The 72089-nt window shown below is 32.6% G+C and overlaps 3 protein-coding genes across 4 annotated transcripts; 2 read left to right on the top strand and 1 right to left on the bottom strand.

The window, feature by feature from the left end:
* The first annotated feature begins 18164 nt into the window (after positions 1 to 18164).
* LOC142619702 (uncharacterized) lies at positions 18165 to 22198 on the top strand. 2 transcript variants are annotated; one of them, XM_075792932.1, is made up of 6 exons: positions 18165 to 18616; positions 19253 to 20129; positions 20600 to 20714; positions 20794 to 20952; positions 21054 to 21110; positions 21636 to 22198. In XM_075792932.1, exons 1-6 carry the CDS (start codon positions 18352 to 18354, stop codon positions 21912 to 21914), a joined length of 1752 nt encoding a protein of 583 aa, XP_075649047.1. In that variant the 5' UTR covers positions 18165 to 18351; the 3' UTR covers positions 21915 to 22198. The 2 variants fall into 2 exon arrangements, with proteins under 2 accessions (XP_075649047.1, XP_075649046.1); XM_075792931.1 differs by having other exon boundaries at positions 21051 to 21110.
* A 3652-nt stretch (positions 22199 to 25850) lies between these two features.
* Positions 25851 to 27016, top strand: LOC142619098 (uncharacterized). The gene has a single exon (XM_075792162.1). It carries the CDS (start codon positions 25966 to 25968, stop codon positions 26833 to 26835), a length of 870 nt encoding a protein of 289 aa, XP_075648277.1. The 5' UTR covers positions 25851 to 25965; the 3' UTR covers positions 26836 to 27016.
* A 15992-nt stretch (positions 27017 to 43008) lies between these two features.
* On the bottom strand, positions 43009 to 67374 carry LOC142619855 ((+)-neomenthol dehydrogenase-like). The gene is made up of 5 exons (XM_075793192.1): positions 67245 to 67374; positions 66888 to 67131; positions 66458 to 66526; positions 43816 to 43998; positions 43009 to 43617 (listed from the first exon to the last, which is right to left on the bottom strand). The coding sequence occupies exons 1-5, from the start codon at positions 67277 to 67279 to the stop codon at positions 43240 to 43242; spliced, it is 909 nt and encodes a 302-aa protein (XP_075649307.1). The 5' UTR covers positions 67280 to 67374; the 3' UTR covers positions 43009 to 43239.
* Positions 67375 to 72089: the final 4715 nt, after the last annotated feature.

Genomic DNA, 72089 nt, shown 5'->3' with positions numbered 1-72089 from the left:
CATGCACAACATTGACCATACGGTTTCGTCGCACGTGAAGCTCAAACATTACGACAGGATTGAAAGTAACATCAACCATATATTCAAGCTCTAGAAGACGTGGTGTCTTCTCAATAATCCCAACGTGGATCTCCTTTTACATTTTAAGAATGAAAGCAACACACGTTGTTGACTTCCATTTGTTATTAGGCACTGTAAGATCACGTTCAAGGCTTACATGCATGTTTGGATCTTGGCCCCATCTAAAATGCCCATTTCCTCCTCTAACAGATGTAATAAAATTGATACCATAGTGGCGGGTAGATGATATCCATTCTTTGTTATCATTTAATGGCATGTCATGATGACAAGCAAGAGTTGTAGCTAGCATGCTCAAATTTGTAATTGACAACTCATGACACTCTTCAACGTGCTCCAGCCCAAGAAAGTCTTTGTGCTCAATCACAGAAACTTCAATACCTACTGTGTGTTCTTGTTCCATGCCAATAGCTACTGGCTCTTGTGGCTTTTTTTGTACTTTAGTTTCCATTGATTAAAGACTCGATAGCTCTTTTTTTTGGTTGAGGCTTTAGTATCCTCCTTCAATTTTGAGAGTTCTTTCACGGCCCTGTGAGATTTCGAAAACACCTTTCGTTCACCATTTGCCATAATTCTTTCAATATTTTTCACAGATAGTAGTCACCCATTTTAAGATAGACGTATCTAATACCATTTTTTTTTTATATACAAAATAGAATTTCTAGTCTAGCCTAATTTAAGTGTATATGTATCTAAATTCAAACTTGATAATATAACATACATATTCAAATTGCGTAAATTCAAAAGTGATAATATATTACAAATGACCCAAAAAATCAATTTATTTTTATCATATTCGTCATATTAGCTAATCAACCCTATCTAATCCAATGCTATCATCATGTTTATCATTTTTCAAATTTATTTCTTCATTAAAATTTTCTTCATCTTCGTTAACATTTACTATATCTTCTTGTTCATTTTATTTTAATAATTAAAAAAAATTCTTCTTGGCATTCTAGTTTCTTGGACTTATAACAATAATGAAAAAAAAAATGAAATAATTATATTTTCAATTAATATCTTATTCATAGTATAGAAAATAAATTTGTAAATATTAAAGTAAAGTGTAAGTGTGTACTGTGTAGTCTAAATTTTATAGAAGAAAGAGAGGGAAAAAAAACTTATAAATATGTTATTTTATTATATTAAATTAAGTAACTTAATAATTTTGTGTTTAAAACAAGTCTAACTACTTGTTAGATTCAAGTAAAAGTACAAATTTTAACAAAATAATATTATTTTAAAGTATTTGTCTATATATCATATAATATGTACTATTTTACGATACGATACGATACCATTTATACGATATACGCACTATATCGTATGATTCATGAGCATTTAGGATGCGCCAATATGATACATAATTTTTTACACATGCGATATGTATCATGTATCGTACGATATTGACACCTATGATTATGATGTAAACAATTTAGTTGTCTATATCAAAAAGGAATTTATTGAGAACTTTAGTTCAGCTTTGATGTATACTTGATTATTTTTGTTCTCACGGTAGACTACAATTTTAATCATTGAATATTTCAAAACTCGATTGTAGATTATTTTAGTTCTCTAAAAGAGTGTAGACTATGATTGTTATTGTAGTTGTCTTTTTTTTTTTTATCTTTGTAATTTTTTTATATGAACGTGCAGAATAGAAAACTTTCTAGTGTTTCTTATTGGGAATGGATAAGAATATATGAAAAGGCATGGGAATTGCATGAATTTTGACTAAATTTAAAGTAATCACCCTCCAAAGAGTTAATGAGAGAGGAAGACATCCCATGTTAGGCCATTGTAGGAATATGTAAGTTTCTTCCTAATTACTCGTTTTCTTTTCCCAAAATTCTTTTTAGTCTTTTTATCACTGTATTTTTAATTGACTTCCTTCTGTTTATGGAAAAAATATATAATTCTTAATTCTCGTTCATGTTTGATTTCACTCAAAATAATGTTATTAATTCAAAATATTATTAATCCTTATTATAATTTAGTTTTCACTGTTTAGGTATGTCCAAGTTTAGAACTATTGATATAATTTTTGAAAGAAGACATGTTAACAAGAAGTACCTTTGAATTCTACTATTGAACTTCAATTCCCAAAGAGTGTCCTATGAATATCCAAGGAGGAGTTTTTATAGACAATTTAGTTGTTTATATTAAAAATGAAATTTTTGAGAACTTTAGTTCTGATTTGATACTTGATTATTTTAGTTCTTTAAAAGAGCGTAGACTACAATTTTAATCAGTGGTTATTTTAAAACTCGATTGTAAATTATTTTAGTTCTCTAAAAGAGTGTAGACTACAATTTTTATTGTAGTTTTCTTGTTTATCTTCATATATTTTTTTCACATGGATGTTAAGAATATATTCCTTAATGGAGACCTTGTTGAAGAGGTTTATATTTGAGCTTCACTAGACTATACACACCCAAGCAATAAAGTTTAGTGCCCCCAAAGCACAATTTACTTCTTCTTTTTTTAGTTTTAGTTTTGCTATAATTTCCTACCAAAGTTTAAATAATGATTAATTAATTAAGAACTGACCCTAAATAAACAATAAATTAAAAAAGGGACAGTACTTAACCAAAGTGTGTTCTCTAATCTATATTAAAATGGATATATTACACTAATCAATTATCAAGCTTCATAATGAATCATTAAAACATAAATTAGCAAACGTAAGTATTGTTTATTACTATTCTTAAAGCTGTCTTGTATTTACATGAAAGCATAGTTTTCATATAGAGTTGGATATTCTTCTGTTGGACTGTGCCTTGTCTTGTACTTAGCACTACATTAGAAAGTAAACTAAGTTATGTCAATTTTTTGTAAAGGAACACAGCTAAGCTTTAACATGAACAGAATGGTCGTATTTAAGACAAAACACATACACAGAGAGAGAGAGAGAGAGAGAGAGAGAGAGAGAGAGAGATTATATATTCTAATTTAATTGGGATTTCAAAGTAATGGTTGAGTGCTTTCTTTAATTTGCACTTTTTAAGATTAGTTTATTAATTAACATCAATTTCTATAATATCTTATTTGCTTTGCTTTGTTTTTATGTGTTATTAAATGAGAGATTTTTATTGGAATATGGTCGGTGTGTTGTCCAAAACCATAGGTTTCTAAAACTATGGGCGCAAAGCAAACCCCCTAAACCACGGAGATTGAAGAAATTGCTTTCGTCTCTCCTCACTACATGTAGGAAGCCTGATAACTCCCAGGCTTAGCCTCCGTTTTATTCTAAGGTTTTATTTTTTCCTAAATTTTATTTTTTTTAAAATAGTTTTTTCATATATAATTTTTTTATGCTTAGGGCAATTCAAAGTTGCCAAACAATAAAATTCAGTTGGAAAGTTATGCCAAATACAATGGTTAAGAGAGTTTTATGTCATTTTCTCCCTCTTATGAGAATAAAATCTTATTCTCTGGTTATTGTAATTATCAAATTATGAAAAATACAACTATCAATTTAATTTATAAAAAATTAAGATTAAAAAAAAAACCTTGTATTCAGACTCAAAACTGGCTTATATTTAGTATTCTTGTGTACTGGGTCCACGTGTCAAAATAATTGCCATATATCTATATTTTAATGAATTCAATGCACAAAAGCACTAACCCAATCAATCATTGCCCTGTAAATTGTAAACCCATAATAACATAACAAATATTTTTGTAGCTAATACTTGTTACATATGAACTTGAAAGACATACCTTGTGCGCGCACACACAAACGAAGAAGAAGAAGAAGAAGACATGGCAATTTGGAAATTGGAATAGGATGTGAAATTTTTTTTTTTTTTTAAAAAAAACCAACTAAACTGGGCAATATAAGCAGAAATGCACAATCTTGGCGCAAAGGTTAACAACTCAGCCCTAGCTTGGTATAGCCCATTATTGACTTTGTTGGGCTCACTGAGGAAAAGGAGTACATTTTTGTTATGCATTGAGCGTATTACTCAAATGACCAATTAATCAACACAGGTCTTCCAGACTATCTTTGGCCCCAATTAATATGGGCATCCTTATTCCTTACCCTTATTAGTTACTCCTCAGCTTTTTTTTTTGGTTTCCTTTTTCAAATTCATCTTTTGCAGTGGCTTCATTCCAACATGGGTATCGTAAACCGTGCAATATCACCCTTGCCTTCACAACTTGGTTACTTGGGCTTTTCCCAAAACGCCCAAGTGTTTAACTAGGAAATTACAAGTCATACTCTCTATCTTCAAGTCAAGACACTAATTGATCTTTAGTGTAAGCTAAGTTTAAATCCTTAATCTCTTATTCAATTACAAAAAAAAAAAAAAAATACCAATTGATTTAATTGAAACCCACAAACATGGGCGGAGCCAAAGGGGGATGAGGGGGGCACCTACCCCCTCTACTCCTCCTAAAAAGTCAATTATACATGCTTATGTAAAGTTGATTTAGCTCCTGACATAGAATATAAAAACAAAGAAACAGTTTCCCTAAACATACTATACATGACATGAAATAAATAATCAAATAACAAATCTTCCAATTGAGAAAGTCTAGAGACACAACAAAATCTCACAATATTCTTGTTTTTAGTTAAAATGAATCTTAGAATAATTTATTTTATTTTATTCTGATCAACGATGTACTAACACCTCAATTTATTATAAAAATATTATGAGATTTTGTGGTATTTCTAAAATAATTCCTCTCACTTTAAACAATTTGACACAAAATAAATGCCACCAAACAAAACTTGTTAAAGCTGTATATACTTTTGACCAATAATAACTCTTTTTATCTTTTTCTTTTTTCACTTATCTAAATTTCCCTCTTTTCATTTGAAGTTCAGCCCATGGAGCTCTAATTATTATTAACTAGTCGCTAACCTGTGTGCTATACATGGGAACCTACCTATTTGTGAGGTAAACTATAATAATTTTATAAAAAATTTAAGAAACTACACCATTGCATGATTTGCTCTTGTATGACATCAATTTGTATTACAATTTGATGAAGAAGTCATTACTTGAACGTGCAATGGCTTACAAAAAATTTGTCAAACAATTTCAGATACTGCAAAAAAATAACTTAAAAATTCAAATATTAAAAATTTTGAAAGACCAAAAAATATTTAAAAAATCAGATGATTCACTACTTAGAAATTATTGAAACAAAACAAAATATATATGACTAAATAATAGAGAAATATAAGAGAAAGATGGATTACATTCGAAAGAATAATTTCAATTATTGCAAGCTTTTTTATCCAAACATTCAAAAAAATTACAATTTCCTTTTGTGAGCACTACTACTCTTCCTACAATTCGGCACTTTATGAATTTATTTTCTCAATTTTTCGTAACTATTATTGAATCCAAACAATTTTAGTGTTTCAACTTAGCCAACCAAGACCTCATGAATCTAGATTCCTAAGCAAATGAATTAAGATTCAAAAGCAAATCTAAATATTGCCCAAAAGAATGTATTAATTCCCAAAAAGATGCTAACACCAGTAAAAAAAGGACAGAAACTTCAATTCAAAAAGGAATTTTAATTGGAAGAAATTTGTAATTATATGGGAGGAAAATATGGAAAAATAAATAAAAGTCATATGCTAACCTTCATGACCATCATAGACAACAAAGAAAGGTGGAACTGTCCAAATTTGGATAAGCTGCATGCTACAAAAGAAAAGAAAACACGGTAAAATAGCATAACCTATAGAAAATCGTTAAGATTATGAGTCCACTCAATAGACCCATTGAAAACGTGATTCGAATTTTGATTGGAAGAAATTTGTAATGATATGGGAGGAAAATATGGAAAAATAAATAAAAGCCATATGCTAACCTCCATGACCATCATAGACACCAAAGAATGGTGGAATTGTCCAAATTTGAATAAGCTGGATGCTACAAAAGAAAATAAAACACAGTAAAATAGCATAATCTATAGAAAATCATTGATAATATGAGTCCACTCAATAGACTCATTGAAAAGGCGATCCAAAGAAGTCATTGAAAAATACAAAACAGATTTGGCAGGCAGTGTTTACGAAATAGAAGCAAAACAAACAAAATATAAAAAATTTCAAACCCAAAGTCCTTTTCACATAATCACAAAAATCACGGGCTATTTGGATTTTCAATTTCCATCCCCCATAACTCAAAATATGTGGGTCCCATGGCTGAATGGATTGTTTGACAATGTTTTTAGTCTTTGTTTCCAGCACTCAATTCTCTGATTTTTGAGTGATAAGTTATGGAAACTAAAAACACATTTTAAGTGTTTTTAAGTTATGGAAACAGAGTTATGATGGCATTTTTGTAAATACACACACAACTTTTGAAATTTCAACCGCAACTTTTGACTTTTGGTTTTTTTTTTTAAACAAAGCAACCAGCCACATATCTTGACTTTTTAGTTTTTTTTTTTTTTTTGAAACAAAGCCACTGTCAAAACTGAGTGATGAGTGCCAAACGGGTGGGGTTGGGAAAATTGGGCTATTTTAAGTGATGAGTGAGGAGTGATAAGTAATGAAAAAAAAAAAAAAAAAACCAAACAGCCCCTCAATATCTCTATGAAGAGAGGCCAACCCCATCACCATAAATCTAAAAAACAATGATTAAAAAAAAAATTACAGGGACATTGAAACTTGGTGATTGAAAAAAGAAAATTTCATGGAGAAAAGGCCACGTCAAATTGAAGGAGTTTTTCCCCTCACTTTGATGTTTGCTTTCTACGTTGCCTTAGTCCTTACGTTCAGGTTTAGGTTTAGGTTTAGGTTTTAAGAGATTTATATATTACTACTTAGTAATTGAATTTCCCTTGCATTAGTTTTTATGTTTTTTTTTTAATTTGTTTTTATATTATATTTAAATATTGTCCTGACATGAAAAATTTTGGAAATTTCAGAGGCTTTGGTTATATATATAATAATAATAATAATAATAATAATAATGTCTTGTATAGTACTGAAGCATTAAAATGTCCATTACTTTTTTTATCCTTCATCTCTTCAATTTTCATAATTTCAAAATTTGAGTCTTTACCACAGATCCAAAATTTTAAATTATTAAAAGAATAGAGAAAAGTTGAAATTTATTTTCTCTATTTATTTTGAGGAATCAAATTAGATCTCTAAACTTTATGTATCTATACTACTATTTAAGGGGCTTTCCCTATTTGGATTCTTCATTTTTTAGTTAAAAAATGCCTCTGCAGTCCTATGTTTAAGTAGAGACAAAATTAAAGGACAATCTGGTAAAGATGTAACACTAACTCTCACTAAAACATTACCTAAAACATAGGACCACTCTCCTATTAATTTTTAAATTGATTTATTCACTTATAAATTAGATTAAAATAAAAACTAGCATCTGAGCACGCGCTCACATGCGTGCTCAAAGGCTCTTCTATTTTTTGGGTAAGAGTTAATTTAGAGTATTTATTATAATTTGGGAGTACTATATTTTCCAATCACAAAAAAAAAAACCTAGGGATGTGATGAATATTATGCGTTAGCAGGTGAAATAATTTTTCATCACACCTCTAGGTTTTTTTTTGTTATTGAAAAATGTAGTAATCCCAAATTATAATAAATGCTCTAAATTAACCCTTACCCAGAAAATAAAAGAGCCCTTGAGCACACACATAAGTGCGTGCTCAGAGGCTAGTATAGATTAATCTCTTACTTTGATGATTGATCGTCAATTAATAACTATGAATTAGATGTTTTACAATTGTTTATTTATATTACAATTATTTTATTTTTATTTTATTTATACAAGATATAATTCTACTCTAGCCTAATCTAAGTGTATATGTGTGTGAAGCTCCCTCCTGTAGACCTGAACCCCGACCCTTGCCCCCTACACCCCACAAGCATTTATACTTGCAGAGTGACCACCGCACCAAGGGGAAGTGGTGGTATGTTACAATTATTTAATTTTAATAGGTTTTGTATGACAATTATTGTTTGTTTATAATTTTATTATTAATATCAATTAATAATATTAGGATATTTTTTTTATTATTGTCTTTTGATCTTACCCCCCTAAACTAAAATCCTGGCTCCACCATTGCCCACAAATTACTTGAATTTTTTAAAATGGAAAGAATTTTAAATTTCCTAAAACTTCGGTGATAGATAATTAATGATTGTAAACAATTGCTGCAAAAAGATGATAGAAGCCAACTTTATAATATATGATAGTATATCATATATTATATATTGTTTACAATCATTAATTATCTATCACCTAAAACTTAGGTAATAAATAATTAATGATTGTAAACAATTGTCGCAAAAAGATGATAGGAGCCAACTTTATAATATATGATAGTATATCATATATTACTATTATATATTATAAAGTTGGCTCAATCATCTTTTGCGACAATTGCTTACAATCATTAATTATATTTTTGCACCCTTTTTTTTTACCACCGTTTTCTTTTGCTGCGGTGGTCACTTTGCAAGTATAAATATTTGTGGAGTGTGAGGGACAAAGACCGGAGTTTAAGTTTTCAGGGGGAGTTTCACACACATATACTCTTAGATTAAGCTAAAATATAAATTCTATCTTCTATAAAAAAAGATAGTATATGCGAGATTGATTTTACTATTTCTTTGTTTAGAAGCATTTGGTGGGCCATACTAACTAATAATGGCCTGAGAGTTTCACTAACTTCATTTGGCCCAACAGACAAAGGAATGCCTTGTCATACATACCATTTAGCATACACGTTCAAAATTTACTTGCTTATACATTCAAAATTTACTTGCACATGAATGAGAGGTATATAGAAAGAGGAAGGAGGCTCTCATGCAACAGTTCTTTTCAATGTTTATGTTCAACATAGACAGGTATGTATGTCACAATATCATGGCCCATGGGTTCTTCGGATGCTCTAAAATATAAAAATTCAGTTTTGTAACTCATTCGTCATCAAAAGCTTTATAATTTAGTGATATTGCCTCTTCTCTTTTATGAGAAAAAAAAAAATCTCCTACTTCCATTTTTGTAACTATCAAATCATTTTATATATAAAAAAAAACACTTAGATCCAGAAACAACAAGTCTTAATAATAGTAGTAACATAGTAAAAATAATAAAGAAATAAGTTATTTTTTAAGCAAATACTTATTTTGTATGAACATAAAAGACATGGACTACCCAGCCCAAAAAGAAAGACATGGCCTAGATTCCAAGTTGGAAGAGGATGTGAGAAAAAAGATTGCAACGTTCATGCCAATTAGGTTGGGCCAAGCTGGGTCAACGCAATTACAATCTTGGTCCAAAGTTTAAGGACTCAGCCCTACCTTTGTATATAGCCCATTATTTTTGTGTTGAATAAATCCAATGTTTGGGCTCAGTCAGAAAATCAGTAAAAACATTTTAGTTTTGCATTGAACTTATTACTTGACCGCCAATGACCAATTAATCAACATGGGTCTTCAGGACTGTCATTGGGCCCAACTTATTTGGGCATCCTTATTCCTTACCCTTACGGCCTTACCACTCACCATTTTTTTCCTCCTTAAAAAAAAAATTAAAAAAAAAATTAAAATAATCTTTTGTGGTTGCTTCATTCCAATGCCATGGAACATAATCTTTGTCTTCACTTGTGTTGAGTTAGGAAATTAAGATTGTCTTGCAAACCGTCTTTTAAATTTAATGTTATGTACATCTTTAAATTTGTAAAATTTAATTTAAACAATAAAATAGATAGGAATTAAAATGGAAATGATTCTCTTCTTTCGTTATCACCTCCATTCAATACAGAACATTGTATTGCATAGCTTCCTCTTGAGTCTTGATTTAGCCTTTCTTAAACTAATTACCGTTGGTAGTGTACTAGGAAACCTAAGAATGGTAGATGGTTGAGGGACATTTCTCTCAACATTAAGAATCAGACTCTAGGTTTATTGTTTCTTTACAAAACTCCTCTTGTCACTCATTAGCTTGTTTTGCTTTGGCCATTGTGGGTGGTTTCATGTCATGCATGCATACCGTGAAACATACTCTTAGGTAGACATTTTGGCACAGAAGGGCAGAACCCAATATGAACAACTTGCAGAATATCAACAATATCCTTCCTTTTTTTCATTTTTTTTTTCATATCAACCTTTTGTTGGACTTGAGGGATTTGGGTACAAACTAATTTTATTCAGTATGGTCCTACTTCCTATGCTATAAATTTTGAGTGGCCAAATAAAAACAACAAAAAGGAAAGGCCAATTTAATGGCACATGCAATGAAGAATATAAAAACCAGATGTGCATTTAAATTAGTCAAAATAATTTATTATATCTGAATTTGCTAAAAGTAATATTTTCATATTTATAGTTATATTAATCTTAACAACTTACGCTTCCTAGCTCACTTTAATAGGATAAATGCATTTATTTTCAGTATTAATTATTTATATCAAATGTTTTTAAAAAAATATTTATATAATTAAAATTAAACTTAAGGTCATTTTTTCTAAAATTTATATAAGAAATAATTGATTTGAAATAGAAAAATGCTACATCTACAATTTTTTCACAACAAATTTTAAGTGGTAAGTTGTTATAAGTTGTTATTGATGGACAAAAAAATTACTTCAGTGATAAGTTCAAATAGGTATGATTCCATGTGAGACACCTAATATATGGCTCTTGCCTTAGGCAAATTAGGAGACTGCCTCCAAATTGTGGAATACCCCAAATTTTATCCAACTAGGTAAGTTCTTTGATTCCCAAAAAAAAGAAGAAGGTTATGTAAAATGAATAAATTCAACCCTAAATTATAGCCAATAAATAAGGAAAAATAAAATCTGGAAAGGGCTAATAAACTAAACCCGAAATATAGCCAAAAAATATGGAAAAAATGTCTAAGAGAAAAAAAAAATTATATCCAAAATATAGCCAAAAAATAAGGGGAAAAAAACGTCTAAGACAAAAAAGAAATCGGGAATGGAGTTTGTGACCTAGAAGCTAAAATCTCTTACTCTCTCAACAAAACAGAACAAATCAACAAAACATAAAAATCTCAACCAAAAAAATAATAATAAAAAAAGTGCTCAATTTTTTTTCTTTCAATCTTTGCCATAGGCCCACCCAAAATGCATAGAGCCACCCTGCTAATATGCATCTTATTCAAGCCATCAATAAACTGAAATGAAAAGGTAAACACATTGAATACCCTCATATATTTGTAATCTAGACATGATTTTTCTAGGAAGAAGAATGCTACGCACACCCCAAACATATTTGTAATCTAGACATAATTTTAGGATGAATACTACGCCATAATTCATATAAGCATGATTCATTTCTTCACAAGCACCTACACCCTAACGTTCTGGCACAAGTTAAAGGTTCAAAATCTTCTCAAAATCTTAGTACGGAATAAGGTCCCCATCACTTTCAACAATACCTTGTGGGTAACATAGATAAAAATCAAGGAGGGACCCAGGTGGGGCCTAAAGGCCCGGGCCCAAAAAAAAAATTTTAGTAGGTAAAATTTTCAAAAAATAAAAAATAAAAAACTAATCACGCAAGACTCTTGCATGATTAGTTTTTATGACAATAGCCCAAATCAGAGTTACATTGGAATTGTTGGAAACTACAAGCTTCCTTTTATTATAACACATCATGCAAAATAGTGCTTCCTATTCTTCTTTTCTTTTGATCATTTACTTTTTTAATTAAAATTTTTTTTTATACAAGTGATAGCGTGAAAATAGAATGGAGTTACTTAGGTTTAGCTCAGTTTTAAAACCTCGAGAGGCATTAAAATCTTTCAGAAGTAGTGATCTTTGTTTGTAAGTAAAGAATTTCTATCCACAAAATGTTGGAGAATGAGTTTTATCATTTTGAGCATAATGTAGTCCAGGATCTAAAGTTCAAAAAATTGAACGGTTTATTTGAGTTGTGTCAATGGTTAGTGAGAGCTAGAAACTCAAAACACTACAAACTTGTTTATAGAATGGTGAGACTTGTGCTTACTTGTCCAGTTTCTATTACTACTACAGAGTGAGCATTTTCAGCTATGAAAGTTGTTAAAACTAACCTTTGAAACAAAATGGAAAATGATTTTTTTGACGGACTCTTTGATGTTATACATTGAAAATGATATAGCTTCGACATTTAGTTTGAATTCAATCATAGATGATTTTGAAGATTTGAAAGAGCGTCGAATTTCCTTTTCATAGATGATTGTATTAAGAAACAATAGTGTTTCATGTCTTTTGTTTTTGTTGGTAGATGATTGTATTTTAATATATTAAGAAACAATGATTTTTTAGGTATTTGTCATGATTGATAGTTTATTAATACTATATAAATGCATATTTGAATTTTTTTTTTTTCACTTATCTCCGGCTCTCCCTAACTTGAAATCCTGGGTCTGCCCTTGGTACTAAAAATTATAGAATATGTACAACAATGGTTTATATTGTTGCTACTTCTAAGTCAAGTTTATATTAAACTATAGCACAATATTAATCCAAACAGAAATTTGTCAAGCTCACCTTAGAGAACCCCTTAAATACACCTAGGTCTTTGATCTCATCTTTCCATTTCACCTCCCTCAACGAACCTTACAAGCCAATGAGGTTTTCCTATTTTAAACACAATATATCACATAGCTAGAGCTGTAAACAAATCAAGTTGTTTACTCGTCCAATATTTAACTTAAAACACATATTCTCTATCATTTTTTACGTGGGACTCAAGGATTCTCTTCAATATCATGTTTAAGTGGATACATTAGGAGTCAATTTCTTATTTACTTCATAATATTTATCTAACAATGGTATCATTAAGCCAGCTACAACTGAGGTCAAGGCCAATCACATCCCCACTTGTGTTGTCACACATAACCCCATCCCATGAGCAACAATCAGTGTCCTGTTTCCAAGACTCCATTTTTGGATAAGAATGATGACCAGCTGTCTCACTAAAGGAACAAGCCTCTTTCGAAAAAGAAAATAATTGCTTAAATTGGAGCAATGCAGAACTCTGGTATTGGGAGTACAGTAGTGCTGAAGAAGTGTAATGGGAAAAACAAGGGCAGCAAGAGATACAAGAGTTTAGAGATCCTCATCATTACTAATGAGATCATAAGCACATATACTGACTATTAGAGCCATGGTTAGTACACGCTTCTATGATAGATTACTTTATAAGGACAAGATGGATGATATTTGGACTTCCAAAACGATTGTGTTGGGTGGGTTTGAAGACAAGATAACAAACTACATATATATGGTGCAGCTGTTTAGGACATGGTGGAAATTGTCATGTAAGTACCAGGACTTGACTGTATGACTTGCTTTAGGACAATTTGATGGTATTTTTTTTCTTTCAAACAATGACAGGGTGGTTTTAATCTAATTAAGAAAGGAAATCAGGGGTCCCAATACAGAATAATGGGGCAGTGACTTATTAAGTTAACTTGGGAAGAAAGTTGCACATAATTAAGTTGACTGTGTAACAGAGTAACATGGGAAGAAAGTTTCACATAATTAAGTTAACTTGTATAACTTTTTTTGAGAGCCGTTAACTTGTATAACTTCAAAAGCAATAAAACCTCCTTCTCATTGTATTGTCAAAATCAAGTGTGTAAGAAAGAAAGCATGTAAAGAAATATATATTTTTTTTTTTCAAAAGTGTTGGGACTCGTTGTTAATCAGGTTCTTCCTGTAAGAAGTATCTGAATTCGAATTCCCACCTCACTTGTATAATATATATATATATATATATATATATATAAAGAAAAAGAAAAAGAGAAGGTAATATAAGATAGAATGTGGATCACAAAATTTAAACTTTGAAAATATTGTTCTTTTTTTAATGAAAAGATAGTTGAATTAATCTTAAATAAAAACTTAATTAAATTTTGATTATGTAGTTTGTCCAAGTCATACAATGATCACAATTTAATCTTATAATGAAAAAAACATTAATAGTTATTTTTCTTTTGCTAAGTGAAGGTGCTGGGATTCTAGAGGTCTAGTAACCACCACAACCACAAGGGTGGAAGTCTTTTTTTTTTTTTTGTTGAGAAAGACAAGGGTGGAAGTCTTGATAGGCCAAAGGGCCACTGAAGTGAATGTAATTGCTTAAATTTATTTATTTAATTACTTTTTGTTGCTGTTGCTGTTGCTGTTGCTGTTGAATAGATATTATAAGCTTTGAAGTCTGAACCTATAGTATATGCTCTATAATAATTATACCTTTCGTAAGGTTAAGACATTAATTGGTGACTTCATTTGGTCACTTGTCTATTCTATCACATTAACTTTTTGAATTTTATTGTTATAATTCTTACTTCTTTTTTTTTTATGGGAATTATAATTCTTACTTAAGATGGAGTAAAATTTAACATAGTTATGTGACACTAAGTTATAATAAGGTACCACCGCACACTCTTGGTGCGATGGTCACTCCACATGTATAAATGCTTGTGAAGTGTGGGGAGTAAGAACCGGGGTTCAACTCTCCAGAAGAGAGCTTCATACATATTTACACTTAAACTAGACTAGAGTAGAAATTCTATCTTGTAAAAAAAAAAAAAAGTTATAATAAGGTGGCAATGATAAAAATTATATATTTTAAGTTTGGTCAGTAAAAAGATTCTCAAAAAAAAAAAAAAAAGGTTTGGTCAATAATTGAATGAATTGACGTTTTTGTTATTAAAGTTTTATCTTTATCATTTTAGTCCTTGAAATTCACATTTGTTATTACTAATAATCCTTTCATCCATATTGCTGATAACCATTAAAATATTATTATAATTTATTTTAAATAAAAATAAAATGTAAAATTATACATAAACTCAGTGAAGCTTCAACTAGAAAAGGAGGAAAAAAAAATCACCCTAATTATAGGATTAAACCCGCATAGCTTGGAAATGTAAATCAAGCCCTATAATACATCAACACAACCTTAGTCATCACACATTAGCATTAAGGGTCGGCTAACACATAGAAGTAAGTTATGCAATCGCCTAAAGTCCTCAAATAAAAGAAGGGCCCACTTGTATATAATATATAATATTTATCTATATATTTTAATTAAAAAAAATTAAGTTCTGTTATTGATCAGCATAAGAACATTACCATTAGGCTTGTTATAAAAAATGTCATTTTGACACACTAAAAGCCTACTTTATTATTTTACCACATCATTTTACAATATTTCATTTATCAGATGTTTTATTCTTCAATTCTATACATTAAAATAATATTTACAATACATTAAAATAATATATTAAATTTCTCCCCCGTCGTCGTCGTCGTCATCGTCATCAACAACAACAACAACTAGAAAAATTGTTGCGGCCACAATCACCAGAAAAAAAAAAAAAAAAAAAATTCCTCCCCCATCATCATCATCAACAACAACCAAAAAAATGGTGCGTCCACAATTACTAAAAAAAAAAAAACCACAACCGCCACCGAATCCACCATCAAATCACAACCACCAAAACAAAAAAACAAAACCAAGAACAAATCAAAACAGAGATCGACACCACCACCGATTCACCTACCATCGATTCGCCCATCACCAGCCGACCCACCCATCACTACTAATCCGTCCATCACCATCTCAACACACCCATTGCCGAACCGAATATCAAATCATTGCAAAAAAAAACAAAAAAAAAAACAAAACCATAGAAACAGAGATTGGCCTGGCTTGATGCTTCGGCTTGGGTTTCATCGGAGAGAGAGGCAGTGACGTGGAGTAGAGGGAGAGAGAGAGCAAAGAAATGGTGGAAGTGAGAGAGAGAGAGAGCAGACATTGGTCGGTGAAGAGGAGGAGATATTTTAATTGGGATGAGAGAGAAAAATGAATAAAATAATAATAAACAGATGTGCTAAAATTTTTTGTACTGTGCCAAAGTTATCACAGTACTGTAGCATGTGTCAAAATTTTGACACATTTGAAATACCTCATGAGGCTTGAGTAGTAGTGTTTGGTGTGTCAAATGCCAAATATTTGGCATTTGACACACATGATGGTAGTGCTCTAATGCATTAAAAATGTTACATTGTATCCTAAAATACAAAAAGATGGGAAAAAAACAAAAGGCGGGAAAAAAACAAAAGGCCCCGCAGTACACTGCACAACATCACACGTAAAGTTGATAACAGTAACACATTGCCTATAGCATACTAGCACACACACCCACATGACCCACTGCCCCACACACTAAAACTAACTTCCCTAAGACACTAACTCACCCACTGTAGCATGAATAGTCACTTTTACTTTATTATAAGTTATCATACCAATTAGTGGATTCTAATTAGCTCAACTGAAAAATCTTTGATGGTTGTATAAGAGATCTAGGATTCAATCCCCGCTTACACAAAAAACGGATTGGTGTCTTGGTCTGGTGATAAAGATCTATTATTAGGAGTGGACGTCACATGTTGAAATTCTCTAAAAAAAAAAAAAGTTATCATACCAATTAATAAAATCTTATTTAAGGTCTACTAAAATTAAGTGAATTAGTCATATTATCAATTGAAAAAAATGTTAGAGGAACTTAAAAACAAAAACTTAATTAGTAACTTTGCATCTTAAAAAGCAAGAAAAAAATATTTTAAATAAAAATTATTTAATTTAATATTTAAATATAAAAAAAAGTCCACTTCAAATTTTCACCTTAAGCCCCCAAAGTTGTTGAGCCGGCCTGCTAACATTCAAAATCCAAACAATGACCCATTTGAAACCCTCTTCAGATCATCATTTGAGAGAAAGAGACGAGTGCACAAGATCCATAGATTGAAGAAGCAAACCTTACTGCAATTTATATGCAAAGAAAGCTGACTACCATATCTAAAACCAAACCTTAGAAACCAAGCTAGCCAATCATGCCTTAAATTCCATCATTGTAATGGTTAGAGACCCTTGAGACAAATTTAACAACCCCCCCCCCCCCCAAATTGAGGAAGCACTTATTCAACTCACCTCACTACCACACCAAGCACACCCATCACAAACATACATTACCCGAATCTACCAAAATCAATTTGTTACACAATTGACCACAAGACCATATCCCATAAACCAATTGCAACTACCCCTCACTACCCAAGTCCCCAATAATGACCATTGACTATACATTTTTATCTATCCCAAACTACAACCAGAAGACCTGCAACATCAAACCTTCCTTGAACTATCAATCACCAAAACATCACTTTATAGAACCCCAAGTTGCCACAAAACCACAATCATCAATCAAAACCAATCACCCTAAGTCGATCCACCCACACATAAGTCACCACCCATTTAAATCAAGTCATGTTGAACCCTAAACACCTCGAGGCCCATCTAATATGTTGTGAGACCATTTGAGATACTTGGTGCGACCTAGCTATAAGGCGGAGAGAGAAAGAGAGAGAGAGAGAGAGAGAGAGAGAGAGAGAGAGTTTGATAATTAGAATGTTTATATATTAAACAATTAGTAATTTTTTAAGGATAAAATTGGAAAGAAAAGTTAAAACTATAAGGAGTTTTATAAGAAACTAAAACAACTTTGTTTTACTTAGAAGGCTGAAATAACAAAATTGAAAGTTAAAGATGACAAAAGTAAAAGATTTCATTTGTATTTTTTCCTAATTAGGTTATATAGACAATAACAAAGTGCCCATTTAGTAATGTTTTCCTAAATTGCATCTTTTCAAAATAAAATATTTTTTTAAAATTCACTTTTTTAAAAAAAGTATAAAATTTTCAAACAACCTTCCTTTCAAAAAGTTTTTTTTTTTTTTAAAAAAATGAATTAAATAGGCACAAGCTCTAATTCATATAACTTCTTAAAACATAAACAAAGAAGAATGAAAATTTCAAAACACTTTTTCATATTTTCATTTCTTATAAAAAGAACTAAAAAAAATATATATATATATATATATATATAAATAAATAGGTGTATAAATTTAAGAAACCACGGGCTCTACTTGTGTGTATTACGTTGTAGCCAAACAAAATTCCCCCCCACATTGCCTTGCTCACCAAGCAAAACACAATATTCCTTTCCAAGATTTCACATTTGCTATAAATACCCATGCTGAGCCTCTCACTCGCTCTCGCCCACTGAGTCTCTCTCTCTCTCTCTCTCTCTCTCTCTCTCTCTCTTTTCAAAACCATGAATAGCCTCCGTTAGGGTTAGGGTTTTTGATTCTCAATGATCTCTCTTTCTCGTGTCTGAAAGACCCCTATTCTCTCTCTCTCTCTCACTCTCTCTCTCTGTCTTTCTCTCTCGCTCTCTAATGGCTAGGCAAGAAAACTTAAACTTGTTTGCCCTTTTGGGTGATGAAGCAGAAGACAGCGACGACGTTTCGACGCTCATCGAAACCGTCGTGAAGGTCGACCCTAGAGTGGCGGCGGAGGAGAAGAGGAAGAAGAAGAAGAATATGGGGGCGGAGAAACCTATAGGTATCGATTTGGATGTGGATTCCAATAACTATAAGAACAACAGCAACAACAACAACGTGGTCGATATGAGAGCGAAGCGTATTGTGCTCCCTGAACATGGTGATTGTTTCTTTCTGATCATATTCTTTCTTTTTGTTTCTGGGTTTTTTTTCTTTTGGGTTTTCTTTTGGTTTCTTGTTCTTTGGTTTTTTGTGTGTTTGGTTACTGAGAAATCGGAAGGAAGTAATGGGCAATGGAAAGAAGTAAAAACTGGGGTGATTTGTGCTGAATATGAATATGTTGAATATTGTCTTTGGGTTTGTAAGTTTGTACTTTGTTATTGTTAATCTCATTTAGTCACTCTGTAGTGGATCTATTCACTAATAAAGTGACTAAATGTTAAGGTGGATTTTTTCCTGGCCAAGAACCACTAAATGCCTTTCATTTGTTATTTATTGAAATGATTTGTGAAAAAGAGTATTGTGTGCAGGAATTATATATTGATTTGTGAAATTAAAGTTGCATTATGTTTTGGGATTTGTTTTTCTGAGTCGATGACTCAATGATGTGTAAGGGAATCACAACATTTCTGATATTGGGTTATTCTGGAAACGGTATATTGTGATTGGGAATTGCAGGATTTAACTTTCTGTTTATTATGTTTTTCTCCACATGATGCCCGTTCTTTAAATGTTTAAGAGTGTTTCACTTACATTCTGTACTTGTTTATTTATTTTTTAAATTTCCAATTTGCAGTTACAAGAAGAGATATTGTAGTAAATAAAAAGCAGTCAGACGAGCAGGGTCAGAGTCGTGGTTCTGAAAGGTTTGGGCCAGGTGGGAATGGTTCTCAACGTAATTATGGAGTGGCTGATGGATATCAGCGTAACAATGGAGGGCGGAGTGGTTATCAACGGAGTAACAGGGGATCTGATGGCTATCAATCAAATAATGGAGGGGCTGATGGATATCAGAGAAACAATGGAGGGCGTTATAATGGAGGTGCTGATGGATATCAGAGTAACAATGGAGGGCGGAGTGGTTATCAACGGAGTAACAGGGGATCAGATGGCTATCAGCCCAATAATGAAGGGGGTAGTGGTTATAATGGGAACAATGGAGGGGAAAATAGTTTCCAGAGGACTGAGGGAGCTGATGCTGTAAATGCAGTAGGGGATGGCTGGCAGGTGCAGGGGCGTGTTCGTGTCAGTGGGGGCAGAGGGAGAGGGGGAGGTAGGGGAAGAGGCCGTGGTAGAGGGAGGGGATTTAATGAAGGCCATGAGTTTGGAAGTGAGAACCAAGATGTTGTGAGCAGTTATCCATCTGATAAGCCAGGCCAGGATACAAATGATGGTGGCAGTGTGGAACAGAATGACTTTCAGGGTGAAGTCCTCGAAAGTGAGGCTCAATCTGATGAGAGACCTAGAAATGTGAATCGGGGTACTGGTGGTGGTAGAAGGGGTAATGGTAGGGGAAATCATGGTTTCAGGGGACAAGATAGCCGTCCTTATGATAGACAATCTGGACCTAATAATAGAAGAGGTGAAGTGTCTAATGATACTGAAGCGAAGGAAAACCATGGCGGTGATATTGGGACTGCAGTGCAAGTTGATAACAGTGCTGGAGCTGAATGGTATGCTCTTTCTACAAATGACTTTTAGTATACGTGTAATTCTTTTTTCTGTGTTCTTTCATTGTTCTTATTATTAATCTTGCTGCTTGGCCAGTTTAAATTTGCTGTTTGTACCATATGTTAGGGAGGTTCTCTATTTGACCTTTCCTTTTGTATGTGATATTTTACTTTTGTAATCTATGATATCAATTTTCATAACTGGAAAAAAGAAATTGACAGTGAGCTATATATCATGTTGAAAATGCTTAACAATTCACAGGGATGGTTATAAATTCAGATATAAGATTTATATTGTGGAAAGATATAAAAACCATAACTTAAATCAAAGTATTGGCTGATATGCTTTAGGATTGTGAGTGGTTGAAGTTTTCTGAGAGAGGAAGCCATTGCCAAGCCCAGCTGAATTGCTCTATTGATATGTAGACTTTATTCTGATTTTTATATATTTATTTAATTCTTGTATATAATAGGGATATTCCTGTGACTACTGAAGAACCTAAAGATGCAGAGCCTGAACAAGGGAAGCTTAAAGCTCAAGATAATTCTGAAAAGAAGGCCAAACATGCTGATGATGATGGAGAGAAGGTAAGGATATCATTCATTTCAAATTGTCAAGGTCATCTTGTCAATTGAAACTTAAATGGATCTTTTGGCTTTCTTACAGAATATGACACTTGAAGAATATGAGAAGGTGCGTTTTGAGAAGAGGAAAGCGTTGGAATCTTTGAGCAAGACTGAGCAGAGAACGGTCACTGTTGATAAGGATTTTGAGTCAATGCAACTTGTTGAGAAAAAGAAAGATGACAGCCTTGTCATCAAACCGGTGGGTAAACTAGTTTGTAGTCTTTTTTCTTTTTTCTTTTTCATTGGTTGTATGTTTTATTTGAATGGTTTCATGTTGCTTTTCTAATGTTAATCCAGAAGTCTGAGGAGAAGCTTAAGAAGAAAAATAGCCTTGAAAAAGACGACAAAGCTCGGAAGGTAACTTATGACATTCCCTTGCATGCAATGTGTTCAGTTCCCTTACTTTTTTTGTAGATCTCTTCATTTCTGTGATAATTGTTCTTGGCTGATATATGTGTTTACATACCAAGAAACAAAAGCTTAAATATGTATTTGCATTGCCGATTTGATATTTTCTGTCTAACATTTTATATTAACAATATTAAATCAGTTCTTTACTTTGGTTAGTAAATCTGTCCCTGATTCAACTATATCTGAATCATGTTTATATCACTTATGATATTTTATGCATGGCAGCTATAGTGTACTCTTTCATGGTCAAAATTTATGTTCCCACTGTGATGCTTGATTCATTTGGTTAGGGGAATAGTATCTGCACGTTTTCTTCTCTGCACCATAGTCATGCGGTCTTTCTGTTTTATTTATATTTCAGTTCTTTTCTTTTAGACATTATATCCATGTAGTGCAGAGGTGGAGGCATGGGTGGATCCAGGGTTTATCTCTGTATGGTATTCTCATATAATACATTTGTTTTTCTTGCAGTCGATGAACATTAATGAATTTCTGAAACCTCCTGCTCGTGGTGGCCGTGGCCGTGGCCGTGGTCGTGGTCGGGAGCGTGGGGGCCCAGGTGAGTTTAGGGGTGAACGTGGAAGTCGAGGTGAGTTTAGGGGTGAGCGTGGCGGCCGAGGTGAGTTTAGGGGTGAGCATGGTGGCCGAGGTGAATTTTTGGGACTGCGACCTCAGGTGGAGGATGTTCCTGCACCTAGCATTGAAGACCCTCAACAATTTCCTGTTCTGGGAGGAGCTATCAAAGCCTGAATTTTGTTGGTCGTTGGATTGATTTTTTTTGTTTCATTTTAATTTTTCATCTTATATTGGGGGAATAGGTTCTAGCTTCTACTTTGGCCATAATTTTGAAAACTCTTTGGAGGGTTTCTACTTAGGCATCTCTCTTCTTTTGGAACAGCTTCTAGTTTCTACTTAGAATCTTGTTGTCACATCTATGCTTAACAGGATTTGGCAAAAATTTTCTATGTGTATTATGCGATTCTGTTTCCGTGTTTCATTTCTTATGATAGTTATATTATTAGTTTTTCTGTCAAGAGTTTCCATGCTAGTTTTGGTTGCTTGACTGATCAACAGAAGCAATAAATGAAATTTTGGTCATCTTATGTGAGATGTAATTTTGGGTCTTATGCTTATAATTGTCTGCAAGTGAGCATCGTTATGCCTTCGTAATGAGTGATTTACTCTTCATAGTTAAAAAAGTTCTGTGAGGGTTTATCTGAATTCTGAAACCATTATTGTAATTTTTGTTTTGAGCTTATAATTGTCTGCAAGTGAGCATTGATATGGCTTCTTAAGGAGAGTCATTTCCTCTTGATAGTTCCGTAGAATTTGAACATCTGAGCCTTAAATTTAAGACATTAATCTTGCTTCTCCCGGCCACTACTAGCAATCAGCATATTGCAGAATTAGAGAAGGGTGTCAGTTTCCAATTTTAGAGTCATTTGCCTTGATCACCAAATTTTCTGCTATTTAATTAACTATTGTTCACTTGGAGTAGCATCACTAGAGTCAGAGGCTTGGACGAATGGGCTCCACATGGAGTGATCTATATCATCCAGTTGAAAATCTAACATGGCCATATCTATCAACAATCTCAATTCTCAAAGTGGATGCGGCAGAAGTTGTACGCTAGGCAGCCAGGTCCAACTGGACAGGCTTGCTTAGTTCATGGGTTTGAAAGGATTTGTTTGGATTTAAGGATTTAAAACAAGGGGCTTTTAAAAACAAGTTATAATATATTAATATATAAATTTAACTATTAATGATGAAGTAAATGTTCAATTTTTTTCCCAAATAAAATCACTCTGAATTGAGTCTGAATTTGATAAGGATGCACTGTAAAATTCATATTTTACACAAATTAATAAAAAATTTCCACATCAACATTTTACTTAAAATTTAATACGTTTTATCACACTTAATAACATCTTAATAAGCTCTTAATTTGGTTGGATTTATTTATGGATATTAGAATTGATTGGGTATAGTTGTACTTATTCTTAAATATGTAATAAGATGATATGACATGTTAAGATTGGAGAGGTAAAACATGTGTTTTACACCACATCCTTATAGAATTTAATCTCATTTGAAATCACATTTTACTTCTAGATGTTAATTCTACAGCTCAAATTCCATAAATTTCATCAATAAAAAGAATTGATATTTCTCATATTTTATGTTGATTTGTGGCACATATGAAAAAAAAAATTAGTTTAAATAATTTTAATTGTGATTAATATGATTTAAGATTGTTTAAAATTCACAAACTGAATTGATGAAAAAAGAATTTATGATCGAGAGGTTGTTTTTGGATTTTTTTTTTTTTCTCTCCCTCTCTCTTAGGGATGGCAATGGGGTGGGGCGGGGTGGGGCTGAAGGATGGGGTCTTCGTCCCCGCCCCGCAAGGTTTTGTCTTGCCCCATTTCCGCCCCGCCCCGCATGACGGAGAAAACTTTTTCACCTCATCCCTGCCCCTTGGGGCCCCGTGAAGCCCCGCCCCACCCTATAAAACTCTACTTTTTATTAATTTTCCATACAACTAGTATAATTTATTTAATGAAACTTATTTTATTAATAAAAATATAGTTGAAATTACAACTAAATTTATCCCATCAAATCAAATCAATTTTTAGAAAAAATTGAATAATATATCCAATTGTATAACAAGACAATCATAAAAAAAAATAAAAAAATCTCATAGTACATAACAAAATAAAGACAAAGAATCACGTTGGGTAGAATAAAATAAGCTAATATTGATATGTTTGTTTAATATAGTAGGGTTTTACGGTATAAAAAATTTACAATTATAACACTTAGCAAAGCGGGGTGGGGCGGGGACGGGGAGGGGCGAGGTGGGTCTAAAAGTCTAAACCCATCCCCGCCCCGCTCCGTAGTATGGGGCTAAAATCTTGCCCAATTCCTGCCCCACCACCTTTGCGGGGCGGGAAAAACTTGCACGGGGCAAAGCGGGGAAGGGCGGGTTAAGTGGGGCGGGGAAAAATTACCATCCCTACTCTTTCTCTCTCTCTTTAACTTGGCATCTCTTGGAAAAATATATGGCTCGATCACTGACAATATATGTCTAATTAATAAAAGAATTCCAACATAATTCTTGGTCTAATAAGAAAAACTATTTGATATTATTTACAAATGCAATCATATTAATTAATTAATAATAATTATTACGCAAAGGAGTAAAAATTGAGGGCAGAAAACAAAATTCAGAATCAGCAATTGGTATCACTATCAATCATCAACCCATGACCTTACCAATTGCCTATAATGGGCTCTTGGTGCCATTTGTCTATTATGGCCTCATGACCTTTTAACGAGTTGATCCACAGATTAACTTGAATCCAAATCGAACCCTTGCTAGGGTAATAAAACTATAGAACCAATAGTGGGTGTGTGACCAAATAAAAGATAAATGATAAGGGACCACAGTTTAACTTATTGACAAATATAATAAGCCTTACAGAAATAGTTTGAGCAGAGAGAGAGAGTTGTTGAAGTTCCCTTGGGGGCAAAAGGAAAACAAAACAAAACAACCCCATATTCCAAAATCATGGATGAATATAAAATTCATGTTTATCCAATTGGGTTGAAAATTTCCCCAACCTTTAAACTCTTCGCAATCACAAGAGCCAGTCTTTGCTCCAACCGAACAAAACCGGGCCATTCCACCTCTTAAAATAAGCTCAAGTACCCAACTTCAACCACGTGCCTGTCTTGTGATACATCACCACACACACACACGCTTATTCCCACAACCTTTGGATTATAAATGCTAACAACATATACTTTTTCACAAGTTCACCATAAAAGCCTACAAGTGTCAAGTTGTTAGTACTTAATAGTAGGTCAAAAAAATTAATGCTAGTGGTAGAATAGACATATGAATCAGTAATAGCTTGCCACCTTAATTTTGTTGTGAAATTGTTGTGTTCTATAACACTATTCTAACAAATTTTATAATTGATAAAGTTATTAATTGTGAGTGATGAAAAAAAAATTGTAGGTCTATGGGTATCAATTGTGTGCATGGTTTATAATCAACAATTTTATAAAAGTCTCCTTAAGGGATGCTTTTAGCCTTTTAAGACATTTGTTAATTGAAAATATAAAAAATTTCTAAAAAAATCATTAAAATTTTTATTTTATCATAAAAAATTTCTAAATATACATCCTAAACCAATGTTTTTAAGTAATTTATTATTATTTTTTTATTTTATAATCGCTGAAGTTATCAACTGTGAGCCATGAAGAAAAAATCTTGGGTCTATAAGTATCAATTATGCGCATGACTTATAGTCATCGAAAACTTTTTTTTTTTTGGAAATAATTTCAACCTATGGAGGACCAAAACACCAATCAGTTAACAAAACCACTAATCATGAGTTCAACAACTATTTTCGCAACAAATTTCATAGTTGTGAAATAGTTGTTGTGAAAATAGTTGTGTGGGTACAACGTAGTATTATTGCTGACAAAATAATAAAATCGTCCGCGTCAGCGCAACCACAGAACTGCGAATAAACTCAGAAGGTGCCCTTTGGATATGCTGCCATGTGTACAGTCCTACTAGGATACTCCACAGCATATCCTCAGAATTATCAATTCTCAAAGCCTTTTAAAAGCATAGCTCTCTCCGAATATTCCCATTTCAAATTCTCTTTATAAGTACTTTCAGAAACGTAGTACCAACACAACCCCAAAAAAAAAAAACACAACAAAAGTGATTTCCAAAAACAGTTTTTGGGTTTTGTTTTGTTTCGGTTTTTTTTTGAGGACAGAAATGTTAAACGGGTTCGTTAAGCCAAAGCGAGTCACTGACCCGCTCGACGACAAGGTCAGAGCTCAACTCGTTACGTCGCAACTGAGCTACGTAGGCAGCAGCGGAAGCGAGCACTCGCCTTGCCTTAGCCTCTCCGAACTCGTCCACGATTTCCTCGAGAACGATTCCGATACCGAGTCTCAACTCGCTTACAACTCCGACTCGGAGCGAGTCGACTCAGTCTCCGACTCGGTCGAGGCTGTGGAGACCATCGTCGACCTGTGCAACAGCAATGTCAATGCCAATGCCTACGGGAAGTTGCTGAAGTGCCACGTTTTGGAAGCGGTCGAAACGTTTTCGTGCTTGAGATCGAACCGAAACGTTTTCCTTCGAAACGTGATGGCGTTTTTAAGAGGTTTGGGGCACAATGCGGCTGTGTGTAAGACTAGGTGGGAGTCCACATCGGGGCTCGCAAGTGGGACCTACGAGTTCCTTGACGTGGTCCAATCAGAGTCAACCATGTGTCATTCTCGATATTTAATTGACCTGGACTTTGCGACTCAGTTTGAGATTGCGAGGCCCAATGAGGAGTACTTTAAGCTTGTACAACATTCTTTGCCTAGGGTTTTTATTGGGTGCGGTGAGGAGTTGAGGAAGTTGGTGAGGATCATGTGTGACGTGGCAAAGAGATCATTGAGGAGTAGGGAACTTTCTGTGCCTCCGTGGAGAAAGAACCGTTACATGCAGAACAAGTGGTTTGGTCCGTACAAAAGGACCACGAACCCGGTTCATGATCAACCGGCTCGACAATTTATGTTGCCGGTTGGAGGGGTTAAGTGTCGGCTTGTTGGGTTTGACCACCCCCATGGGTTTTTTGTTCCTACTAGATGATATATGCATTGTTATTAGTTATTCCCGAATGATTTGTAGGGTTTTTTTATATTATAAAAACAAAGCTTCTTTCCCATAAAAAAAAAAAAAAAACTTCTTACTTTATTTCTTTTTGGCTAAAGTGGTTTGGTAAATATGTAATCATATACTTCAAATGGCAGGAAATATTTTGATCTTTCTTTATATGAGAAAAAAAAAAAAAAGACAGACTATATCATGTGCAAGAGTGTAATCGATTTAGAGTTTTGGAAAGTTGATTGGAGGGTTAGAGAATATTTAATTGATTTTAAGGGTAATGATTAAATCAATGATTATTAAGTAATTTTAGAATTCTCTCCTCTTAGATGTAAACTATTTTGTAATGATATTTGTAGTTACTTGTAACTAGGCCTGTCCAAGACAACCAGTTGACTCGACCCACCCCCAATTCCAATGACTCGATTTGGAAACCACACAATCCAACTCCTGTGACGGGTCAGCGGTGGTTTCCAAGGTACCCAACCCGATTCCGTCAGGTTAGTTGGTGGGTCCTTGCATCTAGACTAGATTTCAACCAACCTAATCGACTCCTCCACCAAAAAGGCCACTGATCTCCACTGTTTGAAGATTTTTTTTAGTCAAATCTTGCCATTCATGGCCCGTTTTTGGCTAAATTCATCGGATTTCGGCCAAATTTGCCGAATTTTTGGCTAGATCTAGCAAGTTTTGGCTAGATCTAATTCCAAGCGAGACCTGACCACATTCCGACAAAGATTTGTCTGAACTGACCACATTTCGACAAAGATCCATCCGAACCGACTTGACTATTTGACTGGTCGGTGGTGGGTTTGGAAATTGTTTACTCGACTTGGTCGGGTCGGTTGCGGGTTGGGCACAAACTCGACCCAGACTGACCCGTGGTCACCCCTACTTGTAACATAGTATTTATATTTAAATTGTGAATTTAACATAGCTCCAATCAAATAAGTTTGGTAAGTGAGTTGAGATTTTGTTAGCAATAACGATAATGCAAAAAAGATATTTATAGTAGCTTTTACCTTTTGAAGGTTGTTGAATAACCTTTTTTTTTTTTAATTTAATTTTTTATAAATTGAATAATGTTTTTATATATTGTGTTTTTAGTGTATGCTTGTTCCTTTTTGTCAATGTTCTTTAACAAAATTTTAATAATAACTCAAAAAGATATTCAAAGTAGTTTTTACCCTTTGAAAGTTGTTGAATAACATTTTTAAAAGACAAACTGAATAACCTTGCTATATAGTGTGTTTTTAGTGCATGCTTGTTCCATTTTGTCAAGGTTTTTTTTATTAAGAAATTTAACTTTAGAACATGTTAACCAAGAGAAAATAGCGTACAATTGGCCGTGGTTGAAAACTGAACTTGCATATTATTTTACCCCAAAATTAATTGCTTTTTTATTTTCTCTTTCTTTGAAGTTTTATCTAACAATGTTTTTGAAGTGATTGAATTCAATATTAAAAACAATCCAAGCAACAATTGAAATCAGGCTTAAACTAAAACCCTAATTTAATAATTAAAATAATTGAAATCAATCATCAAAGTAGAGACCTTATGTGGAAGAACATGAGATTCTATTATGTGGTGCTCATGTGGCGCTTTATTAGAGTAGTTATATATTTAGCATTCTACATTTTCCAAACAATGGGTTGATGTTTTCAATTAGCAAAACAACTAATATACCTTTATTACTTTAAATGCTTTAGATAGATTCAATGGATAACTTTTCAGTTTTCTCTTTTCTGGGTAAGAACTAAATTCAATGTAAAATCACAAGAGTCAAATTTAATGGATTGAGTTGTCTCTACACATTTTTCATATCAAGCATAAATAACAACCTCTTTAAGAGTTTTCCTTCAAGAAATAAGTTCAATATAGAATTGTAGGAGTCATATTCAATGATTGGGTAATATGATTATTTATCTTTACACATTTGTCCAAGATAAACTTTGATGGAGCGATTTTTAAAGAACAAAGCTGGAGCAGGAGTTTTGATTCGAGATGATAATGGGTTGCTCATTACAACATTGAGTTTCAAACAGGGTGATCGATACTGTACCGGTACTGGCCAGTGCACTGGTACCGGTACACTTCTATTTTGTACTGGAAAAAATACCGGCCGCGTACCAGCCAATTTCGGGCAATACCGGCCGGTACAGAAAAAAGTTTTTTTATTTTTAGTTTTGTAATTTTTAAATTTTTTTAAGGGTATAATGGTAACTTATTTACATTAACTTATTAGTATTATTTGTTTTCTTAGTATGTAACGAACAACTAAGCTTTCTATTTTTTATATGGTGTTTTTTTTTTCCTTTTAATTGATACTAAAGTCTAAAATTACGAATAATTTGTTCTGAATTGAGGTAATGTTTTATGATAAACTTTTATATTTACTATAATATAAGTGAAATATTATATGCTTATAAACATGGTTCTAGAGATTTTGGTGTGTGTGTATATATATATAAAATAGCGGTAAATCCGAAACGGTACACCGATATTGACCAATATCTGAAAAATATCGTACCGGTGGCCAAACCGATACAGCCTCCGGTATGGTATTGACTTCCTTGGTTTCAAAGAGAGAGCAATTTAGATTTAGAGGAGGCAAAAGTGGTAGGGGCTATCCAATCTATTAATTTTGCAATTGAGATATGTGTAAGAGACATCATCTTAGAGGAAGATTAGAAAATGTTATTGACAGGCTTCAATCTAAGGAGGAAGAAAATTCATGGTTGGGAGCTATGGTAGAGATATCATCTTAGAGGAAGATTTAGCAAATGTTATTGGCATGTTTCAATCTAAGAATAAGTATTATCCATAGTAAAAAAAAAAAAAAATTCCATATAAAAAATATATAGTTTTTTTATAATATATTTTAAAATAAATTTATACCATATTAGTGTATCACATGAGAAATAGGCTAGTTTCTTATAAAAGAAAGCCTAACTCAAATGCCCGAAGTTGAAGCTTGCTTTTAATTGTTCGCTTAAACATTGAATAAAAGGAAGTAGAGTTAAGTAGAGAGAGACTCACATGAGAATTGAATTGTTGTTCTTGATAGCGAGTAAGAGGTAAGAAAGCTCAATTGATTTTAACTCCATGTAGAAAAATACATAGGGATAGAGGGAGACTTGGCCCCCCTAATTTTTTTTTAAAAATATTAATATATATATGTACCAATTTTAGCAATTTTATTCTATAAAATTACACTTTTCCTTCTTAATTTTGTTTTATAAAATTACACTACTATAACTATAAACTTTTCTACAATATTTTTTCAAACTGTTGAGATAGTAAATTTTTATTAATTTGCATCTGGGTTCATTATTTACATCACATTTTTACTTACTAATAACCACTCATCACATTAACAATTTGTAGAAAGTTTGTAACTTAGCATTTTTCTCCTTTTAAAGGCTAGATCTAAAATATAAAACAAAATAAAAAAGCCCAAAAAATTACCCAACCAAAAAAATTACCAATTGTAAAGCTAAAAACAATTAAGCCCAATCAACTAATTTTACTCAAAACAAACAACCTGGCCTTTTAAAAAATTTGAAACAAAATAATTTTGTTCATACGTAGATGCACACATAAAAAACACTAATATATAAACCATTAACTGTTAAGCAACAGAGTCGGAGGCTAGAGTCGTCGCATGCAACTAACAGCAAAGCTGTCCCCTAACCTCAAACCCTAGCTCTATCTTGGAAAATACATTATTGAATTTATAAACTTTGAAAAATTTCTTTAGACGAAGAATTTTAAATCCTAATCAAGTTAGGATTTATAATCAACTTAAGAATTATAAGGGAAGTAGATATATGCTGCATTGTTTCTACTGATTATAAAGAGTCATGTATATACCGAAATAAAAATAAAGTTGATAATTCATAAATGCAAGAAAATAAAAAGAAGAGGCATGAACGTACTAAAGTTGGAAAAAAAAGTTAATAGGAGAAAAAAATTAAGTTGTTGCTTCTACAAAAAGAAAGCAGTTGAAAAACAAATTTAAAATGGTTGATATTCATAAATACAAAAATCTTCTCAAAAAACAAAAAATCCTACACTATTGCTGAAGAGAAAAAGTTGATATGAATAAATAATTAATGAAATAAGTGATTGTTTAAAATAAAGCTAACAACAAAAGTAAAAAGCTGTGGATAATTTATAAAAAAGAGAAATAATATATTTACATCATTTTTACAACAAATTTTATGTGACAAATTATTATTGATAGTTGGAGAAAAAGTAATTTAAGTTGTGGATTTAAATTAGAACAAATAACAACTTAATCTATGATTTGTTGTAAAAGTATTGTAAAAATGTTGTTAATTTAACACTTTTTCGTATTTAAAAAAAAAAGAAGAAGCCTAAGTGTATTGTTACATGAGAGAAAAAAGTGATAAGATTAAGGTTTAAAAAAAAAAAAAAATAGAAAAAGATATAAAAGGACCCGGTTCAAGATAAACTGGCTCGGAAGCTGAAGTTGCAGGTTGACGATGCCGTTTCGGAGGTCAATGTCTATAACAACCACCACCGTGGGTTTTTTTTATTCCTAGTAGTACTAGATGATAAGCATTGTCGTTAGTTATTCCCGAATAATTCGTAGTGGGTTTTTTATATTATAAAAACAAATCTTCTTTCTTTATTTCTTTAGTTAAAGTGGTTTTGAAAATATCTAGGCAGAGCCTGGTTTGATAAGCCTTGAATGTGATGCATATTACGATAATGTAATATTAAAATTCTTAGTTTATTTTATTTTTTTTAATTTTACTAGAATCTAAAATTATAAAATATATCACATCACCTTAACCTCGTAATCTTCCGAAACAATGTAATGTTATATTATTGTATTGAAATTACATTTATATAAAATTACAATAACGTAATATTACGTTGTAATGTAACGTTACGGCAAACTAAACGTTCCTTTAATCGAATGCTTCAAATGGCAACACATATAGATTAAATATTATGAAATCATATGCAAGAGTTTAACCTATACAGAGTTTTGGACAATTGATAAGAGGATTAGAGAATATTTAATATTTCTTAAAGGTAATTATTAAATCATTGATTATTACGTAATTTTAGAATTCTTGTCTTAGATATCAATTGTTTTGTAATGATATTTGTAGTTACTGTAACGTAGTACTTATATTTATTTAAATTATGTATCTAACATAGCTCCAATCAAATAAGTTTTGTAAGCGAATTGAGATTTTGTCAGCCATAATAATAATGCAAAAAGATATTGAGAGTAGCTTTTACCCATAGAAGGTTGTTGAATAACCTTTTTATTTATAAGTAGAATAACGTTTTTATATATTGTGTTTTTAGTGTATGCTTGTTCCTTTTTGTCAATGTTCTTTAATTACAAAATTTTAAGAATAATTTAAAAAGATATTGAAAGAAGTTTCTCTTATAAAAATTTAAAATTTGAATAATTTTTTTAATATGTTGTGTTATTTCTGTATGCTTGTTTCTTTTAGTCAATGTTCTGCATTACAATTTTTAAACTTCAGACCATGTTACTCAAGAAAAAAAAAAAGTACAATTAGCCATGGTTGAAAACTGAACTTGCATGCGATTTGCTCTCATAATAAACTGTTTCTATTTTTTTGAAGTGTTATCTAACAATGTTTTCGAAGTGTTTGATTCAATAATTAAAAATAATCAAAGCAACTATGGAAATTAGACTTACATTGAAACCCTAATTCTATAATTAAATTAAGTGAATTTCTTATAAAAGAAAGCCTACCTCAAATGTGAGAAACTAAAGCTTACTTTTAACCGTTCTCCTAAAATTAAAGAAAAGGAAATAGAGTTAAGTAGAGAGATTGAAACTCACATGGGAATGGAATCATTGTTCTTGAAAGTGAGTAAGAGGTTGGAAAACACGATTGAGTTTAACTCCATGAAAAAAACACATGATATATAAACATGAAAGAATTTCTTAGAAAAATAAATTTAAACTAAACAATAACAGGAGTTTTTGGAAATAGTAAAAAATTTACACCAAAGAGTTCTATTTCAATTATAAAGACAAATAATATTCTTTATATATAATTGGAATAATACCATTTTCTTTTTTACACTTCTAAAGACAACCTTATTTCCTAATTGAAAGTTATTTAATAAAAGCTCAAAATAATGAGAATGTCAAAGCAAATAGAATCATTTATAATCATCCCTAAAACTTCAACTCCGACTAATACTCTTCCTTCAATTTTATTTCTCCTTTTTTTTAGTCTTTAATTAAGGAATAAAATAGATAGGATTGAGAGATAGAGCCTCTAAGCACATGCATGCTGTTTAGGATGCTAGTTCTCTATTATATGCCATTTATTTTTCAAATTTAATTCAAATTATTTAAAAATATAAAAGTCTATTTAGTTGTTGGGACAAAAATTGAAGGAATGAAAATTTGAAAAGGAAAGAATGAAAAGAAAAAACAAAAAATTCTTGTTTTCTTTCTCGTGTGTTTAATAGAGAAGATAGACTAAATTACAAATTACATATTCTAACTTTAACAAATTTCAATTTCATTCTTAAATTTTTGACTTTCAATTTTAGTTTTTAACTTCATTGTTTGTCATTCAAGTTCTTCCGTCCACATCTAATAGATAGGTGGTTGTGAAGTGCCCGAAAAGGATGTAGTTTTGTATTTTTGAGTCGCTTAAATTAAAAATAAAAATTAGAAAACTTAATAAAAACCATTTTTGGGGAAAAAAATTATAAATTTATTTGGTTTTCAAATTAATGGAAGAACACAATTTTCTTCAAGGGTCTTCTCCTCTAAAATGGGGTGAGGAAAAGCAAATTTAGGTTTTCTTGCCTTGCTTATATTTAAAAAATGGCCTTTATTTTATTTATAATCCAAATACCCCTAGGATCCTTACTAACTTATATTATTAAGTATTTAAATGTTTGGATATTAAGAATTTTTTTTTTGTTGTCTTGTTAAATATTTTGGTTTATATTATTGAGTTTCTTAGTAAAAATTAGTTTGATTTGGTGTAATCAATTTAATTGCAATTTTAAGTATAATTTTATATTATTGTAATAGGTGTGGAGTGGGTTAATACGAGGGTCTTGCAGGGCGGGACGGGGCCATGTGCGGCAAGGTTGAGGAAAGTTAGCTTGCCTTGACATGCTGGACAGGGTCAGACAACAATCCTATGGGATAGGTACGAAGCACCTATGATTTAACCCCTTTCTGCCCCATTATCAAACCTAATTTGCTTGTATCTTGAAAAATAACTTTGTAATATTCTTATAATTATAATAAGTTTGGTAACTTAAATATTTTATAATTTTTCATAATTATTTAAGTAATATGATGTAGTTTGTATATTATAAAAAAAGGTTTTACAATAGATTTCTATAAAAATGATGTTACTTCAAACTAAACACACTTTCAACCTTGATCGTTAGGGGTTTTTCTTTTTCTATTTAGGTCTCTTAAGTTTGATATTTTTCATTTTGGTCCACGTATTTGATATCATTTTCAAAATAGTCATTTCATCCATGCATGTGACTAATCTGGTCATTGAGAGAGAGAGAGAGAGAGGATTTGTTGACACTTCATGATCAAATTAGTTACAGAAATAGACTGAAGAATAATTTTGAAAATGAAATAAAATTTAGTGAATTAAAACGAATACTTTCAAATTTAATAAAAGTGTAATTTAAACTAAAAAATTATCTTTCAAGCATTGTTGATATACTCATTCTTAGGACGATAAGAAACAAAAAATTTTCACAACTTTTTAAGATAATAAAATTGATAAAGTGTGATTAGTGCTACATCAATTTCAACCTTGCAGCCAAAAAAAAAAAAAAACTTTGTAAAAGTCTCTTGTTTTTTTAGTAACAAGATAAGATAGGAGGATATGGATGGGATGGAAGACGTGGAAGTGGCACGGTTCCCAGTATAGATCATTGTAAATTATATTGATGTTGACTTGTGCTGCGAAAAATTGTCGGTGAGTCTAACACTTGGCAATTGATATTGAATACAAGCATGCATAACAAAAGGCACAGTGTTGATGAAAGAAAACAAAAGGTGACAAGGATGGTGAGGGTTTGGATAAAATTCTTCAATTCTATTATAGTATAAAGAGAAAAGGAAGTGATGAAAAGGATTGGACCGTCTTACACAGCCACAACTACCCTTAGAAGTAGAACAACAAGGGTTATGGGGTCCCTCATTCTAGGGTGCTCATGTATTTGGGGTATACAACCTGTCACTTGAGTCCAGTCATGTTGGGTGATACTTGTCACTTCATTTCCTCTCCATTGCTTTATGTCTTCTCCTCTGAAAATTGAGATGAGTCGGGACCATTCTCTGTTTCCTTTTCCATATATTTAATCGTTACTATTCACAAAAAAAAAATAATAATAATGTTGATCATTGAAATTTCTATAGCATTTTACTTTCGAAGTCAAATTTTGGATGGATGATATTTCGACACAAATTTTTCATAAAAAAAGTAAGAGAAAAAAAGAAGAAGAAAATCATCAAAACAATGCTGAAAATAAGAATCTCTAGAGAACATAAATTTGTCATTATTGGAAAAGGTGCTCAGTAGAGTTAGCATGTTGGATTGCAAACTGTTCAACTTGTCATCTGATTTGGCATAAATTTGAGTAAAACAACTTGTCCAAAAAATGAGACATAACTCACATAAGTAGAAGAAGCCAAAAAGGTCTTATCAAATGTGCTCAAGCTGTTGGTACTTGGTAAGTTGGTAGCCTTATGAATGCGATAAGAACTAACTGGTTTGATATTTGTCATGCACTTGGATTAGTCGGCAGAGTTCAGTCTTATCCTAGAATGGCACATTGGCAAGAAATGAAGTAGATATTTAAATATTTACATAGCACCAAGAGTATGTATTTTTTTTTTTTGTGGTAGAAACCGAATAACATTAAGCTAAGCAGAAACAGTGCCGTAGCCTATCATAGTACATAAGTTCACAGGTGGATTATCAAATAACAAAAGGTCTTGACTTGAACCAAATCCCTTTCTAGCCATCACATCTGCACATTTGTTTGTTTCACGGAAGCAGTGATTCATCCTCACTTGAGGAATTTGGTCGATGAAAGTCCTGCAATCCATAACAAGAGAGGCATGGTGTGGTTATTGTTGTAATCTTTAGAGAGCTGATCGAGAATAAATTTTGCATCAATTTCAATCTCTACAGCCATTAGGTTCAGGTTGATATAGAGCATTAGGCCATCTCTCAAAGCCCACAGCTCTACATCGACACTTGTGGAAACCCCTATAGAGCGAGTAAAACCTTCTATTTCCCACTATGATCACTGATAAGACTCCACCACCAGCCAAACCTGGATTGCCCAAAGAGGAGCCATATGTGTTTAACTTTGTATGGAGTGAAATAGAAATAATAAGCACAATGATAAATGTTCCTACGTGGTGGAATGATGACTTCATGGTTAAACCAAAAAACAAAGTTGTGTTGCAAAATATAAATAACTAAACTGAGGTATAGCTGATAGCTCAAACATTGTGTTTTGTAATGACAAATCTGTTATCACGTTAATAAAAAGCTAGAACTCATAATTCTAGGGGCAAGCATATTGATGCATCACTATAAACCACAATATAGCTGAGAGGTGAAATCAAAGTAGAATTTGTTAAAAGATAGTGGTCAATTGTATAACACATCTGTCAAATTTCATATCAATTGGTTGTTATCTATTATTTGATCCATAAGATCACCTTTCTCTAAAGCGCATGTACTCCTTTAGTAAGTAGGAGTGGATCCTTCTACTACATTTTTTTCAAGATTTTCTTTAACCCTTTATTTGATGAAATCTTCCAAAGAAGAAATGCTAGCTGAGTCCCCCAAGTCTAGTTGATGAAAAATCACATCAGAGTATCCAGCAGAATTGAGTTTTTCAACAGCTTCATTGCCCCTTTTCACATCTCTAGCAGTTAATATCACCTTAACTCCATTTGAAGCTAGCTGTTTAGATATCGCAAATCCTAACCCTTTATTGGCCCCCGTTTCAACTGCAATCCTATATGAGAAAGTTTGTAATAAATTAATACAAAAACAATGAGAGTGAGCATTAAGGATTCCACTAGTATATATATCATGCTTATATTCAACTAGAAAACATTAGGCAATTGATGTTTATAATTTTTTTTTCATCAGAAAGTATAGACATTGTGTGAAGCATTTTACATCCAAAAGTGTGAAACACTAATTTTTCTATAGTTAAAATAATCAGATTAACTCTTTGTCCCAGCATTCTTGGTTGTTTCCGCCATTTGTTAGAGTCTGTTTAATGCGCACAATGTTCCTTGACAATTAATGTTTTATGATTTTGCTCTTGGTGTAAGGTTGTAATTAGGGTTAAGGTAAGCTTATAGGTATTTATAATTGCATAACGTTGATATTTGTCAATAGCTGTCATAGCTAGCTTTTCTTCGTAGGGCGTGATACATGTGAGAGGTAGTTCCTTTGAAAATTCCAAGTATGAATTTTACTCACTGTTCTATTTGAAGCTGGCTTTCAACGTAAGCCATGACGAAAATTCGAAATATTATGTTTACTATTCTCACTGTCCTATACTCCTATTCATATTAGCTTTATACTAATATTTGTGAAAGTTCGTTGAAAGTTTTTTACATTGCTTTGATTTTTTTAGTTATTATTATTTTTAAAAAAATTTACTACCTTTATTTTTATTTTTATTCATTATTATATTAATTAAGATATCGTGATTTCACCTTTGGTTTGATCTTAAAAATCTTAAATCACTTTCTTTTTCAATTCTTTGAACAATTCGATTTTTGAAACGTTAGTTTGCAACTTCTCAAATGTATGTAATTTGGATTTTTTTTTATACTAAAGACTGTTTGTGGCCTTTGGGCTATAGTAGAATGCATTCATGAAATAGTAAATTTTGAATTCTCTTGCTTTTAATTGTATTTATTTGTTTTCCAAAGTGTATTTCCCAATTTTCAGGTCTTGTTGGTGTTTTTTTTTTTAGTTGTATTAGGTGAAGTTTATGAATTTTTTGTTTAAATGTTATAGTGTTAGAAATATAAGTTTTTTTTTTTTTTTTTTTAGAAAACAATAATACTTATAAGAACAAACAATGTCCCATTATTTGCTTAAATCTTTCATATATGCAATGCTTAATTCATTTAACATTTTTGAATTAATCTTTTTTTTTTTCACCTTTTAGTCTCTTTGTGATTTTGAAATTGCACAAATTCTATTACATAACACCAAATTAAGCTTATGTTGTAGGAACAACAGGCACAATGCCTAAGGTCAAGGTGCCCCCACTTTTGACTAATTAAGCATTACACCACATAAACTTACAATAGGATTGATTTCTATGATGAAGTCATTGGTATTTGTATTGCAAGTCTTAATGAAGAATGAAATTTTAAATTCCATAAGTATGTACAACATATGGAACAGGAAAATGAATTTATCTGTACAAAGTATTGAACGATAGTTTTTGAATAGTTTTGTATAACTACTCTATAATTGTCATAGTTAAATATGTAAATGTCACTTTCATTCTGAAAAGTGAGAAACCGTGAAAAACAAAGAGCAAACTAACATAGTTGATAGTGATAAAAAATTCTTTGATCAATTCCTCTTGGTTGAACGTGTGCACTCCCTATAAAACAATATCTTTTTTTTTTATGAACTATAAAACAATATCTTAATCGCACTAAGTTAAAGGTAGTATACTATTTAATCATTTTGCCAAATTTTTGTAATAAAGTTATAGATTCTATCTTCTAGTAGACGTTTGTGTTGGATGATTTATATATCAATAATCAACTATTCAAACTAAGAATTTCTCGTCATATGTTACTTCCTGAAGATCTTATTAGCTATATAGATGTTACTTTTGGTTAATGAGACAAGATCAACAAAACATGACTTTTATATAATTATATCTAGACGATACTATAATGTTATGATGGATAGGTTGGTCTTATTTTATTATATAATCTAAGTAATCATATGGTTTATGAATTTGAACAGTTATATATTGTGGGATTTATTCAAATGTTCATATGATGAAAAATAAGTTCGCTTTTTGAATTTTATTGTATTTTATATTTCTACTTTATGATATATGATTTATTGATTATGAGAAAGAAAGAAATGTTGATCTATGTTTTAGAGAAAAATATATCTATAAGAGTTGATTTGCATGTGTATATATATATATATATATATATATATATAGTAATTCACAAAGAATTCATGGTAACAATTTGGTCTAATAGTTCTCATACTATAAAATAAGAGATAACTTCTTTTATTGCATTGTATTTCAACTTTTTCCGTGCATCACGCAGATCAACAACTAGTTAAAATCTAATTATATCTCTTCGCAATCAAGGCTGTTTCTGCTATTTGTTATGAACGTAGAGTATATGTATGAGCAATATTGGACTATGGATGAATATTTAGGAGCAATATAGCCTATTGACCCTTATAATTACTTACAGGGTATTAGGGTCATGTTATAACCCCAAAAAAAAACAAAAACAAAAAAGCTAACAGATACCTTAATAATATTAATTTAAGAATTATTTTTTTTAAAAAATTTATGGGAAAAGAAAAAAAAAACTTTTTTTTTATATCTTTTTATATTTTCCATTAAAGTAATATTAAAACTTTTTTAAAATGATATTTTAACAAATACTTAAAAAACACCCGCTAATTGAACAATGCTGGTAGGGTATTAGGTTCGTGTTAAGTAAAAGTTGACTCACTTTCAACTAGACATGAAAAAGGTTGGGTTAATCAAGTTGCGGGTCAAACGGGCCGAGTTCAAAAATAGGTCGGGCCAATTGGGTTGTGAGTGGGTCGGGCTAGCCCGTATTTTCACATAAAATAAAAACTAAAAAAAAAAAAGAATAAATGCCAAATTTTTAGAGAGAATGAATCCACTCAATCAAGGAAACGAATTGTACATAATACCCTTTGCTTGTTTGTTTGTTTGTTTTTTTTTTGGTTATGTGGGCACCTACTATTATTAGACTATTATTAGTAGTGTAAACATGTAGTTGTTGATGCTTTTGCCATTTGTATTTTTTTCATTTTAATTAACTTTTTTTTTAATAAATGGGGGCATGGCCACTGCCACTAGTGGCTACTAATGGCTATAGTGTCAATGCAGTGCTTTGTGCTTTTATGTCTATGCAACTAGCACCTTGACATGAAGTCTAAATGTTTTTTAGAAAAAAAAAAAGGGTTTAAAATCAAGTCAGGTCGTGTTGGCCCTAGACATAACAAATTGTTGAGTCAGGTCAATCACATTGCGTGCAGGTCAAGTAGGGTCGGGTTGGCCCATATTTTCACATGAAAAAAAAACAAAGAAATGCAAATTTTTTAGTGCACAACGTAGTTTCCACGTTTTTAGGCAAAAGATGTGATCAGTACGGAGTAAGAATTTTTTTTCCTGTGCTAAAACTTGATTTAGATGCAACCGTAGTTATAGGAATGCTCATAAGATCCTGTGCCATTAAAGGGAATTTTGGAAACCAATTGTAATGTTCATTCCACCAAGAGAGAACTTCTAACTTTGGATTTTGCCCTTTACTATGTCCAATTGAGATTTTTTTTTTTTTTTTTTTTTTGCCTTTTGAGCCACTATTGAATTCTTTTAATTTTGTTTTGTTTACTGTTTTGTTACTTTGTGGCCGGGTTTGTGCTAGTTAGATAGATATTACTATATTAGATAGACTGACTTGGACATGTTGTTAGTAATAGTTAGTAGTCTTTGAAGTAGAACTTAGTTACTTAGTATTTAGTAGTCTTAGTTAATGAATGTTATAACTAGAAGTAGAGCTTAGTAATTAATAATTAGTGCTGCTTACTTAGTAGTGTAGTCTGTGTAGACATGGGATAGTAGATGTTTTAGGATTTAGCTTTTCTTTTGTAATTTTTGTCCCTTTCATGTAACTCTTTATTTTTTTTAATAAATATGGGGCACAACACACAAGTTCATTGTGCCTCTTATGATAATGTTATGCACCTAGGAGTAGTCTAGCACACCTTGCCATGTAATTTTAGAATATTTTTTAGGGAAAAAAAAAAATTTTAAAAACAGGCAGGCCATGGGTTGGCTCATATTTAACTCGGGCAAAAAAATCGAGTTCGGGCTAAGCCAAAACGGGCAGGTTCTGGTTGGGTCAGCGAATTTTGACCCATTTTGCCATGTCTACTTTCAACCTTATCAAAGTTTTTTATTAACTTTTATGATTTTCTCAATGTTATTGAATCACAAGTAGTTTGAGTCATATTTGGCTTTTATCAGAGTAATTATTAGTTACTTTGAGAGTAGGGTAACATGGTACTCATTCTCTCATATTCATGATGAATCTTACTAACCAAATTCATCATGGGGTTCATTATTAATGTGAGAGGATAGAGTATCATATCACCCTGATCACCTAATAATTTCCACTTTATAAGTGGGCGTTGAAGTTTTCCTATATGTAAGCTACGACATCCATTCCAATAAGGGATTTTGGATCAATTCCTGCTTACACAAAAAACTGATCAATGTCTTAGTCTGATAATAATCACCAGGAGCGGATGTCATAAGAGAAGTTTAGGATAAGTTATTTATTGCAACCCAATACATAGGCCATGACATTTTTCTATGCTCCTAAGTCCTAAATAGTAAATACCATTGGTACAAAACAAATAAATTAGAGAAAAAAAAATTGGTGGGCTATCAAAGATAAATTTCATTCGTGGAACAAAATCTAGACTCCATTATGGTAAAACCCAAATGGGAACTTTACTTGATATAGGTTTTAGGTCCCTTGAGACCATTGTTTCAACTTTCAACTAACGGATCACTGGTCTAGCCAGATGTTCAATTAAAAGTTAAATAAATAATATTATAAAAAACTTGAAAAAGGTAAAAATTGATCTTAAAATGCAAAAAATACAAAAATATTCACAATAATATATAAGCATATAATAATATATTTAATGTATTGTTAATGTTTTGGCTAAAATATTGTGTTTTCGTCCCTTAAGTTTGCATGAATTCTGTTTTTCATTTCTACTACAATTTTTTTTTTCTATCCTTAATTTTGTAAAGAGCTCTTTTCAATGGTTTAAGAATGAATATAGGAAAGAGTAAAGGATTTTTTATTTATTTAGTTTGGGATGAAAAGAAGTTTTTAAAGTATAAAAATTAAAAACGTACAATGATCATGCACATTTTAGGGATGAAAACAATATTTAGATTAATTTAATTATAGAAAAAAGAAATTATTGCCAAAAGAGAAAAGCATTACAAATTATACTAATCCAAAATAACATCCAATATTTAGACTAATTTAACTAGAGAAAATGAAAAAAAAAAATTGCCTAAAGAAAAAAGCATTACAAATTATACTCATCCAAAATAACATCCCTAACACTCCATTTGGTAAGAAGAAAATGAATGAAACAAAAAGAATTGTTTTAAAAAATTCATTCTAAGGACTTACAGCAACAAGAGTAGTGACCAATCTGTTTTATGTTATAAACCAAAATATAGGATAAATTTGAACTAATAATGAATGGAAAAATGAATATATATTTTTTGAAGATCTCTCTCTCTCTCTCTCTCTCTCTCTCTCTCTATATATATATATATATGTGTGTGTGTGTGTGTGTGTGTTGTGTTCAAATTCTACATGGGATAACTCTAAGCAATGTTGCAACACCCAATAACTTGTTATTAAATTCATATATTAAAAATTTCACTATATATTAGTTTACATGTTCTATATATTCTTAAAATGTATGCAAATTTTCATGCCAATCAAATATAATTTACCATTCAATTAATAAATTCATCTTTTATACATTATTTTAAATTACAAAAACTTGAATTTAAACAGTTGATTGCTGACACAGCTATTAATATTTGACCACCTTGAAATTTTGAAATCATGAAGAGTATAAAAAGATAACATAATCGAATGGTGAATTTTGTTAAAATTTTCATTCATTAAGAAAATATTAGGTAGTGTAATATTACTTAAAATTGCACTATGTATAATATATATTTATATAATAATTTAAAGTAGCCTAAATTTTCTTTCATTAGAGATCCGAACGGTATAAATGAGTCAAAAAACTCTTAATTTCAACAAGTATAATGTTGCTCTAACAACTAGCGTTGAAAGAGCTTTCACATAATATAAAGTAGAATAAAAAAACTTTCTAAACCTTTTATTGATCAAAGCAAGATCGAAATAAACCAACTATAAGATTTAAAGAAGCTTCCATAACACATTTTTATTCTCCATGTTTCTTCCCTATGCTTATGTACTCGTTGGGTAGTATCATTTCTTATTCAAAAGGTTGATACTTCCATTCGATCAAAGAAGAGGCCAGAAGACCCACCTTCAGGCATCAAAGCCAACATCACAGGACTTTTTGCACCTTCTTCAACAGTTAAAACTCCACTGTTGTGGTTCATGTCTGTGCTGGTATACCCTGGACACACGGAGTTGATTGCTATTTTGGGGTACTTCCTTGCTAGAACCCTTGTATATGCATTAAGAGCTGCCTTGGAGACTATGTAAGCAGAAATATTAACAGGCCAATCTTTGGTTTCAATCAAATTCTCCTTGACATCTTCTAGAAATCCTTCCACCACCTTGTCCACTTTCTCTTCTGTGAGGCCATCAATATCTCCGAGCTCTTTCTTTGCGTTCTCATTTGAAATAAGCTGAAATATTAACATAATTGAAATTTTAATTTCTTGAAAAAAAAATAAATTCAAGCAATCTCCTAGAACCAAATGTTTAGTGCAGGTCCAACACAATCGTCGCAGCCATAATCTTGCACTTTATATTGCCGTGAAATATTCACGACCAAATATAGCTGATTATAAATGGTTTAATAAGATGAGTTTTACATTCTGTACCTTTAATTGTCCCAAGGCGGAGGAGACATTTACTATTCTTCCTGAATTGGATAATAGAAGAAGCGGAATAAGTGCTTCGCTCACTTGCTTGGCTCCATAGTAGTTTGTTCTCAAACAATCCTCGGTTGTTTGATAAGTTTGCTTTATGACTTCCTTTAGAGGTATGGCATTAGGACCTAAAAGCTGTATCATTATATGCAAAGGTATTAAAAGATGTTACAATACTCTTCTTTATGAAACTCGATTAATTTCTATTTTTCTTTTATTTTATGATTTTCTTTTTATTGCCACCTCAGCCTCAAGCCACATTAAATTCTTCATATTGCAAGTCATCAAAATTTTGGGATATGATTTCTCAGCTTAGCGAGTAGGTTGCCCTCCTCTCCTCTCTGTAGCATACTGTTCTCCCTCTCTGTGAGTGGGTAGTAGGTGTCCCTTACCATAACAACGTTACTAGTAAGGCTAGGGTTATTTCCTTGTGGGCTTTGGGATACAGTTTAGGTCTAGGAATGGAGGCCCTTGCCCAAAGTTGGAAGAAGATGTCACTAACGGATGTGGAAGAAACTGATATTGACCTATCTAGTGACAAGAAGAAAATAGCGACAGTTTTGGCAGCTAAATTCTTCACACGCCATTCTTTGAATATCAAGGTAGTGGCAAGAACGTTTCGACCACTATGGCGTACCAAAAGTAGTTTTGAGGTTAGTGATGCGGGTAATAACATGCTCCTAATAGCTTTTGATTTAGAGGTTGACGCTAAAAAGGTATTGCAAGGAGAACCATGGGCTTTTGATAGGCATCTAGTTGCACTACAGAAATATGATGGTTTAACACCAACTCAAGATCTTATTTTCTCTACAACATCCTTTTGGGTTCAGTTGCACAATATACCATACACCTTTCTAACTAAGGAGGTGGTGCTAAGTTTAGGGGAAAGCTTAGGTGCTGTCACTAAACCTAAGGACGTCTCAGAGATGAGAGGAGGCAATTTTAAGCGTGTAAGGGTGGCGATGGATATTGCAAAACCGTCATGCCAAGGAAGGAAGGTAACATGGGATCAGTCAAAGAAGGGTTGGGTTTCCTTTCTCTACAAACGTCTCCCCAACATTTGCTATTGGTGTGGGCATTTATCTCATAATGAAAAGGACTGTGTATTATGGCTCAGTAGGAAAGGGATGTTAACAATGGAGGATCAACAATTTGGCCTATGGATTAGGGCTCCACAATGAAAAGTAAAGCAAGGAAAGATGGAAAATGAAGAAGGAAACAGAGAAAATTTAGAGAATAGAAAGGATTCCAAAAGGAAATGAGAAATTCTGTTATTGCATTGATGATCTAATACAATCCCCAAATATATAAGCCCTAACTCCTTCCGTATAATGTGGAATGGAATAACAAACTAATTCAGCCCTTCTTAGATCATTGACACGTGTACAGACTCCACTCTTTCTAAGCTAACTTATGCTACCTGCAGTTTTGCCTATTATAACTATACTACAGGTCGTTTACCAGCTGCTTTATCACAAGCTTCAGCAGCTCTGTCAGCAGCATTACTGTCTTGTGCAAGTGCCTTTACATCCCCCCTCAAATTGAAGAGAGGAACACCCATCAGTTTGGAAGCAAGATCAAGAAACCAAGGAGAAGGAAGACCTTTGGTAAAGATATCAACTAGCTGATCAAGATCGTAGAAATAAAGTGAAGCTTCAACTCCTTAGCAAGGGCTTTCTCACGAATATAATGGTAACACTACAAGAATTTTGGTCTTTTGCGACCAATGTTTTAGCGACGACCAAAAAGTCGTCCCTATTAGGCACACATTAGCGACAATAATATATGGTCATCACTAATAAGTGCATAGTAGCGACTACACTAAGATCGTTACTAATAATTCGTCGCTAACGCCATGGAGGGAATTTTATTTACTTTTGGAAAATAGAGGGAAACTTTTAGCAACGATAATAAATTTTGTAGCGACGACATTTATGTCGCTAAAATAAGGTTTATTTTAATAACGACATCTATCGTTGCTAATAATCATCTTTAGTGACGACCTTGTGTTTTGTTGCAAATATATGGCCAAAAATATATAATAAATATATTATATATACGCTTTATTTATCAGCGACAACACATTGGTCGTCGCTATTAGAAGGCTATTAGCGACGATATAATTTGTCGTCTCTAATAGTCACCTTTTAGCAACGACACAACATGTCGATGCAAATATATCTACCAAAATATAATGGAGGGAAAAAATTTCACTCTCAAAAAGTGGTGGGATTTATTGGAGGGAAGCGGGATTATATATTAGTAACGAATTAGGTAGTCGCTATAAGGGAGTTTTTAATGAAGACAAAGATTGTCGTCACTAATACGTGGCCAAAATAATTTTGATATAATGTGAATTTTTTTTATCAAATCCTCCAAATGCCTCTTAAAATATTTAAAATGACATAAATTCCTTTAAAATGTATGAAATGATTAAAATTCCATTAACCACATCAAAATGACCAAAATACCCCCAAACTTATATAATGACCAAAATAACCTTGAAACTTCTAAAGTAATTTAAAACTCTCAAATGCGTTAAAAAGAAAAAAGAAAAAAGTGAGACAAGGGAGCGCTTGTTGCTTCGAAATACTCCTAAATCATAATGTTACCCATTTGAAACTCGAAATTGATAAAATAACAAAAATTGAGAAAGTTCGTCGATTCTACACAAAATACTGACTTAATACCGATAGTTATCAAAATGCGAATCGTAACGTGAATCAATTTTGGATTTTTCTGTATCATGTGTCATAAGAAAGGTATTAATCAATATTTACCAAACTAATAAATTCATTATAAATATATGAAAGGTATATTCATTATAAATTCATAATAGATTCAATTAATAACTAATTCAATCATGAATTTAAAATTTACCAAAAGTAACTAAATAAATCAAATGAAAATATATTTACAACATACATATTCAAATTGATTAAAATAAAAAATGATAATACATGATATATGAGACAAAATAATAAATTTGACCGCGCCTTTTTCTAAATCCAACCGTCTTATTATGACCATAATTTACTACAATTAACTTTTCATTACACTCTTCAAATACAACAGTTAGATTTCAAATCTAAGTATGACGCGTGATGGACATGTGTTGTGTACCTGTATGGTTATGTTATCTCAATTATCCGACTATCCAATTGGTCTCAAATTTCAATGTTCTCTTAATTTGACAATCCAATTGGCCTCAAATTTTTCCAATACCAATACATCACCTTACACTTCAATACCAATGATCAATGTTTAAATATGAAACTCACTAAGTCAAGTGGTATCGGACCATATATTAAGTTTGACCAGGGTTTGACCAACTTTAAGTAAACTATGACCACGTCTTTCTATAAATCCAACCGTCGATTGTGACCATAATTTACTACAATTAACCTTTCATTACACTCTTCAAATCCAACGGTTAGATTTCAAATTTAAGAATGGTGTGTGATGGACATGTGTTACGTACCTGTATGGCTATGTCTTCTCAATTTGACCATCCAATTGGTTTCAAATTTCACCAACACCAATACGTCACCATACTCTTCAGTACCAATTATCAATGTTTGAATATGAATTTCACAAAGTGCAGTGCTCTTTGGACTATCTATTAAGTTTGACTAGATTTGACCAACTTTAAGTAAACTTTGAGGCGCTTTCTCTAAATCCAACAGTTTGATTGTGACCATAATTTACCAAAATTAATATTTCATTACACTCTTCAAATCTAACGGTTAGATTTCAAATCTAAGTATGGCGCGTGATGGACATGTATTGTGTACTTGTATGGCTATTTTCTCTCAATTTGACCATCCAATTGGTCTCAAATTTCACCAATACTAATACATCATCGTACTCTTCAATATCAATGATCAATGTTTGAATATAAATTTTCACTAAGTCGAGTGGTCTCGGAACTATCTATTAAGTTTGACTAGATTTGACCAACTTTAAGTAAACTTTGACCGCGCCTTTCTCTAAATCCAACCGTTGATTGTGACCATAATTTACCACAATTAACTTTTCATTACACTCTTCAAATTCAACGGTTAGATTTCAAATCTAAGTGTGGCGCGTGATGGAAATGGGTTGTGTACACGTATGACTATGTTTTCTCAATCTTACCATTCAATTGGTCTCAAATGTCACAAACACCAATACGTCACCATACTCTTCAATACCAATTACCAAGGTTTGAATATGAATTTCACTAAGTCCAATGGTCTCCGGACTATCTATTAAGTTTGATCTGGTTAGACCAACTTTAAGTAAACTTTGACCGCGCCTTTCTCTAAATCCAACCATCTGATTGTGACCATAATTTACCACAATTAACCTTTCATTACACTCTTCAAATCCAACGGTTAGATCTCAAATCTAAGAATGGTGCGTGATGGACATGTGTTACGTACCTGTATGGCTATGTCTTCTCAATTTGACCATTCAATTGGTTTCAAATTTCACCAACACCAATATGTCACCATACTCTTCAATACCAATTATCAAGGTTTAAATATGAATTTCACAAAGTCCAGTGCTCTTTAGACTATCTATTAAGTTTGACTAGATTTGACCAACTTTAAGTAAACTTTGACCGCGCTTTTCTCTAAATCCAACTGTTTGATTGTGACAATAATTTAACACAATTAACCTTTCATTACACTCTTCAAATCTAACGGTGAGATTTTAAATCTAAGTATGGTGCGTGATGGACATGTGTTGTGTACTTGTATGGCTATATTCTCTCAATTTGACCATCTAATTGGTCTCAAATTTCACCAACACCAATACGTCACCATACTCTTCAATACCAATTATCATGGTTTGAATATGAATTTCATTAAGTCTAGTTGTCTCAGGACTATCTATTAAGTTTGACCAGGTTTGATCAACTTTAAGTAAACTTTGACCGCGCCTTTCTCTAAATCCAACCGTCTAATTGTGACCATAATTTACCACAATTAACTTTTCATTACACTCTTCAAATCCAACGGTTAGATTTCAAATCTAAGTGTGGCGCATGATGGACATGTGTTGTGTATTTGTATAGCTATGTTTTCTCAATCTGACAATCTAATTGGTCTCAAATTTCACCAACACCAATACTTGTATTTTTGGTCATTTTAGAGGTTTCTAGGTATTTTTGTTATTTTATAAGTTTTGAGGGTATTATGGTCATTCAAATGGTTTTCGGGTATATTTTGATCATTTAGAGGTTTCAACGTATTTTTTGCTATTTTAGAGGTTTTATGGTATTTTTACTCATTTAAAAGGTTTTGGAGATATTTTGGTCATTTTAAAGATTTTGGAGTTATTTTAGTAAATTTTTAGGTTTAGGGATATTTTGGCCATTCTAGTGATTAGTGCTAAAAAAAAAAAAAAAAAAAAATTGTCCAACTTGATCCAGGTGGGTGGGGTTGGACCCCTGTGATGGATTGAGTTAGGTTGCATTTTTTTTTTAATCCAACCATAATGGGTCAGATTGAAAAAAATCCTCAACCCGAACCCCATATCTATCTTTAAGTGATAAAAGAAAACTAATATTTTTTTTAGAGAAATGATATGTCCACAATATTTTCACAACATTTTTACAACAAATCCTAAGTGACAAGCTGTTATTGGTTGTTATTGTTAGAGCGAAAAAAAGTAATCTTAGTATTAGGTTCAAATTTGAACGATAACAATTAACCACTTATAATTTATTGTAAAAATATTATAGACGTAACATTTTTTTAATAAAAAAAATTGATCATTAAAATAAATAAATAAAAAAAGTCCCTCTTCATTTTTTTTAAAAAGAGTCTCTTTTCAGTATTGGAGGGAGAGTTTCCCGCTCCAATATTGCAATTGCGGTAGTCTATAAATTGAATTCTATAAATTGAATTGAAATCCCATGATCCCATTTCTTTCTCAGTCTCGTACCTATCACTAACACGCTCTCTCTTGCTAAACGGTTGAACCTATTCACAAAACAGAGTTACAGACCCATTGCCAGCCCACTGCAAGTTTGCCACTGGTCATCCCTCCTCTGCCACTGGCCAGGTTTTTTTTTTTTTCTCTCTCAATTGCTCTCTTTATATTTTGTTTATTCTTTCATAAAGTTAAAATGAGAAAATAAAAACAAAAATCATCTAAAAAAGCTTGAGCCGTACCTGACACCTTTGTCCTTGTGTTTTTCTTTTCTTTACTTCTTTACTTCTTGCGTTATTTGATCCAACCGTCCAAATAGATATATTATTACCTCCAAGGCTCCAATGCTCCACAAGTGTATGGTTAAAAGCAAAGCAAGTCTACTGGCGTAAAGTTTCCAGGTACGTTTTCTTCTCATCTTTTACTTTATTTGACTTTTCTTCTCATATATTTATTTATTATTAAAATATTCTAGTACTATATTTAGATTTTTGTATGAATTGTGCTAGGACTATTAAATATTACACAATTTTATGCCGTAATTTATTATGTAGTGAGTTGTGGTTGGTTAAGGTGTATTCTCACATGACTCATAGACACTCTTTTACCAATCACAACTCACCACGTAGCAAATTATAGCACAAAATTATGTCATTTTATATAGTTCCAACATTTTTCTTTTTGTATTGCAAATGGATGGTTTCTTATTAGATTCTTATTGAAATTTGAGTGACTGTTTGTCTAATTTATTTTGAAAATTTAGGTCAATAGGCAGATTAAAAACTATTGACTCATTCTTTTTCTCAAATTTGTCTTCTCTTGATTGTTTAATTTAATAAATACATATTTTTAGCACACATTGAATTATAAAATATTTAACTTATATATTGAATTACATTTACATTACCATTTGAAACTATAATACAAAATAGGAACATAATTGATATATATAAAGAAAAAAAATTATTTTTTGTTTGGCCTCCTCAAAGATAAATTCCTGGCTCAACCACTGGCATTAAGATTTGGCAATGGTGGCCTTGCTTGTCTAATTAATTTATTTAATCTTAGTTTAGCCTTTTTTTTTTAAAATGATTATTTAATCTTAGTTTGTAAGATTATTGTTGTCAAACCCTCAAAGAAGGTACTTTTGTTTGTATAGCAGTAGCACTAGATTCTATATGGATGCTCTTTTTAAAATTTTTTTTTTTTTATTTACTAAGAATGTGGTCACATACCTTTTTTTTGTTAGATTGATTTTTTTGGATCGTGAGACTTTTAATATTACTATTTTCTTTTTTTTACTAGTAAAACGAAAGTTTCTCCCAAGTAGGTTATTGTCTTTTTGTTTTAGGGGGAGTAGAAGAAAAAATTAGATTTTTTATTTTATTTTATTGAGACGAAATAACTAAGTTATAAAATAAAAACCATTTTATGTTCCTACAAATATGTATGTTTTATTTTTAAATGAACAACACAAAGATTTTTTTTATAATATCAATACCTTGGCTAGCTAGGCTACATTCTAGAATTTAGATCATCACAACTACATGTTTTCTTCTTATGTGTTGTTATTACTTATTTGAGTATTGATTAATAAATGTCACATATGGAGAAAAATATTAAAACATAAGACAAAAATAATAACGGGGTGAATTAATTTACATTATCTCTTCTTCTTTTTTCTTTTCTTTTTATTTTTTTATTTTTAACTTCATGATTCTTTTCCCTCTTTGTATGAATTCTTAAAATTTTAAAATTGTCTTTCATGTATGTCTTACCATGTAGTAAACATGATACTTCGTGCACTTCAGAAAATAAGTATCCACATCATGTCTCATCCAAACTCAAGAAGTTGAAACAGGGCTCATGGGGCTGGACTGAAAAATGAATGATATTATAATACTATTTTGAATGATTGACTTATCAAATTATTATTTGAATATCTGATTTGCAGTGATGGTTAGTCCTAACTTTTTGAGTTGGATTGTATTTTCTGGTCCTTAGCTATATAGTTTCTTTATGTAGTTGCAAAGTTGTTTTGTCAGGGTAACCATGGAAACACAAACATCTCATTTCTTTGTCTTCTATCTTTTAAGGAATTTTGTACTCTACAGCTTATTTCTACCTTTGTCTTAAAAAAAAACACTTAATTAAGTTCTCATTGTGAATGAATTCAACATAGATAATTGAAATTGAACGAAAACATGTCATGATTCTATAATTCATTGAATTCACCAATCATGTTTACAATGTAGGTTTGGAAAAGACAATTTATCAACAAAAAAAAGTTTTGGAAAAGACAATTTTACAATTTTTTTCATAGAAAAACTTATTTATGTTTCATCTAAATTTTCAATTCTCTTTCCGTGTTCATCAATTCGTCTTGATTCACCTATCCATGAATTTATAACTCCCAAAATATTTGTGTGAGCCTTCCAACTTAATTAGTGAAGTGCAAGTGATGAAAATGTTAATGATTGTATAATTATGCTTGAGTTATATGTATGGAGATAATAAAATAAGTAAAGGTTTAGATTTTGCGCTAGTCTTGTCCCATTGTTTTGTCCCACTATTTTCATTTCATGCTACACTAGCTACTTTTTTATAATAATTAATACATAATTTGCTACTTACTAACTTATAAGCATCTATAAAACAAGAAGTTTACTAACTTATATCCATATCTATGGTATTTTTGAAAAATATAAATGTTAAAATTTTACTTGAATGTTAAAACTATATAGTAAGTATTTTTGTCATCTATTTTAGTTGACCTTTACATTGGTTTATACTCTTTGTTGCAGGTTAAAAAGTCACATGCCTTGGATTACAGTTTTATAGATGATGTCGAGGGGAGATATATTTCATTACAACAAGTTTTAGCTTGGCAACATATCTTCATGATGAATATGTTATTATTTGATTAGTATTTGAGAGAATAGATTGAAACTTAAATTATGTTATATGATATTCAACTTAGGTATTTTTTTTTCCTTATTAGTAGTTATTGATTGAGCAGTTATTATGCTTATATGTGTATTTGTGATTGAAAATTTGTGATGTGTGGGATTGTGGTTTATTATTTTCCATCGGGTATCCATGTAAAATTCAAAATGTAAATTTTATAGAAAAATACAAAAAAATGTAAAATGTTATTAGCGATGACATTGTCGTCGTTAATATTTTATCATATCATTAATGACGACAAACAATATCATCGCTAATATGCAATTTTTAGTGATGACATGTTTGTGGTCATTGATATATTATTATTTGTGACGACAGCAACCATCTTCGCTAGTAATGACATATTAGCGACAACAAAAATGTCATTATTAATAATAATCTACTAGCGATGACAAAAACATTCGTCACTACTAATGAGCTAGTAGCGACGACATTTTGTCTTGGGGTCTCAAGTTATTTATGACGACAATTGTCACTATTAGCGACGACTTTGTCGTCGTTAATAGTATTGTATTTGCGACGACATTAATATCGTCATTAAAAAACTTTTTTGTTACCACTTTTGTTTAACGAAAATTAGCGACGACATTTTTCACCGCCAATATAATTAGCGACGATATTTAAAGCATTAGCGATGACTATATGTCGTCGCTAAAGACCAAATTTCTTGTAGTGTAATCCACCTCAATATGCTTGGTACAAGCATGAAAGATGGGATTGGAGGCCAAAGCTAAAGCAGACTTATTATCACACCAAAGCATAGGACGCAGGGACAAGAAAACACCCAAATCTTTAAGAATCATCCTAAGCCAACTCACCTCAGCAGTAGTAGTAGCTAAAGCCCTATATTTAGCATCAGTAAAGGACCTATCCATAGTCAGTTGCTTCTTATCAGACCAAGTAATAGGAGAGCTACCCAAAAATACCACCATACCAGTAATGGACTTCCTATTGAGGGGATCACCAGCCCAATCAGCATCACAATAAGCTGAGGCTGAAAATGAATACCATGATGTAAAGTACCCTTGAGATATCTAAGAATCCTCTTGGCTGCCACAAGGTGATGTTGAGTATACTTGCTCATAAATTGGCACACTTGCTGAATAGAGAAGGCCAAATCAGGTCTAGTGAAAGTCAAGTATTGCAACCCACCAATGATGCTTCTAAAGACTGTAGGATCAAGAAGCAAAGGGCTGGACTGAGAGTTGACATGAACTGTGGGAGAGTAGGGAGTAGCACAAGGCTTGCAATCCAACATATTAAACTTAGTCAGTAAATCCAAGGCATACTTGGATTGATGCACAAACAACTCTTGAGAAGTAGATTCAATCTGAAGGCCAAGGAAATAAGCAAGAGGACCGAGATCCTTCAAGTCAAAAACAGTGGCAAGCCTTGAAACTAGATGATCAATGAAAGGAAGACTATTCCCAATGATAATAATATCATCCACATATAGAAGCAAGTAAACCACAAAAGTATCATGATGCAAGATAAACAAATTAGAGTCTATAGAGGAGGAATGGAAACCAAGATGAAAAAGCTCAAAGGTAAAGCTATCAAATCAGGCCCTAAGAGCCTGTTTAAGACCATAAATGGCTTTATGAAGCTTGCATACATAGTCAGGATGAACAGGATCCACATAAGCTTGAGGCTGAGACATGAAAACCTCTTCTTGAAGGACACCATATAGAAAGGCATTAGACACATTCAGCTGCTTCAAGGACCAATTGTGTTGAACAACCAAGGCTAAGACAATCTTGACAGTAGCAGGCATAACAACTGGACTAAAGGTTTCTTCATAGTCCAAGCCATATTGTTGCAAAAATCCCTTAGCAACCAACCTTGCTTTATACCTAGCAATGGAACCATCACTACCTTTTTTAATCTTGTACACCCACTTACACTAAATCACATTCTTATCAGAAGGAAGAGGGACTAAGGACCAAGTATTCTGCTTCAAAAGTGAATTGTATTTAGAATCCATAGCCTCAATCCAATGTGGAAATCTAGAAGCAATGTGAAATTAGGAGGTTCCTCTTGAACATAATTTCTCACAATAGCATAAGCTTTGGGCTTGAATATGCCATGTTTAGATCTGGTAAACATGGGATGAGTATTGGGAAAGGAAGGAGCAGATGGGATAGAATTTGAAACAACAGAAGAAGAAGACTCAACAGGACCTGAGGAAGACACAATAGGAGAAGGTTGTAAGGTAACAATATTAGGTGCAATAGGTAAAGTACATCAATAGGGGTAGTAGGGACAGGACAGACCTCATCAAGCATAGAAAAATATGACAGGACAGAAGGAAAAGCATAAAAAATAGCAGACAAGGAAGAACTGGGTAATAGAGTAGAAATCCAAAGGTCCAAAGAAGGCTTGACTTTAGAGATTTGGACAGAAGAATCAAAAGAAGATGTAGGGAGAATAGGAAAGTCAGACTCATGGAAAAGGACATGTGGAGTGATATAGACCTTTTGAGTGTGAGGATCAAAGTAGATATACCCCTTGGATAATGGAGGGTACCCTAAGAAAATACATTTGGAAGACTTAGGCTGAAGCTTATGGGCAGTATAAGGTTTCAGAAGTGGAAAGCAAGCACAACCAAAGGTTTTGAGAGTAGTTAAAGAAGGAGGAGAGTGAAATAATAGTTCCCAGGGAGACTTAAAGTCTAAAACAGAAGAAGGAAGTCTATTTAACAGATAAATGGCAGTGCTAAAGGCATAACACCAGTAGGAAGAGGGAAGGTCGAACTGATACAACATGGACAAACCACTTTCAACTATGTGCTTATGCTTCCTTTCAGCAACACCATTTTGCTGAGGAGTATAAGGACAGGAAAGCTGATGGTGGATGCCATGATCTAAGCAAAAAGATTTAAAGGAATGATTAACATATTCACACCATCATCAGTCCTAAGGGTTTTGATTTTAACCCCAAATTGATTTTCCACAAGAGTTTTAAAATGCAAGAAAACAGTAAACACCTCAGACTTTTGTTTAAGAAGAAACAACCAAGTAAATCTACTAAAATCATCAACAAAAATGACATAGTATTTATATCCAAGAACAGAAGGAATAGGAGCAGAGCCCCAAACATCACTGTGCACAAGTTGTAAAGGACAAGAACTAGACTTAACATGCTGTGGAAATGGAAGTTTGTGCATTTTAGCACTTATACAAGACTTACATTGAGAACAAATGTCACCATGGATAAAAATTGCAACATTATTATTGAGAGAAGATAAAGCAGAATGAAGAAGCTTGAAGCAAGGGTGACCAAGTCTTTGATGCCATAACATAGCCTCATTAGAAATAGGAGTATGGACAGATGACTTAAAAGCAAGAGATGAAGGAAAGGCTGAATCAGTAAAGGATTGTGATGGGAATGGAATTGGATAAACACCATCCTTACTCAGGCCTCGATAAAGAACCTTCCCCGTAGCCAAATCCACAATTAAGAACTAATGGGCATCAAAATAGCAAAAGGCATTGTTTTTTAAACATAGTTTGTGAATAGATAAAAGATTGGAAGCCAAATCAGGAACCCTAAGAATATTGTCTAAACGAAAACAATGAGAAGGGATTTGAAGCTTACCATTACCAACATGAGACACAGACAACTCTTGCCCATTTCCAACAGTAACAGATTCATGACCATTGGTAGCTTGTGAATTTAGAGAGAGCTCAGAAAGGTCAGGGGTGACATGGTCAGAACACCCTGTATCAGTAAGCCAGCTTGTTGGATGTGTTGAAGCAGAGTTGGCTGTTACTGTCATAGAACTAGCAACCATAGATGCCAACTTGGATGGAGTATGTCTGCCTTGATAGGAAAAATTCATGCGATGGTAACAATCCAAGGCAGTGAGACCACTCTTGCCACAAATTTGACAAGTAGGTCTTGAAGACTGAGATGAACCTTGAGACTGAAAATAGGGAAAACTAGAACCATTCTTGTGCTGAAAAGTAGGAAGTTGAAGAATACCATTTGCATTACCAGAGGACTGACTAGAGGATTGACCATGGTTAAACCCAAAATTAGGACCAATTTTATTAAATCCTCTGCCACGGCCCCTCTGATTTCCATTTCTACCTCTTCCTCTATTGGTATTTTGATTAAAACCACTTTTAAGAAGCATAGCCATAGTTGTATCCCTAGTCTCAGACTTCTTCTTAATAGCTCTCTCTTCTGCATTCAACAATGTATTCAACTCCTCTATAGTAACTACATCATTACGGGTCCTTATGGCAAAACAAAATGCACTATATTCATTTGGTAAAGCTTCTAATACTAAATGTATAAGTTCTTCCTCATCAACAAACACAGCAACAGAACTTAGTCTATCCCTAGCTTCTTTGATTCTTTGAAAGAAATTATCCATGCTTTCAGAACTTTTCTTAATGCTCAGTACTTCATTTCTCAAACTCAAAACATGAGAACGAGATACTAAAGTAAACCTCTTTTCAAGTACAGTCCAGACTCCCTTCGCAAATCTCTGACCAACTATGAGAGCCAGAACTGATGGAGACAACGTTGAATTGATAAAGGTGAAAAGAGCTTGCTCTCTACTTCTCCAATTGATATACTCTGGATTAGGTTCTCTAGTGAAATTTCCAAAGCTATCCTTCAAGAAAGAATCAGGAGCTACACATGAATCTTCAAGAAAACCAATAATAGCATAGGCCTCAAGAATCATAACAATCTGACTGATGTTTCTAGACGATGTAGTTGGTGAAGTCAAGCTTTACAGTCATCATACTTGACATGTTTGACAAGAGAAGCAACGATGGATTCACCAAAGAACTTGTGGTAGTAGCGATTGAAGAAGTTGAAGAAGCTGTTGAAAAACTGGAACTCGGACTAGAAGCCATTAATGGTGGCTTTGATACCATGAAAAGTAAAGCAAGGAAAGATGGAAAATGAAGAAGGAAATAGAGGAAATTTAGAGAATAGAAAGGATTCCAAAAGGAAATGAGAAATTCTGTTATTGCATTGATGATCTGATACAATCCCCAAATATATAAGCCCTAACTCCTTCTGTATAATGTGGAATGGAATAACAAACTAATTCAGCCCTTCTTAGATCATTGACACGTGTACAGACTCCACTCTTTCTAGCTAACTTATGCTACTTGCAGTTTTGCCTATTATAACTATACTAAAGGTCGTTTACCAGCTGCTTTATCACAAGCTTCAACAGCTCTGTCATCAGCCTTATTGTCTTGTGCAAGTGACTTTAAACATAATACAATCTAGTGAGAAAGGCAGTGATGGATGTGTAGGGTTTTGATCACGCAGGAAGTCGTAAGGTAGGTTCTCATACCAATGCTGAGAAGTTGCAGGGTCAGTCCGATACAATGAGGGGTGGTTCAGTACCAACAAACATGATGGGAACAACAAACATTCGAGCGTCCACACACATGGAAACAGAGGAGTACAGTGGTGGCGTAGCTAGGGGCGTGGACCAAACCGAAGGCGGTGGCTTGCACAGTCAATCTCAGGCTATCGAAACAATTATGATGGGCATTAATGATGCTATTAATTCAGAAATGATTATTTTAGGTCTAGAAAATGACAAACTAGAAAATTCAACAGGGATGGAAAGAATCGTCCTAGAATTGAATGCACCTACAGTTAAGGCGAATAATAAGGACATTAGTGATTTGACCAAGGATGTGGAGGGAGTATTCAAGTCCGTAACTGATGCAACAATCAAACTTGATATAAATTTCACAGTTGGCAAGGAAGGTAAGCCGAATGGGACAGTTGGCAGTGTTAGGTCAAGTAGGGGGCGCGGAAGGGGCAAAATTATTAAAAATTTTACCACGGGGCACTCAAGGAAAAATACAGAGGTAGAATAGGGTACATGCTGATGTGGGGGAGCACCTAACCCAGGCAATTGATCCAAAGAGAAAGTGCAACTTACACAACACTGATGAAGCTAATGGCTCAGGTAAGAAAATGAGGTTGGCGGTGGAGGCAGAAACACTTAGTATTATTATGGCAACTCACATAGGATTGGCAAAGGTTGTTGAACAACCTCGTCGGGTCCAATGACGCTTATAAGCTAGAACTGTCAGGGGCTTGGAAACCTTCAAACAAACGAATCCTTGGAAAATTTCATTACAAAAGAAGAGCCCACAATTGTCTTCTTAATGGAGATAAAGTCAAATAGAGATCAGATGAAAAAGGTTCAAGAGAGGTGCAAGCTTAAACATGGTTTCATAGTGTTGAGTAATAACAAGAGTGGTGGATTGACTCTATTGTGGAAGGAAGACATTACTATGAATGTTCAAACATTCTCTCAAACACATATTGATGCAGTGGTGGAGAGTGAAGCTGGAGTAGGGTGGTGGCATCTCATCAGATTTTATGGCAATCCAAACATAAGCAAAAGGCCCGAAATATGGGCAAAGTTGAAACATTTGAAAGGTACATCAACTTTACCTTGACTAGTAATTGGTGATTTTAACGAGTTGACAGGTTTGTTAAGGACATATTTTATGTAGTTGGCTAATCCTTTGACAAAACGCACTTTACTTGTATTTGGGTAGATCTAGGATGTATTTAATACTTCAAAGAACATGTTGTTCAAGTTTAGTATTAAAGCCATGAAAATTGGACCTAGAAACAAGTAAAGAAAATGTGTTTACTAAAGCTGGACACCTGCGGATAACGGCTCGACAGCTGCTCGACAGATAGCTATCTACCGAGGTTTAATGAGGCTCGACACCTACAATCTATCAAGGTATCTATCGAGATTATGGGAATTCAGATTTCCAGATCTGATTTTTGGGCCAGGCTTTTGTATTTATGTAAGGTTTCTTTTCTCACAACCCTAGGCATATATAAGACTTATTTTAAATGCCGTCACATAAGAGAATACAAGGAGAACATATGCAAAAGGTGACCGAAGCCTTATTCTCTCTAAAAGATGCTACTGCGTCCTTGTGTCTTAGGGTTTTGTAACCAAGTGTTTCTTGATCTTCATTGTTTATGAAGTGAAGAACTTTGCAACCAACATCTTCTTCTCTAGTTGGTGATTGAAGTGGCGTACTAGGATCCGCGTAATTGGTTAGGCACGTACTGGGATTCGTGCATCAAAGAGTGGCGTTCATATATTGAAGAGTTCAGAGGTTCTGAAGCGGTAGAAGGTTTTCGCTGTGAGTTCATCTACGGGGATTGTAGAGTCTAGGGACAAAGGTTTTGTACTAGATCTGAAACTTCTCTTTACTATAGTGGATTGCTTTCCAGGAAGGTTTCCCCCTAGGTTTTTTACTGTGAAATTGATTGGTTTTCTTGGGTCATCATATCTTGTCTTATTTATTTTTCCGCTGCACTTAGTTTTGACATGATATTGATGTTTGTTTTAACAAATTTTATTCATAATAAATCTAATTAACAACTTGGGTTTAAAACTTGTTATTTCTATTAACCAGGATCTAAATTTCCCAACAATCTAAAAAGAAGGGAGAGAGTACAAGGCCGAGGCAGCAAATGCAAAACTTCATCGACACTATAAATTTTTGTGGTCTCCGAGATGTTGGCAACATTGGTCCACGATCACATGGCTATACTAGAAATCCGATGGCTCACAAATTCGGGAAAGGCTTGATAGGGCCTTAGCAACAACGGAATGGTTGGCTCTTTTCCCAACAGCCAAATTGTTTCACCTAACTTCCTCAACTTCTGACCATTCCCCATTGGCTTTCCGAATGGTGCAAAAATTTCAGAAAAGGAAGACAAAGAAAATGTTTAGATTCAAGTCCATGTGGTTAAAGGATCAACGATGCGAAGGTGTAGTTCAACATGGGAGGAGGGATTATCTTTGGGATCAAAATACGTACTTGGTAAATGTATTGAGACTTCCGAGCCAGGTTGGAGAGGTGGAACAAAACATCATTTGGTCATGTAGGTAAGAAGATTGCTTACTTATATAAGTGGCTTGAGTGGATTGAACTTCAACCCTCAACGCCAAAAATTGCACAACTCATGCGAGATACAAGGGTGGAGTTAAACTACTGGCTTGAGAAGGAGGATGCTATGTGGTGCCAACAATCCGGACTCATTTGGTTTCAAGAGGGAGACAAAAACATGAGGCTTTTTCATACAAAAGCCTCGGCAAGGTGCAAGAAAAACCTTATTGAAGGATTGCTGAATTCAAATGCTGTGTGGCATAAGGAGGAGCATAAGATTGAGGAGATTGTGGTGGATTACTACAAAAACTTTTTCACCACAAGTAACCTGACGAATTTCAGTGAACTCCTTGATGCAGTTGAGATGAAAGTGTCCCCGTCCATGAATCCTATGCTTCTTAGAGATTTTATAGCAAAGGAGGTTGGGCAAGCACTGAAACAAATGCACCCCTTGAAAGCCTTAGGTCCGGATGGTATGCCCCCTTTATTCTTCTAACACTTCTGGCCTACAAGTGGTGAGGTGGTGACTAAAACGCTACTTGACTTCCTTAACTCTGGTGTTTTTCCACCCAATTTTAATGAAACGCACATTGTTTTAATTGCCAAGGTCAATGACCCCAAACTGGTGACTGATTTCAGACCTATTAGTTTGTGTAATGTAGTGTATAAAATTGCATCTAAGACCATAGCTAATAGACTCAAAAAGATTATTCATGCTATTATTAGTGATACTCAAAGTGCCTTTGTAAATGGTAGGCTGATCACAAATAATGTTATTGTTTCTTTCGAAACTATGCGCCATATAATCTAGAAAAAAGGGGTAGGGTTTGAGAGATGGCACTTAAACTTGATATAAGTAAGGTCTATGATAGGGTGGAATGGGAATGTTTAGATAAAATTATGGAGAAGTTGGGTTTTGATGTAAAGTGGAGAAAATTAATCATGCAGTGTGTAACTTCTATAACCTATGCTATAAAGATCAATGGGAATCCAAAAGGCTGTATTGTACAACTAGGGGAATTTGTCAAAGAGACCCCTTATGACCTTATCTTTTTCTCTTGTGTGCAGAAGGTTTGTTGGCTTTGATAAAAAAGTCGGTAGCAGATGGACATATGGAGGGGATAGCTATATGCTGGGGAGGACCTAAATTATCTCACTTGTTCTTTGCTGATGACAGTTTGATTTTCTGCAAAACTTCTCTTACAAAATGTAACTCACTCCAACGAGTTCTACGGGTGTATGAGCAAGTTTCAGGTCAACAATTGAATTGGGCAAAAACCGCAATGTTTTTTAGCAAGAACACTCCAAGTGATGTCCAAGAGGAGATTAAGACTAGATTTGGGGCACAAGTCATTAAACAGCATGGAAAATACCTTGGCTTACCATCACTAGTAAGGAGGGGAAAAAAAAAAAAAAAACAAAATACCTTCAAAAGCATTAAAGAGAAACTTGGGAAGAAGCTAGCGGCGTGGAAAGAAAAAATGTTATCTAAAGCAGGGAAGGAAGTACTAATCAAAGGCAGTGGCATAAGCTATCCCAAAATACACAATAAGCTGTTTTAAATTACCCAACGCTCTTTGTGATGATTTGACAAGCATGATCCGAAATATCTGGTGGGGTCAAAAAAATGATGAGAAGAAAATAGCATGGATAAATTAGGATAAGCTTTGCGAACCAAAGTCTTGTGGTGGTTTGGGTATTAAGGAGATATAGCAATTCAACCTGGCTTTTCTTGCAAAACAAGGATGGAAACTCCAAACTGAGCATAACTCTCTTGTCTCCCAAGTTCTCAAGGCTAGGTTTTTCCCGAGTTGTGACTTCCTCCATGCCACCATCAGTAACAACCCTTCTTTCACTTGGCGCAATATTTTGGCTGCTCAATCACTGGTGCGAGAAGGTATGAGGTGGAGAAAGGGTAATGGCATAGACATAAAGATATGGGAAGACAAATGGCTACCCATTGCCTCCACGCAAAGAGTCTGCTAACCCAAATAATTCTTGCATTCTGACACATGGGTATGCGAACTGATCAAACCCGAGACTGCAAGTTGGAATTCGACGATCATCGATGCTCTGTTTTATCCACATGAGGCAGAGGTGATTAAGAGCCTACCATTAAGTTCTCGGCTCTTAAGGGACAAGCAAATCTGGGCAGTTTCTCCAAACAGCCTCTTTAATGTGCAAAGTGCTTACTCCCTTGCTGTGAAACTCATCAAACTCGAGAACAATGGTAGTAATGTAGATAACAATCAGGTGCGGCACTCCTGGAGAAAAATCTGGAGTCTTCCCGTTCCATATAAGTTGAGGCACTTTGCGTGGAGAACATGTAGGGAGGTTTTACCCACAAAGGAAAATCTTATGAAATGCAAGGTTTTGCAAGATGGTGTTTGCGATGAGTGCAGGCTGGAAGTGGTGATGACAGGTCTTGTGCTCTGGTAGTGTCAAAAAGCCAGAGAAATGTGGACGTACTCAAAGATTGTGGTGCCGTTTGGTGGAGATAGGTGTGAGTCCTTCCATGACTTATTCTGGCATCTGCTAATGACTGAGAGGGCGGAGGAAGCAAAAATAACCAAGGTTTGTCACGATAGCCTGGGCTTTGTGGTGTAATCGGAATGAGGTGAGGAATGGAGGTAAGCGGAAAATAGGGCATGAAATAATCAACTGGGCAGACACGTACTTGGCAGAATACACCACTGCATATGAGGCACCATGCATAGCAGCACAAACGGTAGAATTGAGTAGCTTTTGGACACCACCACCGGCACCTCTCTTCAAAGTTAATGTTGATGGGGCTGTATTTTCAGCACAAGGGACAGTGGGCATTGGTGTGATTATCCGCGATGAGGAAGGAAAGGTGGAGGCAGCTCTAAGCAAGAAGATCGCTGCACCATTGGGCGCTGTGGAGGCAAAAGCAAAAGCTTTTGAGGCCGGAATCTTATTTGCGAGGGACATCGGAATTCAAGAATTTATACTGGAAGGTGAGACACCACCCACACCCCCCCCCCCCCCCCCGGGGCGGGCAGAACCAGTTATTTTAGGCATGCACACATTATGCAAGGACTTTCGCCAAGTTGAATTCTTTCATGTACATAGACAAGGGAATAGACCTGCCCATATACTAGCAAAACGTGCTCTAGGCATTGTTGATTTTTGTACATGGATTAAAGAGAATCCTTGCTTCATAGAGCAAACTCTTATTCATGATGTAATTGCTTTTTCGCATCATTAATGAAATTTAAGTATTTACACACAAAAATTTGGGATATGCCTTCAATTTGAGAGAAAGCGTGTTGTGTATAAAGGATATGTATTGTTTTCTCTAACAACACATGGAATCTACAACTGTATAAGACTACATGTGATGACAAAATAATGTTATTTTATGGTTATAATGAGTGATCATATGATTCACATCATACTAGTAGGTTTGTCCAAGCAACCCGACCACCCAACAGGACCGACCGTTGGTGGCCCGATCCGATCCTTTCGTCAGTCAACAGCAGGTCACACCAAACTCCAGCCAGTTAAGTGGCAAGTGTCTTCCACAAAAAACCAAGCCACCCGACCCAACCAAAAAACACTTCAAGCAACCCTCATATCTATCTAGATCCAGCAACTATTAGGCCCTTCGCCACTTAGATCTAGCCGTATTTTGGCCTTCTCCACTTAGACTCAAATTCGGTGAAGTTTAACTTAGATTTGCTCAGATTTGGTGATGTTTGGTGTAGATTTTCTCAAATCTAACGATGTTTCTCTTAGATATGATCGACAAAGTTTCACTTAGACTCGGCAATGTTTGGCTGAGATCCGCCCAAATCCAACCTAACTTTTCTCTCCTTTGCTTAGATTGGGCGAAGATCTACCTTCCTCCGCCCACCATCACTCCATCAATTTCAATCAAACCGACAAACTGTCCACTAGAGCCCGATCCAACTCAACTCATGGTTGTTGGCAATTAGCCGCAAGTCTTCACTTCTTCCACTCGACCTGAATGGTTTGAGTAACGAGTTAACCTCAAACCCTATTCACCCGACTCGTAGACATCCCTACTATGATATACCCTCAAACAAAAAAGAACTTAATGATAAATAAAAATACTTATAAAGAAAAAAAACTTCAAAATTTGCCACAGTAATCTCAACAATTTTACTGTCCGAATTTTTCAAAAAATTTGATCTAAAACAACATCGATCAACAAAAGCAATGACATAACATTGAGTAGGGGTGTGCAGCCAATCCACCAAAACTGACCTTATCCAATCCAACCCAACCCACTATGTTGGGTTGGGTTGTGAGATTTATTTTTATAGTGATTTGGGTTGGGTTTGGATCGTAAGATTCATAAATCTACCTAACTCGATCCAACCTGCCTATAATTAATATATATTTAAAAATATATTATACAATTTTGTTATTTTATTTTTTTTCCCTCTTCATAAATAAAACTCAAATTCTAAGTTCTCCTTGTACAATTTGTGTTTGTTTAATGTTATTTTCAATATTATTTGGTTATAAATTTGCTCTTATTTGTGGTGGGATTGTTTTAATGCTCAATTTAATAATAACAATGGAAACTATAAGATTTTTTTTTTCTAGGGGGGTTAGCAATGACAGAGCTAGAAATTTGTCATGGGGGATAAGTAAAAAATAAAATGATTTTTTTTTCTATATATACAACTTCCATATTATATACAATAATCTAAAATAGTATTCTAAATACAATTCAATATACAATACAACTATATTGTACAATAGTCTAAAAAAGTTACTAATAGTTCTAATATCAATAAGATAACAAATATAATTAAATAATTAATCACTTTTTTTTTCAAATTAATAATAACTTATTATATTTATATGTATTATCATACATGTGGTCACTCTCTTAGAATTTGAGCAAGGACCAAAAGACTTCTTGGACTTGAAAATCTATAGAGAATTTATCAAACTATTTAATCAAATAAAGAAAAAAAACTAAGAAAATATAGAAGAGAGAAAGACGGATGAGGATAATGGGAAAGAAACACATATGTAGATATAGATATATTAGTTGTACCACTAGTGTAATTTTTTGCTAATGAAGAAAAAAAATGCAGGGAAAAACAACTTCATTTTGCTGTCAACAATGAAGTAAGCCAAAGTCTTGAAGAGAAGTTTTATTTATTATTATTTTTTTAACTAATGAGCAAAAATTTGAAACATTTTTTTTTAAATAAAATTCAATACACAATACTTTCACAAAAATTTTATAACATAATCTAGGTGGCAAGTTATTAATGGTAGGTAAAAAGTTATATTAGTTGTAGGTCCAAATAAAAACCAGTTACAACTTGTCATATAACATTTATTGTAAAATATTGTGAAAGTAGTATTAAGATGATTATATTCAAATTTATTTTAATTGGGTTTAAATAAACTTTAGGGTTAGGGTGATCAAATGTTTTTTTAGGGGGTTAAAAAAAAGTTAAAAAATATTATATATATATATAGAGAGAGAGAGAGAGAGAGAGAGAGAGAGAGAGAGAGAGACACACACACACACACACACACACACATAAATTTTGACAAGTCAAGCCCTTGAATAATAATAATTAAAAAAAATTGTCAAATCCATGGGTTCAACCCAATCCACGTGGGTTGGATTGGACCCCGTGATAGGTTAGGTTTGGATCTTGTGATAGGTTAGATTAGGTTGAATTTTTTTTTTAACACATCATGATAAGTTTAGTTGAAAAAACCCCTTAACTCGACCTATGCACACCCCTGACTTTGAGACTTGAAAGACTCACTTGATCAATGCTAACTTTTCTTCGATCCTCCGGGTTGCGTATGGATCCACTAATCCCGGCATTATTTACCTGCAATTTTGAAATAATAGCAATGTTAGAGCTACCAAAAAGAACAAGATCTCATCAATTAATAAATGACTTTCGTTTATCAACACAACCTAATTACAAAAGGGTGGGGAGGAGAAAGAATACTAGACGATTCATCTTTGTTTAGAACTACACAAACTGGTCATTACAAGAAAAATTATTTATTTATTTTTATATAAAGAATTCTGATGACCCATGCACAAATCAACCAATACAAGCATGTATGTTTTTAAATTCAAAACCTATATATGATTCCTCAGAAATCCTAGAGATTCTTTGCAACATAATAAGAAGCAAAGCAAAGATCTACCCTCTCAAATATAACATGTAGAAGTTGCATTACCAATATGTCAAGCTTCCCCAAGTGGGTTTTGATGAAATCTGCCAAAGAAGAAATGGTAGTTGGGTCCATCACATCTAGTTGATGAAAAACCACATCAGAGCATCCTGCAGCCTTGAGTTTTTCAATTGCTTCATTGCCCCTCTTCACATCTCTAGCAGTTAAAACCACCCTGATCCCATTTGAAGCTAATTGTCTACATATCTCAAATCCGATCCCTTTATTGGCTCCGGTTACAACTGCAATCCTTGGGTAAGAAATTTAAAAAAAGAAAAAAAAAATTAATAAGCAGGATATCTGCATATAAACTCACTTCTATATGTGAAATGGAAAGATTAGAGCAATTGAGGATAAAATTACCTCTTAATCCCAGGATTTATGGTTGTTTCTGCCATTTGATATGAAAATTGAAGATGCCTTACTGAAAAGTTATAGTTCTGCTCTAGGTGTAGTTATAGTATTATATATAATTACTGAGTTTTCAAAGTAGTTGAACCTTGAAGTAGAAGTCGTTCTTGTCTGGCTTTCTTATTTTAATACCATGACGTTATGCATTTTTGTTTAATAAACCATAATATCAAGTATGGTGTAAAGCAATAATTGAATTTTCTATATATAAAAAGCGCCAATGCCCTAAAGCGCTACGGTAAACACTATAATCATTTGGTTTATTCAATACTTTGCATTGTTTCGCTGTCTTCTTTTCTCTCTCTCTCTCTCTCTCTCTCTCTCTCTCTCTCTCTCTCTCTCTCTCTTTTTTTTTTTTTTTGGGGTAATATCGTGGTCTACTTCTTTTTTATTTTATTTTATATATATATATATATATATATATATATATATAAAATCGTTAGTTAACACAATTTCACAATTGTTGAGGTGTTAATTCCATATAGGTCAAAATAAAATATCATGTTAGAACAAACCACAACTAAAAATAAAGGTATTGTGAATAAAAAAGTGCTACATCCACAACATTTTTCACAACAATTTCATAACAAAAGTGTGAAAAGTAATTTTATATATATATATATATATATATATATATATATATATATATATATATATATATAACCGTTAGTTAACACAATTTCACAATTGTTGAGGTGTTAATTCCATATAGGTCAAAATAAAATATCATGTTAGAACCAACCATAACTAAAAATAAAGGTATTGTGAATAAAAAAGTATTACATCCACAACATTTTTCACAACAATTTCATAACAAAAGTGTGAAAAGTAATGCTACAGATACAAACTATTCTACAACATTTTTACAAAATGTTGAAGTGACTAACCTCTTATTGGATTTCATTTAGGCTCATTGTTAATATCATTTTTTCATTTACCAATAATCACTCACCACACCAGTAGATTGTAAATTTTTTTGTAAAATAGTTTGTATCTCTAGCATTGTTCAAAGTGTGGATGTGCAAAACTATAGTAGTAGCTACATTTTATTTTATTTTTTGGTTTGTTCAATTTGCACTGCTCATTGGCTTTTTTTTTTTTTTTTTGGTAATATCACTTAGTCAACTCTTTATATATATATGACTGTTAGTTAACACAATAAATTGTCACAATATTTTCACAATTGTTAAGATGTTAATTTGTTATAAGTCAAAATAAAATATTATACTAGAATTAACCACAACTAAAAATAAAGGTATTATTATACTGACACAATAAATTTCACAATATTTTTACAATTATTAAGGTTTCAATTTCTTATAAGTCAAAATAAAATAATAATAATATGAGACTGTGACCAACCAAAATTGAAAATAAATATTTTGTGAAAATGTTGTGATACTTGTTGTATGAATGTGTAAAGCTATTGTAGTAGCTACAATACTTTTTTATTTATTCAATATGTGTTTTTCATATTTTTTCCTTTTTTTTTTCAGTCATCGGTTTGTGCTCTTTTATGTTTAATATTTATATGAGCTAGCATATATATTGTTATACTAACACAACAAATTTCATAATACACAATTATTGAGGTGTCATTTTTTTATGGGTCGAAATAAAATGATAAAATATGAGACTGTGATCAACTACAATTGAAAATAATTTTTTTGTGAAAATGTTGTTAACACTTGTTATCACAATAAATTCACAATTGTTAAGATCTCAGTTTCCTATAGATCAAACAAAAAATTGTTATGTCCACAACATTTTCACATTAATTTCACAACAAATTATAGGTGGTAAGCTACTATTGATGGATAAAAAAGTGATATTAGTAGTGAGTCCATTTTAAAATCAGTAACAACTTGCCATTTAAAATTTGTTATGAAAATATTATGAAGATAGCACCTATCCATATTTGATTATATTCTATTATAGATATTTTTTATGCTTAAAAGGTTTTTTTTTTTTTTTTTGAGATAGTTTCAACTAATGGCGTATGCTCCTAATAATAGGTTTTTTTATCATCAGACCAAGGCACCAATCAGTTTTTTGTGTAAGCAAGGATTGAACCTCAAATCTCTTATTCGACCATCAAAAACTTTATTAATTGAGCTAACTGGAACCCACTACGCTTAACAAATTTAAATAAATAGGAAATTTTTTTTTGGGAGAATGAAGTTTAAAGCATGAAAAATATAATATATATATACACACACACACACTAGCCTCATCACACGCACTTCACACGTGCGATGAGGTTTTTTTGTAGCAAAATTAAAAATAAATAAATAAATAAATAACCTGTGTTTTTATTTTATATATATAATTTTTTATTTTGAAAATCTAATTTATGAGTGAATAAAGCAATTTGAAAATCAACAAAAGAGTAATCCTATTTTTTAGGCAATGTTTTAGTAGGAGTTAGAGTAGTATTTTTATCGGATTGTTCTTTAGTTTTGTCTCTACTTAAATATAGATGTGTAGAGTTTTTTTTTTTTTAAATGAGAATCCCAAATAGGGGAAGCTCCTTAAATAAAATTATAAATATATTACAGAAATTTAAATAATATTCATATACGAAATCAATCAAAGGAAAGATAAATTATAAGCATATATAACAGAAATTTGTTTGCCAGGGTCGGGGACAATTGCCCCCTATCCTTAGCTCTGCCTTTGACTCCATCCGCATAGATTTTGTAAGATCATCATCATTTATTTTAATTTTATTTTTTTAGAATAGAATACCTTTATTGAAAACCAAAATAGGCAAAATGAAACAACAAATAAACTTACTGACACGCCTGCTCTAAAATTACATTTGCAAACGCAGAAGGGCTATTCCCTAAATCAAAAGATCCAAAAACATAATTAAGCATAAACCATCCAACTAATGAGTGGACTGCTCTATTTGCTTCACGGTTAACCCAACTAACTCTAGCATTCGCAAAGCTCGCCCAATAGCAATCTCAAAGTAGTAACAAAGTTCTTAATTCTCCAAGGAACTGTAGCACCACCACCACCATCCCTTAATGACTGAATAAATTTGTAGTTGAGTTTGAATTTGAAAATAAAAATTAAAAATTGTTCACTGAATATATTTGTACTTGAGTTTGAATTTAAAAACCAACAGAAAAAGTGATCTTATTTTGTAGGCAATATTTTAGAAAAAAGAAAACTTATTATAATGTAAAGAAAAATTATATAATAAAAAATATTTGATAAGTATTAAAAATTTGATGGGAAGGCGAGATTGGATTACCATTACCATTACCATAAAACGCAGTTTTTTTTTAAAATAAACGAAACCGGTGATTGATTATCATGTAAAGGAAAGTTGTCTCATTAAAAATACTATATTTTATTAGGATTAAAAATTTGATGTAAAAGGGATTAGCTTAGTGGTTCCTAAGGACTGATGATATCCACGAGATCCTAGGTTTGAAATCTCTTGCTAGCATCTTGGGGCCACCTTCATGGAATTCATCTCTATAATAACCCGATGTGTGTGAGACGGAATGACTGCATATACCCAAGAGAATGGTCAGATACTCGAAAAGGTCTAGACACTCTCATTTGTCAAAAAAAAAAATTTTTGATAGCAAGGCATGATTGATATCCACTAACATAAATATATATATATATATATATATATATATATATATATATATATATATATATATATATGTATAATAAAAAAATAAAAACTAGTGATTGATAGCTAAGTTTAGGAGTCATTACTTGTTAAAAAAAAAAAAGATTCTAAGACATTTACAAAACAATTAGTTTTAAAAAAAATAAAAATTGTTGACTAAATAAATTTGTAGTTGAGTTTGAATTTGAAAACCAATGGACAAGTAGTCTTATTTTGTAAGCAATATTTTAGGAAAAAGAGAACCAATTATCATGTAAAGAACAATTCTCACATAAAAAAATATTTGATAAGTAGCATAAAACATGGCTTTATTATAAAAATAAATAAATAAAAATCAATCATTGACAGCTTGAGTTTAGGAGTAGTTACTTATTTAGGAAAGGATTCCAGTCATTTTACTAAAAAATTTGTAAAAAATAAAATTAAAAATTGTTGACTGAATAAATTTGTAGTTGAGTTTGAATTTGAAAACCAATGGGAAAATGGTGGCAATATTTTAGGAAGAAGAAAACCTGTTATCATATAAAGATAAAGTGTCTCACAAAAAAATATTTGATAAATATTAAAAATACTTTTGTCCAAAAAAATAAAGATAAGTACAAAAATTTTTATGGGAATGCAAGATTGGATATCCATTACCCAAAACGTAGGTTTTTTATTAAAAAAAAAAATCTGAAACCGATGAATGATTATCATGTGAAGAAAATTTGTCTCATAAAAAATATTGTATTTTATAAGTATTAAAAAATTGATGGCAAAACAAAATTGATATCCCATAACCACAAAACGTTTTTTTTTTTTTGAGAAACCCATAACCATAAATTGTGGTTTTAAAAATAAAATGAAAAACAAAGATTGACAGCTTGAGTTTAGGAGTAGTTAGTACTTACTTGTTTATTAGAGGATTATATTGTAATTTTACTAAAAATTTTGTAAAAAAAAATTAAAAAAATTTAAAAATTGTTGACTGAATTATTTGTAGTTGACTTTAAATTTGATTTTTTTTTTTTTATGGGAAGACTAAGAGAATTTTATTGCAAATGTGAAACAGAAATTACATCATAGATAAAAGCTTACATGATATAGTAAGGGTCCTCTTCTATCCAAGTAATGTAGTTAACCATGCTAGACATATGCTAGAC

The sequence above is a fragment of the Castanea sativa genome, chromosome 12, assembly GCF_040712315.1.
Source record: "Castanea sativa cultivar Marrone di Chiusa Pesio chromosome 12, ASM4071231v1".
In the NCBI taxonomy this organism is placed as follows: Eukaryota; Viridiplantae; Streptophyta; class Magnoliopsida; order Fagales; family Fagaceae; genus Castanea; species Castanea sativa.
Note: the sequence above shows the minus strand (reverse complement) of the source record. Positions and strands in the feature narration are given on the sequence as shown.

What these genes read in the sequence shown, in the direction of transcription:
- LOC142619702 (XM_075792931.1), top strand. Translation starts at nt 18,352, where the DNA reads ATGGCTAGGCAAGAAAACTTAAACTTGTTTGCCCTTTTGGGTGATGAA. An exon ending in AACAGTGCTGGAGCTGAATG is followed by an intron (nt 20,130 to 20,599) that starts GTATGCTCTTTC and finishes TGTATATAATAG; the next exon opens with GGATATTCCTGTGACTACTG. An exon ending in AAGACGACAAAGCTCGGAAG is followed by an intron (nt 21,111 to 21,635) that starts GTAACTTATGAC and finishes TTTTTCTTGCAG; the next exon opens with TCGATGAACATTAATGAATT.
- LOC142619098 (XM_075792162.1), top strand. Translation starts at nt 25,966, where the DNA reads ATGTTAAACGGGTTCGTTAAGCCAAAGCGAGTCACTGACCCGCTCGAC.
- LOC142619855 (XM_075793192.1), bottom strand. Translation starts at nt 67,279, where the DNA reads ATGGCAGAAACAACCATAAATCCTGGGATTAAGAG. An exon ending in ATAAATCCTGGGATTAAGAG is followed by an intron (nt 67,132 to 67,244) that starts GTAATTTTATCC and finishes TTCTTACCCAAG; the next exon opens with GATTGCAGTTGTAACCGGAG. An exon ending in CCGCCTTGGGACAATTAAAG is followed by an intron (nt 43,618 to 43,815) that starts GTACAGAATGTA and finishes TTAATATTTCAG; the next exon opens with CTTATTTCAAATGAGAACGC.